At 54.6% G+C, this 70,610-nt stretch overlaps 4 protein-coding genes across 6 annotated transcripts; 2 read left to right on the top strand and 2 right to left on the bottom strand.

Annotated features, from left to right (window-relative positions):
- The first annotated feature begins 4,953 nt into the window (after positions 1–4,953).
- On the top strand, positions 4,954–6,606 carry LOC138770601 (tigger transposable element-derived protein 1-like). The gene has a single exon (XM_069949704.1). The coding sequence runs from the start codon at positions 4,954–4,956 to the stop codon at positions 6,604–6,606; it is 1,653 nt and encodes a 550-aa protein (XP_069805805.1).
- Positions 6,607–15,981: 9,375 nt separating this feature from the next.
- On the bottom strand, positions 15,982–24,958 carry ALKBH1 (alkB homolog 1, histone H2A dioxygenase). Of its 2 annotated transcripts, none has more exons than XM_069949451.1 (6): positions 24,752–24,958; positions 19,724–19,832; positions 19,422–19,584; positions 19,255–19,345; positions 17,920–18,113; positions 15,982–17,800 (listed from the first exon to the last, which is right to left on the bottom strand). In XM_069949451.1, exons 1-6 carry the CDS (start codon positions 24,872–24,874, stop codon positions 17,368–17,370), a joined length of 1,113 nt encoding a protein of 370 aa, XP_069805552.1. In that variant the 5' UTR covers positions 24,875–24,958; the 3' UTR covers positions 15,982–17,367. The 2 variants fall into 2 exon arrangements, with proteins under 2 accessions (XP_069805552.1, XP_069805553.1); XM_069949452.1 differs by having other exon boundaries at positions 19,760–19,832.
- Positions 24,959–43,079: 18,121 nt separating this feature from the next.
- SNW1 (SNW domain containing 1) lies at positions 43,080–50,630 on the bottom strand. 2 transcript variants are annotated; one of them, XM_069949421.1, is made up of 14 exons: positions 50,527–50,630; positions 48,471–48,624; positions 48,226–48,387; positions 47,976–48,071; positions 47,783–47,889; positions 47,597–47,701; positions 47,390–47,459; positions 44,826–44,891; positions 44,620–44,736; positions 44,393–44,537; positions 44,221–44,317; positions 44,019–44,136; positions 43,708–43,868; positions 43,080–43,529 (listed from the first exon to the last, which is right to left on the bottom strand). In XM_069949421.1, exons 1-14 carry the CDS (start codon positions 50,538–50,540, stop codon positions 43,334–43,336), a joined length of 1,608 nt encoding a protein of 535 aa, XP_069805522.1. In that variant the 5' UTR covers positions 50,541–50,630; the 3' UTR covers positions 43,080–43,333. The 2 variants fall into 2 exon arrangements, with proteins under 2 accessions (XP_069805522.1, XP_069805523.1); XM_069949422.1 differs by having other exon boundaries at positions 44,396–44,537.
- An 11-nt stretch (positions 50,631–50,641) lies between these two features.
- Positions 50,642–63,239, top strand: ADCK1 (aarF domain containing kinase 1). Its single transcript, XM_069949423.1, has 10 exons — positions 50,642–51,008; positions 51,089–51,172; positions 51,255–51,458; positions 51,837–51,995; positions 52,136–52,294; positions 54,178–54,294; positions 56,541–56,690; positions 56,778–56,975; positions 60,598–60,791; positions 62,665–63,239. The coding sequence occupies exons 1-10, from the start codon at positions 50,874–50,876 to the stop codon at positions 62,834–62,836; spliced, it is 1,572 nt and encodes a 523-aa protein (XP_069805524.1). The 5' UTR covers positions 50,642–50,873; the 3' UTR covers positions 62,837–63,239.
- Positions 63,240–70,610: the final 7,371 nt, after the last annotated feature.

Here is a 70,610-nt window from a genome sequence, read left to right as displayed (position 1 = left end):
GTGGGCAGAATCAAATCTCTCCAGTCTGACAGCTGTCCACATCAAGGGGACATTCTGGCCAACAAGCTCAGTCAAAATCTGGCAGACTGTTGCCAGATGGGGTCTTTCAGAGATAGACCTAATGGCAACTCACCTGAATGCAAAGGTCCCAAGATTCTGCTCGCTATACCAGGAGGACAACCCAGAGGTGACAGATGCAATGTCAATATTGAGACTAGCGTACATATTCCCACCAACGGCCATGATTCAGAAGGTTTTACTGAAGATCAGACCAAGCCTCAGTCATTGCAATAATTCCTTAATTCCTGACCAGTCCCTATTTTTATTAAGGTTCTGCATACACTTTCCCATTCAAGAAGTGAAGCCACTAACAAGTCGTATTCTTGGATCAGGAGAATTTTACAGTCTTGGTGTTCTCCACGACAGACAGACCCCAGTGCTCCTTCAGTGCTGCACATTTTAGAATTTCTACAAGACGGTTTCGATAAAGGCTTGTGACCCAGCACACTTAAAAGTCCAACGTGCTGCCAATTTTTCTTCAGAAGAGACTTCTTCAGATCCAGGAGATACAAGGAGTAAGCAGACCAAGAGTGAAATAGAATAAGAAGGGAGGAGGGAAAGTCCGGCCTTACTCCAGGACAAAGTATAACGGACGTTGAGGGCCGGCCCCCTCTTAAGCTGGAGGGAGGAAGAGCAGATTCTCACATTACGTTATTAACACAATAACAATGTGAGAACACACCCTGATACACGCTCCTGTCTCTAGGCCTGACCATCACATGCACAGCAGAGGAGGATGCTGAGCCATACAGCCAGGAGCGAGGAGGGGTACAGTAAGCTGCAACAGCTCCAACAGTAAGCTGCCATCTGTATAGGTCACTAAATAGTTGTTGTTGTTTTTTTTTTTGTTTTTTTTAAGGGGGGGGGGGGTGAGGGGTCCCCAATAAAATTGTCGCCCAGGGCCTCGACCAACCTTAATCCGACCCTGACCACAGTAGTTACCTATCCCTACCCCAGTAGTTACCTATCCCTACCCCAGTAGTTACCTATCCCTACCCCAGTAGTTACCTATCCCTACCCCAGTAGTCACCTATCCCTACCCCAGTAGTTACCTATCCCTACCCCAGTAGTTACCTATCCCTACCCCAGTAGTCACCTATCCCTACCCCAGTAGTTACCTATCCCTACCCCAGTAGTTACCTATCCCTACCCCAGTAGTCACCTATCCCTACCCCAGTAGTTACCTATCCCTACCCCAGTTGTTACCTATCCCTAGCGCAGTTGTTACCTATCCCTACCCCAGTTACCTATCCATATCCCTGTTGTCACCTATCTTTACCCCAGTAGTTAGCAATGCCTACCCCAGTAGTTGCTTATCCCTATCCCAGTAGTTACCAATGCCTACCCTGGTTGTTACCTCCCTGGAGGCAAAACCTGCAAACCACCCATGTCTTGCCATTAGCACTTTGCCAGTGAGATGCCACGGTGGTGAGCTCCTCAGCTGGCTGGCGACTGGGTGTCTACCACCTCTTCGTCCAGACTCTCATGGGCTTCAGGCTTCCTTGTGGGATCTAGAACCTCTTCATCCCTCCATTGCATGCTCTGCATCCTTACCGCTGCTCTCCTAGCCACTCTCCACACTGCAGAAAGTTGCAACAGTTAAATATTGTTATTAATCACTTATTGCGGTTTTTACACTTAAAAGAATTGTTTAAAACTTAAATTCCATTTGAATGAGCTCATCCTGTTGTTAATCCACATTTCGGTTGCATTTGCAGCCTCCTACTCCTTTCTACACCCATTAAAGGGGTTTTCCCTTATGTCCCACAGCGGCACAATAATGGGGTATTATTGCCCCTGTGAGCTTAGGCAGGACAAAAGGAAGTTTGATAGTAAAAAAAATAAACATAAATAATAGGCCCTTATCCACCACAGTGATACCTGCTCTTATCCACTACAGCTAGCATATACAGTTGTGAATCGCGGGCGGAATCAGGACTTGGAAGTCTAGGTCCCATCTGCAGTTCCCAATCACATACACTAGCTGACGCAGTAAAGAGCACCCACAAAGTACTTAAAGTGACACTGTCACCTCCTTTGTGCAAGGGTAAATTTAGCGGTTTTCATACGTTATTTTATATCATACGTTATGGTGCTTGTTCAAGTAAAAAGTCATCTTTTATCAACTGCAGATTGTGTTAAGTGGGCAAGGCCTCGCGGCATTAGCACCACTTAGCCCCGCCCACAACACCACAGTTGGCCCTGCCCCCTCGCCGGCCATTGGAACAGGCTGGCCGAAAGGTCTAGACCCCACCCCTTTATGTCGGCCAACCAATGGGCGTCAAGGGGGCGGTGCCAACGGTGTAATTGTGGGTGGGGCTAAGTGGCGCTAATGCTGTGAAGCCCCGCCGACTTAATGCAATCTGCCGTTGATAAAAGGGCACTTTTTACTTGAACAAGCACCATGACGTATGATATGAAATAAGGTATGAAAAATGCTAAATTTACCCTTTACACCTGTGTAGAGATGTCAGAATGCACAAAGGGGGGGGGGGGCAGGGTCACTTTAAAGACTGTGTAAAATCCATCCGCGCAGCCCCTGCTTAACAATTATCGAGTGGTGTAAGAGGCGAAATAAACAAGCGCCGATCTAGCAGATCTGCACACATTTACATTATTGATTGGGACATCATCGGCCCATCTAATAGGATCCTAACTCAGCCTGTGTATCCGGGGGGATTTTCCAGCAACTTCCTTCCCTTATTTCAACCCATAAGGTTCCAAACAGCAGAAATTCCACTTTTTGGTGTCATGCAGTGGCTACTGCGACCCGGCCCGCCACGGAGAGGGGCCCGCGGGGGAATCCCGGGGACACCGCCAGGTAGTGGAGCATCGGCCGGGGGTTCGGGAGTGCGGAGCGGCGGGCACAGGGGATGAAAGGAGGGAGCCAGCGTCAGCCAGGGGCCGTCCAACACCGCAGATGAGAAAGGAGCTGCGACGGGGGATCGAGGTTAAAGGTGAGTTGTTGTTGTTTTTTTCCCCCCTTTTGTTTTTATCTACTTGACAAGGGGGACAAGATAAGAGGACAACATGGGGGCCATTTACAAGGGTGGGCAACATGGGGTGGGGGCTATGTATAAGAAGACAACACAGTGGGGGGAATATACATGGGGGTAACATGGTGGGGCATATACATGGGGGGTAACATAGGGGGGGATGTATAAGAAGACAACACAGTGGGGGCATTTACATGGGGGGTAACGGGGTAATGTATAAGAAGACAACACAGTGGGGGTATATACATGGGGGGTAACATAGGGGGGTATTTATAAGAAGACAACACAGTGGGGGCATATACATGGGGGGAATGTATAAGAAGACAACACAGTGGGGGCATATACATGGGGGGGAATGTATAAGAAGACAACACAGTGGGGGCATATACATGGGAGGTAACATAGGGGGGTATTTATAAGAAGACAACACAGTGGGGGCATATACATGGGGGGAATGTATAAGAAGACAACACAGTGGGGGCATATACATGGGGGGTAATGTATAAGAAGACAACACAGTGGGGGCATATACATGGGGGGTAACATAGGGGGGTATGTATAAGAAGACAACACAGTGGGGGCATATACATGGGGGTAACATGGGGGGGTATGTATAAGAAGACAACACAGTGGGGGCATATACATGGGGGGGAATGTATAAGAAGACAACACAGTGGGGGCATATACATGGGGGGGAATGTATAAGAAGACAACACAGTGGGGGCATATACATGGGGGGATGTATAAGAAGACAACATAGGGGGGGAATGTATAGGAAGACAACACAGTGGGGGCATATACATGGGGGGTAACATAGGGAGTTATGTATAAGAATACAACACAGTGGGGGCATATACATGGGGGGTAACATAGGGGGGTATGTATAAGAAGACAACACAGTGGGGGCATATACATGGGGGGGAATGTATAGGAAGACAACACAGTGGGGGCATCTACAAGGGGGGGGAAACATAAGGGAGGCATCTATATGGGGGAAAAGATAAGGGGGACAACACAGAGGGGACCATCTAAAAGGGGGGACTACACTGAGAGGGGCTGTCAAGGAGATGCACATGGGGCCATATATATGGAAGACTGAACAAGGGACCATCTCTACACAGAGGGGGGCATATACTATAAGGGGGTTATATAGAGTTAGCCTACCCACTAACTGAGGGTGTAAAGGGGCCAATACAGATGTGCAGTTTGTTAAGAGATGAGGATGGTGCCAGAGTGAGGAGCCTAATATGTCTGTCTGGCAGATTCTGTGGATTCGTGGCTCGGAGAACCTCTCATAATGGCCCAGATGGAGAAGTGGATGAAAAGGGAAGAACTCCGATCAGAGAAGACGTCTCCTGTGAGTCACCTGATGTAACAGCCCTGTATGTATATGGTGTATACAACCTGTGTAGAGCTGGGTCTGCCTCTTCTGGATGAGGTGATAGTGATCTGTGTACAGTGGATGTTATTCAGTACCAGCAGTGGTATTAGTCAGTATGTGGTGGTGTTAGTCAGTAGCAGCAGTGGTGGTATTAGTCAGTATGTGGTGGTGTTAGTCAGTAGCAGAAGTGGTGGTAGTATGTGGTGGTATTAGTCAGTATTGGATTTAGTATACAGGTGGTCCTCGGGTTACGACGGTCTCGAGTTACGACGTTTCGTGGTTCCGACGCTTTGTTCCGACGCCTTGTTCTGACCTACGCGGTTCCGTCGTAAATCGAATACGTGCAGTGGCGGAAGAATACAGTACAGTACTGTACTATACTATACTATACAGTGACAGGTTCCAGACTGAGAAAAACGAGTCTCCTGGCTGCTATAACGCCCTGCATTATGGCTCCCAAACCTTAAGCCAGACTCTGCTGATGCCAGTGCATCAAAGAAAAGGAAGGCTATCACCATGGAGGTGAAATTAGATATCATAAAGAGATATGATAAGGGGGAAACAGCGACAGACATTGGTCGGTCATTAGGACTCATTAGGATTAAACCCCGTATCCTTGAACATGTGAAAGGATCTGCTCCTATGAAAGCCACAGTGATAACAAAGCAGCGCAGTGGGCTTATCATTGAGATGGAAAGATTGCTGGTGCTGTGGTTGGAAGACCAAAACCAACGCCGTATCCCTGTGAGCCTTATGGTCATTCAGGAGAAGGCTCGGCGATTGTTTGAGGCGCTGAAAAGAGAAAGGGGAGAAGAAAGTGAAAGTGAGGAGTTTGTGGCGAGTAGAGGTTGGTTTATGAGGTTTAAGGAGCGTGACAATTTCCATAACATTAAAGTGCAAGGTGAAGCTGCTAGTGGTGATGACAAAGCCGCAAGAGAGTTTCCTAAAGCATTGGCTCCGATAATTGCGGAGGGGGATTACTGTGCCCAACAAGTGTTTAATGTGGATGAGACAGGCTTGTTCTGGAAACGCTTGCCTAACCGCACGTACATCTCCAAGGAGGAGAAGTCAGTACCAGGTCATAAGGTCAGCAAGGAGAGACTGACTTTGCTTCTTGGAGGCAATGCTGCTGGTGACTACAAACTGAAGCCCATGCTGGTGTATCAGGCTGAGAATCCCAGGGCACTCAAGGGCATTTCTAAGGCTCAACTACCAGTCATCTGGAAGTCTAACAGGAAGGCATGGGTGACACTTGCAGTGTTTGAGGACTGGTTCAACAACTATTTTGTGCCAAGCGTGGAGCGCTACTGTACCTCCAAGGATATCCCCTTTAAGGTGTTGATCATTCTGGACAATGCCCCTGGACACCCTGCTGATGTGGATGACTTTCACCCTAATGTCAAGGTGGTTTACCTTCCACCTAATACCACTGCTCTTATACAGCCTATGGACCAAGGAGTCATTGCTACATTCAAGGCCTACTACCTCCGAAGGGTCATTGGCAATGCTTTACAAGCAACTGAAAAAAATAAGGACTTGACTCTAAAGGACTTTTGGAAAAAATACAACATCCTTGATGCTGTGCAGAACATTGCTGATTCCTGGGATGAGGTGAAGCAGACCAGTATGAATGGTGGGTGGAAAAAACTGTGTCCCCAGTTTGTGACTGATGTCACAGAGGTTCAAGAGTCAGTGACTAGTGTCATACAGAACGTTGTTGCTATGAGTAGGACAATGAATCAGGAGGAGGAGGATGTCACAGAGCTACTGGCATCTCATGGAGAGGAGTTATCTGCTGAGGACCTTATACAGCTGGAGAAGCAAATCATAGAGGAAGACATGCCAACCCCAGAACCCAAGAGATTCACAAGGCAGGGATTGGCAAGAGGGTTTGCCCTGATTGAAGAAGGGTTGTCTAAGTTTGAGGCTGACGATCCCAACATGGAGAGGTACAGTAGTGTTGACAGAGGAGTCATGGATTCCCTTGGATGTTACAAGGAGATCTTAGAGGAGAAGAAGATGGTCTCCTTCCAGACTAACCTGCAGCAGTACTTCAAGACGGCTGAGAGGCCTGCAACAGATCCTGTACCTGTACCCTCTGCCTCAGCTGCCCCTCTTGACTTACCTGCCCCAGTATCTCCAGCACCTTCTGCAGCTTCCTCCCAATAAGCCTCTTCTCTCTTTAGAATTTTTTTCTTACAGTACACTGTTTATTACTGTTAAAGTACTTACAGTACTGTTCTCTTTGTTACAGTACAGTACGTATGTACTGTTTTTTTCATTACAGTACTGTACACTGTTTATCATTATTAAACATACTGCACAACATTTTACTGTACCTATGTGTTTATTGATACGTATGTAGGGTACTGTGTTAGCATACAGTAGGTGTTAGGATAGGCTAAGTGTTTACAGCACAGTACTGTTATTATGGTTCAGTACTGTATGATCCCACTTACGTCAAAATTCGGTTTACGACGCCGCGCAAAAACGGATCAACGTCGTAAGTCGAGGACCACCTGTACTGGATTTAGTAACAATATGGTGGTGATGGTAGTGGTTGTGGTGTGGCGGTAATGTTTGCGCCTTGGTAATATTAGTCTCAGTATACAGGATTTGGTCAGTAACAGTATGGCGGTAATATGTATGGTGATTATATTTCCTTCCTATATACTGTTATTATTGGTAATATCAGTCTTGATCGATCGATCTATCTATCTATCTATCTATCTTTCTATCTCCTATCTATCTATCTCCTATCTACCTATCTATCTATCTATCTCCTATCTATCTATCTATCTATCTATTTATTGCATAGCTTGGTCAAGGAAGGGGGGGGGGGGCCCCAAGTTGAACTCTTGCACCAGGGCCCAAGGGACATTAGCTACGCCCCTGGTGTCATGTCTAGTAAAGCAGTAGGTATGTGGGCTGGCCCTTGTATGTAGGGTCCCCTGCTGTGTCCCCAAATAATAATAAGAATGTTGGTGCTGTGCCCCCATACAGTAATAATGTCCCCTGCTGTGCCCCCATATAGTAATATTAGCCACTGCTGTAACTCCATATAGTAATAAAGCCCCCTTCTGTTCCCCATATAATAATAATGTGCCCTTTATATAGTAATAATGCCTCCAGCTATGCCCCATATAGCAATAATGCCTCCGGCTATGTCCCCATATAGTAATAATGCCCCCCTGCTGTGCCCTCATATAGTAATTATGTCTCCTGCTGTGTCCTCCATATAGTAATAATGTCCCCTGATGTGTCCTCCATATAGTAATAATGTCCCCTGCTGTGCTCTCCATATAGTAATAATGCCCCCTGCTTTGCCCTCTATATAGTAATAATGCCCACTGCTGTGCCCTCCATATAGTAATAATGTCCCCTGTATGTGCTCTCATATAGTATTAATGTCCCCTTCTGTTCCCCCCCCATATAGTAAAAATATCTCCTGCTGTGCCCCCCATATAGTAATAATGTCTCCTGCTGTGCCCCCATATAGTAATGATGCCCCCATATAGTAATGTCTCCTGCTGTGTCCTCCATATAGTAATAATGTCCCCTGCTGTGTCCTCCATATAGTAATAATGCCTCCTGCTGTGCCCCCATATAGTTATAATGCCTCCTGCTGTGCCCCATATAGTAATAATGCCTCCTGCTGTGTCCCCATATAGTAATAATGTCTCCTGCTGTGCTCTCCATATAGTAGTAATATCTCCTGCTGTTCCCCCATATAGTAATAATATCTCCTGCTGTGCCCCCATATAGTAATAATGTCTCCTGCTATGACCCCATATAGTCAAAATAACTGTTGTAGTTAAGCCCCTAGTATTGTAGCTAATCTCTCCACTGCCAGGATGCCCCTAGTTCTGTAGTTAACCCCTCTACTGCCAGGAAAATGCTGCAGGGGTTAATTCTAGCAGAAGGCGTGTCAACTACAATACTAGGGGGCATTCTGGCAGTGAAGGGGTTAACTACAATACTAGGGGCATCCTGGGGAGGTATCCCACTCCACTGTCAGGATGCCTCTAGTATTGTAGTTATACCCCCCCAGGATGCCCTTAGTATGGTAGTTATCCCCCCCCCCCCAGGATGCTTCTAGTATTGTAGTTATCCCCCCCAGAATGCCCCTAGTATGGTAGTTACCCCCCCAGGATGCCCCTAGTATTGTAGTTATCCCCCCCCCAGAATGCCCCTAGTATGGTAGTTAACCCTCCCAGGATGCCCCTAGTATTGTAGTTATCCCCCCCCAGAATGCCCCTAGTATGTTAGTTAACCCTCCCAGGATGCCCCTAGTATTGTAGTTATCCCCCCCCCCCCCAGAATGCCCCTAGTATGGTAGTTATCCCCCCCAGGATGCCCCTAGTATGGTAGTTACTCCCCCCCCCAGGATGCCCCTAGTATGGTAGTTACTCCCCCCCAGGATGCCCCTAGTATGGTAGTTACCCCCCCCCCCCAGGATGTCCCTAGTATTGTAGTTACCCCCCCCCCCCCAGGATGCCCTTAGTATGGTAGTTACCCCCCCCAGGATGCCCCTAGTATGGTAGTTACCCCCCCCCCCAGGATGTCCCTAGTATTGTAGTTACCCCCCCCCCCAGGATGCCCTTAGTATGGTAGTTATCCCCCTCCCCCCAGGATGCCCCTAGTATTGTAGTTATCCCCCCCAGGATGCCCCTAGTATGGTAATTATCCCCCCCAGGATGCCCCTAGTATGGTAGCTATCCCCCATCCCCCCAGGATGCCCCTAGTATGGTAGTTAACCCCCCCAGGATGCCCCAAGATTGTATTTATCCCCCCAGAATGCCCCTAGTATGGTAGTTATCCCCCTCCCCCCAAGATGCCCCCTGGTATGGTAGTTATCTCCCCCCCAGGATGCCCCTAGTATGGTAGTTATCCCCCCCAGGATGCCCCTAGTATTACAGTTATCCCCCCCCACAATGCCCCTAGTATGGTAGTTATCCCCCCCAGGATGCCCCTAGTATGGTAGTTACCCCCCCCCCCCCAGGATGCCCCTAGTATGGTAGTTATCCCCCATCCCCCCAGGATGCCCCTAGTAGGGTAGTTACTCCCCCCCCCCAGGATGCCCCTAGTATGGTAGTTACTCCCCCCCCCCCCAGGATGCCCCTAGTATGGTAGTTACCCCCCCAGGATGCCCCTAGTATGGTAGTTACTCCCCCCCCCCCCAGGATGCCCCTAGTATGGTAGTTACTCCCCCCCCCCAGGATGCCCCTAGTATGGTAGTTACTCCCCCCCCAGGATGCCCCTAGTATGGTAGTTACTCCCCCTCCCAGGATGCCCCTAGTATGGTAGTTACTCCCCCCCCAGGATGCCCCTAGTATGGTAGTTATTCCCCCCCCCCCCAGAATGCCCCTAGTATGGTAGTTACTCCCCCCAGAATGCCCCTAGTATGGTAGCTATCCCCCCCCCAGGATGCCCCTAGTATGGTAGTTACTTCCCCCCCCCCGGATGCCCCTAGTATGGTAGTTACTCCCCCCCCCCCAGGATGCCCCTAGTATGGTAGTTACTCCCCTCACCCCAGAATGCCCCTAGTATGGTAGCTATCCCCCCCAGAATGCCCCTAGTATGGTAGCTATCCCCCCCAGGATGCCCCTAGTATGGTAGTTATTCCCCCCCCCCCCCCGAATGCCCCTAGTATGGTAGTTACTCCTCCCCAGAATGCCCCTAGTATGGTAGCTATCCCCCCCCCCAGGATGCCCCTAGTATGGTAGTTACTTACCCCCCCCAGGATGCCCCTAGTATGGTAGTTACTCCCCCCCCCCCAGGATGCCCCTAGTATGGTAGCTATCCCCCCCAGGATGCCCCTAGTATGGTAGTTACTCCCCCCCCAGAATGCCCCTAGTATGGTAGCTACCCCCCCCCCCAGGAAGCCCCTAGTATGGTAGTTATTCCCCCCCAGAATGCCCCTAGTATGGTAGCTACCCCCCCCCCCCCCAGGATGCCCCTGGTATGGTAGTTACTCCCCCCCCAGAATGCCCCTAGTATGGTAGCTACCCCCCCCCCCCAGGATGCCCCTAGTATGGTAGTTACTTCCCCCCCCCCGGATGCCCCTAGTATGGTAGTTACTCCCCTCCCCCCAGAATGCCCCTAGTATGGTAGTTACTTACCCCCCCCAGGATGCCCCTAGTATGGTAGCTATCCCCCCCAGGATGCCCCTAGTATGGTAGTTACTTACCCCCCCCAGGATGCCCCTAGTATGGTAGCTATCCCCCCCCCCAGGAAGCCACTAGGGGACCCCCAAATAAATGCCCCTGGTATGTGCTAAGTAAAAAAAAAAAAAACAGCCCTCTTACCTGTCCTCCATTCCAACGCTGGAATATCTCTTCATTTTCTTGCAGTCCCTGGCGGAGCGTGCACATCTTCTCCTGCAGGCTGTGCGCAATGCAATGAAGTCATCGCGTGGCCCGCAGGAGATGTGCGCTGCTCTGCCACACAGGAGAGCCACTGCCTGCTTCTCCTGGATGTGGCTGAACCCGTCCTCCTCCAGAAGAAACCTACTCTAATGCTTCAGAAGGAGGACGGGTTCAGCCACATCCAGGAGAAGTAGGTGAGGGAGCTCTGATCTCCAGGGCTCTCCTGTGTGGCAGAGCGGAGCACATCTTCTCCTGCGGGCCGGGCGATGACGTCATTTCATCTCACGCAGCCTGCAGGAGATCTGCACGCTCCGTTGCTGTAAATCACTACAGATCCACCAGCCTGAACTCGGAACCCTGCTTCCGCGTTCAGGCTGGTGGGGGCCCCCAAGTGGTGGAGGCAACGGGCACGTGCCCCGGGTGCCCTTCTTTTTATCTGGCCCTGACTGTGGTAGGGATAGGTAACTACTGTGGTAGGGATAGGTAACTACTGTGGTAGGGATAGGTAACTACTGGGGTAGGGATAGGTAACTACTGTGGTAGGGATAGGTAACTACTGGGGTAGGCATTGGTAACCACTGGAGTAGAGATAGGTAACCACTGGGGTAGGGATAGGTAACCACTGGGGTAGGGATAGGTAACTACTGGGGTAGGGATAGGTAACTACTGGGGTAGGGATAGGTAACTACTGGGGTAGGGATAGGTAACTACTGGGGTAGGGATAGGTAACTACTGGGGTAGGGATAGGTAACTACTGGGGTAGGGATAGGTAACTACTGAGATAGGGATAGGTAACTACTGGGGTAGGGATAGGTAACTACTGGGGTAGGGATAGGTAACTACTGGGGTAGGGATAGGTAACTACTGGGGTAGGGATAGGTAACTACTGGGGTAGGAATGAGTGTGTGTTTCAGTTGTCACCGTTTTATATTTGTAAAAATCAAATCCATCATTTTTTTTTTGTAATTGAATGTTTTACTGGTATGTGATCCAAAACAGCTGTCACCAAATCCTAGACCCCCCATGGACTGAAATCCATGTCTCCATTCTCATTCCCAAGCCCTGGCTCTGAATGGGAGCATGAATTGGGGGTCACCAAAAACCTCCTCCTCCCGGATGTGCTGACAGTACTGGACTTCCCTCAACGTCTCAGCTGGATTGTAAACATGGATAAGTCCGATCTTCTTCCCTCCACTCAGAAATGTTTTCTAGAGTTTCTAATTGATTCCACCCAAGGTAAATTGTTCCTTTAAGGCAGGTATCTGCTCAACCATTTGAACATTAAAGGAAGTGGATCCAACGTTCCTCCTGCATTTTTTTTTAAAGAGAGAAATAAAGTATACATACCAAATAAGTGTCGCCCCCGTCCTCTTCTCCCAGGTGCCCTCTTGGCTCGGGTCTTCTTCCTCTTCAACAGCAGTGAATGGGAGAGGAAAAGGCTGCTGGTGCACTTGTTCACCAGCAGCCTTTTCATTGGCTGAAGCGCATCACATGGCTTTTAGCTTGCTCAGGCCCAAGGTTGCGCATCGGCAGCCTTTTCTCTTCCATTCACTGCTCCACAACCTGGAAGATTTGAGGATGGTGGCTGGTGATGTCAGGGACACGGCCGGCGGGAGATTCAAGCAGCGATGGTCACCAGAGGGGTGGTCAGCATATAAGCTGTGCTTGTGGGGTTTTTTTTGGTCCACCGGAGTTCTCCTTTAAGATTGCTTTTTGTTGGCAGTAACATCAGCCAGAAGGGGGAGCACACAAGCCCCTTGTTCTGCAGATCCTCTCGTCACCTTCTTTACGGATAAGGTCTTCTCGAGACTCCTGCCATCGTTTATTCCTTCTCTACCAGAATTCGCCTCCAAACCCCCTGTCGGGGAACAGTTGGATTTTTCAACATCAATCTAGTCAAAAACCTGAAGCTTTATTTGTATAGGAAGGAGAAGAATCTTCTACTCTTATTCCAGGGCGGCAATAGTGGCAAAGAGGTGATGTTCCCCGAGTCCTATTGGCAGCACAAGACTCGCTCCCCAGGATTTTGTAATGTTTGTGATAAAGACTCAGGGTGCTTATGGGACCTACTGATAGGACTCAGGGTGCTTATGGGACCTACTGATAGGACTCAGGGTGCTTATGGGACCTACTGATAGGACTCAGGGTGCTTATGGGACCTACTGATAGGACTCAGGGTGCTTATGGGACCTACTGATAGGACTCAGGGTGCTTATGGGACCTACTGATAGGACTCAGGGTGCTTATGGGACCTACTGATAGGACTCAGGGTGCTTATGGGACCTACTGATAGGACTCAGGGTGCTTAAGAGACCTACTGATAGGACTCAGGGTGCTTATGGGACCTACTGATAGGACTCAGGGTGCTTATGGGACCTACTGATAGGACTCAGGGTGCTTATGGGACCTACTGATAGGACTCAGGGTGCTTATGGGACCTACTGATAGGACTCAGGGTGCTTATGGGACCTACTGATAGGACTCAGGGTGCTTATGGGACCTACTGATAGGACTCAGGGTGCTTATGGGACCTACTGATAGGACTCAGGGTGCTTATGGGACCTACTGATAGGACTCAGGGTGCTTATGGGACCTACTGATAGGACTCAGGGTGCTTATGGGACCTACTGATAGGACTCAGGATGCTTATGGGACCTACTGATAGGACTCAGGGTGCTTATGGGACCTACTGATAGGACTCAGGGTGCTTATGGGACCTACTGATAGGACTCAGGGTGCTTATGGGAAACACTCTGATAGGACTCAGGATATCAAACTGTAAAGTTATATAGGAGACACAGACTGAATGATGGGAGTGGTTAGATTCTGTGGACAGGAGTGTTGGGCCTCAGGCCGGGGGGCACAGGTCACTATCATTGTTTTGCACACGCTCAGTGCCAGCTGTGACTACTGCCGATATCTTATCTGCCTTCTCCATTACAGGAGAACAGAGACTGGTGGAGTCAGTGCAACCATAGTCCACCTCCTCAGCACTGCTCCACGCCTCACCGCAGGCCGTGTGTACATGCAGCCATCATCTGCTCATGTAAGTGCAGCAAAGAGCAAGAAATCGGTAATCAACATCTTCTCGAATCAAAACTCACTGATAATTTGCAGATCGCTTGATCTGAACACTTCGCAGATTCACCCTTAAGCCATCGTAAAAACGATTTTTTCAACGTCTCTCTTCATCTAAATGAGCGTAATAAGAAAACCGTTCCTTTAAAATCATTAAATGATCGAATGAGCGGTTTATCACCATTAGAGAGTCATACATGTAATATCCTGCCCCCTTGTGGTCTCCTCTAGTAACCCCCTCCAATACTGCCCCCTGTGGTCTCCACCAGTATCTGTGCCCCCTCCAATACTGCCCCCCTGTGGTCTCCACCAGTATCTGTGCCCCCTCCAATACTGCCCCCCTGTGGTCTCCACCAGTATCTGTGCCCCCTCCAATACTGCCCCCCTGTGGTCTCCACCAGTATCTGTGCCCCCTCCAATACTGCCCCCTGTAGTCTCCACCAGTATCTGTGCCCCCTCCAATACTGCCCCCTGTGGTCTCCACCAGTATCTGTGCCCCCTCCAATACTGCCCCCCTGTGGTCTCCACCAGTATCTGTGCCCCCTCCAATACTGTCCCCTGTGGTCTCCACCAGTATCTGTGCCCCCTCCAATACTGTCCCCTGTGGTCTCCACCAGTATCTGTGCCCCCTCCAATACTGCCCCCTGTGGTCTCCTCTAGTATCTGTGCCCCCTCCAATACTGCCCCCTGTGGTCTCCACCAGTATCTGTGCCCCCTCCAATACTGCCCCCTGTGGTCTCCTCTAGTATCTGTGCCCCCTCCAATACTGCCCCCTGTGGTCTCCACCAGTATCTGTGCCCCCTCCAATACTGCCCCCTGTGGTCTCCTCTAGTATCTGTGCCCCCTCCAATACTGCCCCCTGTGGTCTCCACCAGTATCTGTGCCCCCTCCAATACTGTCCCCTGTGGTCTCCACCAGTATCTGTGCCCCCTCCAATACTGCCCCCCTGTGGTCTCCACCAGTATCTGTGCCCCCTCCAATACTGCCCCCTGTGGTCTCCTCTAGTATCTGTGCCCCCTCCAATACTGCCCCCTGTGGTCTCCTCTAGTATCTGTGCCCCCTCCAATACTGCCCCCTGTGGTCTCCTCTAGTATCTGTGCCCCCTCCAATACTGCCCCCTGTGGTCTCCTCTAGTATCTGTGCCCCCTCCAATACTGCCCCCTGTGGTCTCCTCTAGTATCTGTGCCCCCTCCAATACTGCCCCCCTGTGGTCTCCACCAGTATCTGTGCCCCCTCCAATACTGTCCCCTGTGGTCTCCACCAGTATCTGTGCCCCCTCCAATACTGCCCCCTGTGGTCTCCTCTAGTATCTGTGCCCCCTCCAATACTGCCCCCTGTGGTCTCCACCAGTATCTGTGCCCCCTCCAATACTGTCCCCTGTGGTCTCCACCAGTATCTGTGCCCCCTCCAATACTGCCCCCTGTGGTCTCCACCAGTATCTGTGCCCCCTCCAATACTGCCCCCTGTGGTCTCCACCAGTATCTGTGCCCCCTCCAATACTGTCCCCTGTGGTCTCCACCAGTATCTGTGCCCCCTCCAATACTGCCGCCCTGTGGTCTCCACCAGTATCTGTGCCCCCTCCAATACTGCCCCCTGTGGTCTCCTCTAGTATCTGTGCCCCCTCCAATACTGTCCCCTGTGGTCTCCACCAGTATCTGTGCCCCCTCCAATACTGCCCCCCTGTGGTCTCCACCAGTATCTGTGCCCCCTCCAATACTGCCCCCTGTGGTCTCCTCTAGTATCTGTGCCCCCTCCAATACTGCCCCCTGTGGTCTCCACCAGTATCTGTGCCCCCTGTGGTCTCCACCAGTATCTGTGCCCCCTCCAATACTGCCCCCTGTGGTCTCCACCAGTATCTGTGCCCCCTCCAATACTGCCCCCTGTGGTCTCCTCTAGTATCTGTGCCCCCTCCAATACTGCCCCCTGTGGTCTCCACCAGTATCTGTGCCCCCTCCAATACTGCCCCCTGTGGTCTCCACCAGTATCTGTGCCCCCTCCAATACTGCCCCCTGTGGTCTCCACCAGTATCTGTGCCCCCTCCAATACTGCCCCCTGTGGTCTCCACCAGTATCTGTGCCCCCTCCAATACTGCCCCCTGTGGTGGTGTGATGTGTTTCAGGTTAGTTGAGGCCGCTGACATTCCCTGCAGTCATGTGACAGGTCGGTGGTCTCATCCAGAGGAGCACCGTGTACCATGAGCAGATACAATTTATTCTGTCACAGGAAACACAAAGACTGTGCAGAAGTAGCCTCCTCATGGCTGCAGCACCCTCCACCGTCACCCCTCATCTTCATTCTGTGGGAAGACAACATCTCCCAGCACACCCTGACAGCCGTGCATGGCGGTAGCTGGAGTCATGGGATGGTCATGTACAGTGCTTTCTCCTGGTGATCTTCTGCACATTCAGCTCTGCTTCATCGGCATCCATAATGGTGGAAAGAGCCAGAGAGCAAGGAGGCAGCGGTTAATAAATATAAATTGCGCCCCCCCCCCCCCATCAGTCCTGCTCCGCGGTTCTCACTCGTTTCACAAGTCCTTGCTCTTTGGTCTCATTGTTCTCTGTGTGATAACTGTGGCCCCATGTGGCTTCCTGGGTCTCATTGTTCTCTGTGTGATAACTGTGGCCCCATGTGGCCTCCTGGGTCTCATTGTTCTCTGTGATAACCGTGGCCCTGCGTGGCCTCCTGGGTCTCATTGTTCTCTGTGTGATAGCTGTGGCCCCATGTGGCCTCCTGGGTCTCATTGTTCTCTGTGTGATAACTGTGGCCCCATGTGGCCTCCTGGGTCTCATTGTTCTCTGTGTGATAACTGTGGCCCCATGTGGCCTCCTGGGTCTCATTGTTCTCTGTGTGATAACTGTGGCCTCATGTGGCTTCCTGGGTCTCATTGTTCTCTGTGTGATAACTGTGGCCCCATGTGGCCTCCTGGGTCTCATTGTTCTCTGTGATAACCGTGGCCCTGCGTGGCCTCCTGGGGTCTCATTGTTCTCTGTGATAACCGTGGCCCTGCGTGGCCTCCTGGGGTCTCATTGTTCTCTGTGATAACCATGGCCCTGCATGGCCTCCTGTGTCTCATTGTTCTGTGATAACCGTGGCCATGCGTGGCCTCCTGGGTCTCATTGTTCTCTGTGATAACTGTGGCCCTGCGTGGCCTCCTGGGGTCTCATTGTTCTCTGTGATAACCGTGGCCCTGCGTGGCCTCCTGGGGTCTCATTGTTCTCTGTGATAACCGTGGCCCTGCATGGCCTCCTGTGTCTCATTGTTCTGTGATAACCGTGGCCATGCGTGGCCTCCTGGGTCTCATTGTTCTCTGTGATAACTGTGGCTCTGCGTGGCCTCCTGGGGTCTCATTGTTCTCTGTGATAACTGTGGCCCTGCGTGGCCTCCTGGGGTCTCATTGTTCTCTGTGATAACCGTGGCCCTGTGTGGCCTCCTGGGTCTCATTGTTCTGTGATAACCGTGGCCATGCGTGGCCTCCTGGGTCTCATTGTTCTCTGTGATAACCGTGGGCCTGCGTGGCCTCCTGGGTCTCATTGTTCTCTGTGTGATAGCCGTGACCCCGCATAGCCGCCTCATGCTGCGTGTCTGCGTCCTCCTCAGGAAAGCTGCCGCCCTCCGCCAGAACCCGCCGCACAGTCATGTTGATGCGGGAGGACTGCAGATAGGCCTGGCACACCTCCCAGTCAGCGGCCGCGCAGGGCTCTATTAGGGCGTTGGGGCCATCATTGGAGGGAGGTACAGAGAGGCAGGGTGGCAGGACACCACCTCCAGGATAGTGCAGGATCCGAGGCACCGCATGGTACAGCAGACGGCTGGCACCAGACATCACCATAATGTCCCCGCTGTGCATCAGCATGGGGGTGGGGGCCACATCTCTGCTGAGACCCCCGAGCAGGAAGATGCTGGACTGTCCAAAGCTGCAAGGACAAGAAGCAAAGGAAAACAATCAACAATGGAAACGTGTGGAGCCCGATACCAGTCATGTGACCTGAACGGCATCTCCACAACGTGTGAGGGTGGGGGTCAGCACTGTTACCTGAAGGACAGGAGGGGGCTGCCGTGGTCCAGCTCGGACTCATCCACATGGATACCCAGCGAGGAGTCCATGTGGTAATAGTTCAGGATCCCGGCCTCCGCTCTGAAGTTGGGGAAACCACAGGCAAGAGACACGCAACGTGACAGCTCCGCCAGATCCACAGGGAACGGGCTCTGATGCTCCCGGTAGTATTTCTATAGGGAAGGAGGGTAGAATGAGACGTGCAGCTTCCCCCATCACTCGCTGTGTCAGTAACACGGGGGTGCTCTCCCTATAACACAGATGAACCCACCACCACACGCCTCGGGCCCCCCATCACACGCACGACGGGGCCCCCCCATCACACGCACGACGGGGCCCCCCCCATCACACGCACGACGGGGCCCCCCCCATCACACGCACGACGGGGCCCCCCCATCACACGCACGACGGGGCCCCCCCATCACACGCACGACGGGGCCCCCCCCCATCACACGCACGACGGGGCCCCCCCCATCACACGCACGACGGGGCCCCCCCCATCACCATCACACGCACGACGGGGCCCCCCCCATCACCATCACACGCACGACGGGGCCCCCCCCATCACACGCACGACGGGGCCCCCCATCACACGCACGACGGGGCCCCCCCCATCACACGCACGACGGGGCCCCCCCATCACACGCACGACGGGGCCCCCCCATCACACGCACGACGGGGCCCCCCCATCACACGCACGACGGGGCCCCCCCATCACACGCACGACGGGGCCCCCCCCATCACACGCACGACGGGGCCCCCCCATCACACGCACGACGGGGCCCCCCCATCACACGCACGACGGGGCCCCCCCCATCACACGCACGACGGGGCCCCCCCATCACACGCACGACGGGGCCCCCCCATCACACGCACGACGGGGCCCCCCCATCACACGCACGACGGGGCCCCCCCATCACACGCACGACGGGGCCCCCCCATCACACGCACGACGGGGCCCCCCCATCACACGCACGACGGGGCCCCCCCATCACACGCACGACGGGGCCCCCCCATCACACGCACGACGGGGCCCCCCCATCACCATCACACGCACGACGGGGCCCCCCCATCACCATCACACGCACGACGGGGCCCCCCCATCACCATCACACGCACGACGGGGCCCCCCCCATCACCATCACACGCACGACGGGGCCCCCCCCATCACCATCACACGCACGACGGGGCCCCCCATCACCATCACACGCACGACAGGGCCCCCCATCACCATCACACGCACGGCGGGGCCCCCCCCATCACCATCATATGCACGACGGGGCCCCCCATTACACGCACGACGGGGCCCCTCACCTTGGTGTCCCAGTTATAATGGAAGCCGAGTGTCACCCAGCGAAGCTTCTCTAGCAATGTCTTCTCGCTGCGTCTCCGGGGCGATTTTTTCCTGTTAGGAAACATTGGGCGGAGTCAGTCTGAACATTAACCAATGAGGTGTGTGCATGGAAAGGGGAGTTTCTCACCGAAGCTGGGCGTGGCTGTGGTCCCACAGGTCCCGCCCACTCTCCAGGCTCATGTGCAGGTCCAGGTTGCACACATTGGGTTTCCGTGGATACAGCTTCAGGCACTGGCGCACCCAGCGATGCTGCCAACCAGGCAGGAAGGGGTTAACAATGAAGAGGAAACCTGGAGGGAAGTCACAGCATCAACCACCTAAGAATCCCCGCCCCTTCCACTGGCTCCACCCACATAATAGGTGTATTACTCTGTACAGATAGTGGGCATAGACAGTGAGGGGTCAGCGGTCACCACCACCCAGTCTTACCTGGATATCCTTCCACATGATATGCCGACCACTCACCAAGAGGCTGCAAACCCACCCGACCCGCGTCCTGATCAGAGACCGCATTGACCCTCAGCTCAGCCGACCGCAGCTACCAAGAGAACAAGACCACCTGACATCACTGGAGGGCGGGGACAAGGGTCACAAGGGGAAGAAAGGCGGGAAGGGAATGGGAGCCATGCAGGTGAAGGGGGAGGAGCGAGGGCGACACGGGGAGGGAGGAGCGAGGGCGACACGGGGAGAGAAGAGAGGGTGGGGGGGGAGAAGAGAGGGGGGAGAAGAGAGGGGGGGGGAGAGAAGAGGGGGGGGAGGAGAAGAGAGGGGGGGGGGAGGGCGACACGGGGAGAGAAGAGAGGGGGGGGAGAGGGTGACACGGGGAGCGAACCGGGGGGGGGGGGGGGGAGGGTGACATGGGGAGCGAAGCGGGGAGAGAGGGTGACACGGGGAGAGAAGGGGGGAGAGGGGGGAGAGAGGGTGACACGGGGAGAGAAGGGGGGAGAGGGGGGGGAGAGGGTGACACGGGGAGAGAAGGGGGGAGAGGGTGACACGGGGAGAGAAGGGGGGAGAAGGGGGGGAGAGGGTGACACGGGGAGAGAAGGGGGGGAGAGGGTGACACAGGGAGAGAAGGGGGGGAGAGGGTGACACGGGGAGAGAAGGGGGGAGAAGGGGGGGAGAGGGTGACACGGGGAGAGAAGGGGGGGAGAGGGTGACACGGGGAGAGAAGGGGGGGAGAGGGTGACACGGGGAGAGAAGGGGGGAGAGGGTGACACGGGGAGAGAGGGGGGAGAGGGTGACACGGGAGAGAGGGGGGAGAGGGTGACACGGGGAGAGAGGGGGGGAGAGGGTGACACGGGGAGAGAGGGGGGAGAGGGTGACACGGGGAGAGAGGGGGGAGAGGGTGACACGGGGAGAGAGGGGGGAGAGGGTGACACGGGAGAGAGGGGGGAGAGGGAGAGAGGGGGGAGAGGGAGAGAGGGGGGGAGAGGGTGACACGGGAGAGAGGGGGGGAGAGGGTGACACGGGAGAGAGGGGGGGGAGAGGGTGACACGGGAGAGAGAGGGGGGAGAGGGTGACACGGGAGAGAGGGGGGGAGAGGGTGACACGGGAGAGAGGGGGGGAGAGGGTGACACGGGAGAGAGGGGGGAGAGGGTGACACGGGGGAGAAGGGGGGGGAGAGGGTGACACGGGAGAGAGGGGGGAGAGGGGGGGGGAGAGGGTGACACGGGAGAGAAGGGGGGGAGAGGGTGACACGGGAGAGAAGGGGGGGAGAGGGTGACACGGGAGAGAAGGGGGGGGAGAGGGTGACACGGGGGAGAAGGGGGGGGAGAGGGTGACACAGGGAGAGAAGGGGGGGGGGAGAGGGTGACACAGGGAGAGAAGGGGGGGAGAGGGTGACACGGGAGAGAGGGGGGAGAGAGGGTGACACGGGAGAGAAGGGGGGGAGAGGGTGACACGGGAGAGAAGGGGGGGAGAGGGTGACACGGGAGAGAAGGGGGGGAGAGGGTGACACGGGAGAGAGGGGGAAGAGGGTGACACGGGAGAGAAGGGGGAAGAGGGTGACACGGGAGAGAAGGGGGGGAGGGTGACACGGGAAGAGAAGAGGGGGGGGGAAGGGTGATACGGGGAGAGAAGAGGGGGGGAGAGGGTAACACGGGAGAGAGGGGGGAGAGGGTGACACGGGAGAGAAGGGGGGGGAGGGTGACACGGGAGAGAAGGGGGAAGAGGGTGACACGGGAGAGAAGGGGGAAGAGGGTGACACGGGAGAGAAGGGGGGGAAGGGTGACACGGAAGAGAAGGGGGGGAGAGGGTGACACGGGAAGAGAAGAGGGGGGGAGAAGGGTGATACGGGGAGAGAAGAGGGGGGAGAGGGTAACACGGGAGAGAAGGGGGGGGAGGGTGACACGGGGAGAGAAGAGGGGGGGGGAGAGGGTGACACGGGAGAGAAGGGGGGGGGAGAGGGTGACACGGGAGAGAAGGGGGGGGAGAGGGTGACACGGGAGAGAAGGGGGGGGGAGAGGGTGACACGGGGAGAGAAGAGGGGGGGAGAGGGTGACACGGGAAAGAGAAGAGGGGGGGGAGAGGGTGACACTGGAAAGAGAAGAGGGGGGGAGAGGGTGACACGGAAAAGAGAAGAGGGGGGGAGAGGGTGACACTGGAAAGAGAAGAGGGGGGGAGAGGGTGACACGGGAAAGAGAAGAGGGGGGGAGAGGGTGACACGGGAGAGAAGGGGGAGAGGGTGACACGGGAGGAGAGAAGGGGGGGAGAGGGTGACACGGGAGAGAAGGGGGGGAGGGTGACACGGGAGAGAAGGGGGGGGAGAGGGTGACACGGGAGAGAAGGGGGGGGAGAGGGTGACACGGGAGAGAAGGGGGGGAGAGGGTGACACGGGAGAGAAGGGGGGAGAGGGTGACACGGGAGAGAAGGGGGGGAGAGGGTGACACGGGAGAGAAGGGGGGGAGAGGGTGACACGGGATTGAAGGGGGGGAGAGGGTGGACACGGGAGAGAAGGGGGGAGAGGGTGACACGGGAGAGAAGGGGGGGAGGGTGACACGGGAGAGAAGGGGGGGAGGGTGACACGGGAGAGAAGGGGGGAGAGGGTGACACGGGAGAGAAGGGGGAAGAGGGTGACACGGGAGAGAAGGGGGGGAGGGTGACACGGGAGAGAAGGGGGGGAGGGTGACACGGGAGAGAAGGGGGGGAGGGTGACACGGGAAGAGAAGAGGGGGGGGAGAAGGGTGATACGGGGAGAGAAGAGGGGGGGAGAGGGTAACACGGGAGAGAAGGGGGGGGGGGGTGACACGGGGAGAGAAGAGGGGGGAGAGGGTGACACGGGAGAGAAGGGGGAAGAGGGTGACACGGGAGAGAAGGGGGGGGGAGGGTGACACGGGAGAGAAGGGGGGGGAGGGTGACACGGGAGAGAAGGGGGGGAGAGGGTGACACGGGAAGAGAAGAGGGGGGAGAAGGGTGATACGGGGAGAGAAGAGGGGGGGAGAGGGTAACACGGGGAGAGAAGAGGGGGGGAGAGGGTAACACGGGAGAGAAGGGGGGGAGGGTGACACGGGGAGAGAAGAGGGGGGGGGAGAGCGTGACACGGGAGAGAAGGGGGGGGGAGAGGGTGACACGGGGAGAGAAGAGGGGGGGAGAGGGTGACACTGGAAAGAGAAGGGGGGGAGAGGGTGACACGGGAAAGAGAAGAGGGGGGGAGAGGGTGACACGGGAAAGAGAAGAGGGGGGGGAGAGGGTGACACGGGAAAGAGAAGAGGGGGGGAGAGGGTGACACGGGAGAGAAGGGGGGGGAGGGTGACACGGGAGAGAAGGGGGGAGAGGGTGACACGGGAGAGAAGGGGGGAGAGGGTGACACGGGAGAGAAGGGGGGGAGAGGGTGACACGGGAGAGAAGGGGGGAGAGGGTGACACGGGAGAGAAGGGGGGGAGAGGGTGACACGGGAGAGAAGGGGGGGAGAGGGTGACACGGGATTGAAGGGGGGGAGAGGGTGACACGGGAGAGAAGGGGGGAGAGGGTGACACGGGAGAGAAGGGGGGAGAGGGTGACACGGGGAGAGAAGGGGGGGAGGGTGACACGGGAGAGAAGGGGGGGAGGGTGACACGGGAGAGAAGGGGGGAGAGGGTGACACGGGAGAGAAGGGGGAAGAGGGTGACACGGGAGAGAAGGGGGGGGGGGGGGACACGGGAGAGAAGGGGGGGAGGGTGACACGGGAGAGAAGGGGGGGAGGGTGACACGGGAAGAGAAGAGGGGGGGGGGAAGGGTGATACGGGGAGAGAAGAGGGGGGGAGAGGGTAACACGGGAGAGAAGGGGGGGGAGGGTGACACGGGGAGAGAAGAGGGGGGAGAGGGTGACACGAGAGAGAAGGGGGAAGAGGGTGACACGGGAGAGAAGGGGGGGGAGGGTGACACGGGAGAGAAGGGGGGGGAGGGTGACACGGGGAGAAGGGGGGGAGAGGGTGACACGGGAAGAGAAGAGGGGGGGGGAGAAGGGTGATACGGGGAGAGAAGAGGGGGGGAGAGGGTAACACGGGGAGAGAAGAGGGGGGAGAGGGTAACACGGGAGAGAAGGGGGGGAGGGTGACACGGGGAGAGAAGAGGGGGGGGAGAGCGTGACACGGGAGAGAAGGGGGGGGGAGAGGGTGACACGGGGAGAGAAGAGGGGGGGAGAGGGTGACACGGGAAAGAGAAGGGGGGGGAGAGGGTGACACGGGAAAGAGAAGAGGGGGGGAGAGGGTGACACGGGAAAGAGAAGAGGGGGGGAGAGGGTGACACGGGAAAGAGAAGAGGGGGGAGAGGGTGACACGGGAGAGAAGGGGGGAGAGGGTGACACGGGAGAGAAGGGGGAGAGGGTGACACGGGAGAGAAGGGGGGAGAGGGTGACACGGGAGAGAAGGGGGGGAGAGGGTGACACGGGAGAGAAGGGGGGGGAGAGGGTGACACGGGAGAGAAGGGGGGGAGAGGGTGACACAGGGAGAGAGGGGGGAGAGGGTGACACAGGGAGAGAGGGGGGAGAGGGTGACACAGGTGAGAAGGGGGAGAGGGTGACACGGGAGAGAAGGGGGAGAGGGTGACACGGGAGAGAGGGGGGAGAGGGTGACACAGGTGAGAAGGGGGGGAGAGGGTGAGAAGGGGGGGAGAGGGTGACACGGGAAGAGAAGAGGGGGGGAGAGGGTAACACGGGAGAGAAGGGGGGGGGGGGGAGAGGGTGACACGGGGAGAGAAGAGGGGGGAGAGGGTAACACGGGAGAGAAGGGGGGGAGAGGGTGACACAGGGAGAGAAGAGGGGGGGAGAGGGTGACACGGGAGAGAAGAGGGGGAGAGAAGAGGGTGGGGAGAGCGTGATAGGGGGAGAGGGTGACACGGGAGAGAAGGGGGGAGAGAAGGGTGACATAGGGAGAGAAGAGGGGGGGAGAGGGTTAAACTGGGAGAGAAGAGGGGGGGGAGGGTGACACGGGGAGAGAAGAGGGGGGGGAAGGGTGACACAGGGAGAGAAGAATTACTGACCCTGGACTCTCCAGAGCGGAACTCTAAGACCCCGGACAGGTCGGCGGGCGGATTCTTTTTCCGGTACAGGCGGAATATCTTGCGGAACGCATCCTCTCCCTGCTCCAGAGCCGACGCCGACATGTTCACGCCGCGTACAGGGCGCCGCCATCTTGTCTCCACTTCCGTACGGCGTCACTAAGGTCGGAGGTCAGACACACAAGATGGCGGCGCCCTGAGTAAATGAGCGAGAACTGCGACAAGTGAGGCCATGTGACCCATCCCAGCCAATCACGTGGGCAACAGTGCTCCCAACCTATAACTTCTATCTTGTTCTAATAAAACACAGCGCCTCCAGCGGTCACCCCGGGGTTCAGCAGTATGGGAACTGGGATTATCAGCCACAACAGACTCGCACCAGACATGCTGAGAGTTGTAGTGCACGTCACAGATGGGAGTCAATAGTTCTGCAGAACAGAACAGCCATAGTAATGGATGAGGTGAAGATCATATACTGCTGCATGGAGCAGGTGGCAATAGACACAGGTGGAGGGAGCGGGCGCTGCCAGTAACAACAACCAGCAGATGGACCAGGTGCCGCTAGCAACAAGGAGAGGGGGTCTGGCTTGGGGGGCAGCAGGCGCTGCTGCCAACAACCAGCAGAGGGATCGGGCACTGCCAACAACAACCAGCAGAGGGATCGGGCACTGCCAACAACAACCAGCAGAGGGATCGGGCACTGCCAACAACAACAACCAGCAGAGGGATCGGGCACTGCCAACAACAACCAGCAGAGGGATCGGGCACTGCCAACAACAACCAGCAGAGGGATCGGGCACTGCCAACAACAACAACCAGCAGAGGGATCGGGCACTGCCAACAACAACCAGCAGAGTGGATCGGGCACTGCCAACAACAACCAGCAGAGGGATCGGGCACTGCCAACAACAACAACCAGCAGAGGGATCGGGCACTGCCAACAACAACCAGCAGAGGGATCGGGCACTGCCAACAACAACCAGCAGAGGGATCGGGCACTGCCAACAACAACCAGCAGAGGGATCGGGCACTGCCAACAACAACAACCAGCAGAGGGATCGGGCACTGCCAACAACAACCAGCAGAGGGATCGGGCACTGCCAACAACAACCAGCAGAGGGATCGGGCACTGCCAACAACAACAACCAGCAGAGGGATCGGGCACTGCCAACAACAACAACCAGCAGAGGGATCGGGCACTGCCAACAACAACAACCAGCAGAGGGATCGGGCACTGCAAACAACAACAACCAGCAGAGGGATCGGGCACTGCCAACAACAACAACAACCAGCAGAGGGATCGGGCACTGCCAACAACAACAACCAGCAGAGGGATCGGGCACTGCCAACAACAACAACAACCAGCAGAGGGATCGGGCACTGCCAACAACAACAACAACCAGCAGAGGGATCGGGCACTGCCAACAACAACAACAACCAGCAGAGGGATCGGGCACTGCCAACAACAACAACCAGCAGAGGGATCGGGCACTGCCAACAACAACCAGCAGAGGGATCGGGCACTGCCAACAACAACCAGCAGAGGGATCGGGCACTGCCAACAACAACCAGCAGAGGGATCGGGCACTGCCAACAACAACAACCAGCAGAGGGACTGGGCGCTGCCAACAACAACAACCAGCAGAGGGATCGGGCGCTGCCAACAACAACAACCAGCAGAGGGATCGGGCACTGCCAACAACAACAACCAGCAGAGGGATCGGGCGCTGCCAACAACAACAACCAGCAGAGGGACTGGGCGCTGCCAACAACAACAACCAGCAGAGGGATCGGGCGCTGCCAACAACAACCAGCAGAGGGATCGGGCACTGCCAACAACAACCAGCAGAGGGATCGGGCACTGCCAACAACAACAACCAGCAGAGGGACTGGGCGCTGCCAACAACAACAACCAGCAGAGGGATCGGGCGCTGCCAACAACAACAACCAGCAGAGGGACTGGGCGCTGCCAACAACAACAACCAGCAGAGGGATCGGGCACTGCCAACAACAACAACAACCAGCAGAGGGATCGGGCACTGCCAACAACAACAACCAGCAGAGGGATCGGGCACTGCCAACAACAACAACAACCAGCAGAGGGATCGGGCACTGCCAACAACAACAACAACCAGCAGAGGGATCGGGCACTGCCAACAACAACAACAACCAGCAGAGGGATCGGGCACTGCCAACAACAACAACCAGCAGAGGGATCGGGCACTGCCAACAACAACCAGCAGAGGGATCGGGCACTGCCAACAACAACCAGCAGAGGGATCGGGCACTGCCAACAACAACCAGCAGAGGGATCGGGCACTGCCAACAACAACAACCAGCAGAGGGACTGGGCGCTGCCAACAACAACAACCAGCAGAGGGATCGGGCGCTGCCAACAACAACAACCAGCAGAGGGATCGGGCACTGCCAACAACAACAACCAGCAGAGGGATCGGGCGCTGCCAACAACAACAACCAGCAGAGGGACTGGGCGCTGCCAACAACAACAACCAGCAGAGGGATCGGGCGCTGCCAACAACAACCAGCAGAGGGATCGGGCACTGCCAACAACAACCAGCAGAGGGATCGGGCACTGCCAACAACAACAACCAGCAGAGGGACTGGGCGCTGCCAACAACAACAACCAGCAGAGGGATCGGGCGCTGCCAACAACAACAACCAGCAGAGGGACTGGGCGCTGCCAACAACAACAACCAGCAGAGGGATCAGGCGCTGCCAACAACAACCAGCAGAGGGATCGGGCACTGCCAACAACAACCAGCAGAGGGATCGGGCACTGCCAACAACAACAACCAGCAGAGGGACTGGGCGCTGCCAACAACAACAACCAGCAGAGGGATCGGGCGCTGCCAACAACAACCAGCAGAGGGATCGGGCACTGCCAACAACAACAACCAGCAGAGGGATCGGGCACTGCCAACAACAACAACCAGCAGAGGGATCGGGCACTGCCAACAACAACAACCTGCAGCAGAGGGATCGGGCACTGCCAACAACAGCCAGCTGCAGAGGGATCGGGCACTGCCAACAACAACAACCAGCAGCAGAGGGATCGGGCACTGCCAACAACAACAACCAGCAGAGGGATCGGGCACTGCCAACAACAACAACCAGCAGAGGGATCGGGCACTGCCAACAACAACAACCAGCAGCAGAGGGATTGGGCAGTGCCAACAACAACAACCAACAGCAGCAGAGGGATCGGGCACTGCCAACAACAACCAGCAGAAGGATCGGGCACTGCCAACAACAACAACCAGCAGAGGGATCGAGCACTGCCAACAACATCATTCAGGGGAGGGATCGGGCACTGCCAACAACATCCATCGGAGGGATCGGGCACTGCCAACAACACCCAGCGGAGGGATCGGGCACTGCCAACAACATCCAGCGGAGGGATCGGGCACTGCCAACAACATCCAGCAGAGGGATCGGGCACTGCCAACAACATCCAGCGGAGGGATCGGGCACTGCCAACATCCAGCGGAGGGATCGGGCACTGCCAACAACATCCAGCAGAGAGACCGGGCGCTGCCAACAACATCCAGCGGAGAGACCGGGCGCTGCCAACAACATCCAGCAGAGGGATCGGGCTCTGCCAACAACCACCAGCAGAGAGACCGGGCTCTGGCAACCAGTAGAAAAACAGGGCACCGGCAACAAGAACCAGTGGAGGGACCAAGCACTGAAAACAAGCAGAGGGGGTGAGCCGGCGCAATGGGGGTGCGGCAGTACTCTGGACCAAGGCAGCATTACACTGCTAACAACATGGGAATTGTGCAGAGGAGGAAGGTAAGAGACATACCTTCCTCCTCTGTGCCCAGTGCGCAATAGGGAGCCAAAGCGCAGATAAGATTTGTCTAACCTGCTGATAGTTGCTCTTTCAGGGTATGTGCACCCTGAGAAATAGTCCAGTAACTGAAGCGGATGTGCACCCTAAGGAATAGGCGAACAACTGAAGCGGATGTGCACCCTAAGGAATAGGCGAGCAACTGAAGCGGATGTGCACCCTAAGGAATAGGCGAGCAACTGAAGCGGATGTGCACCCTAAGGAATAGGCGAGCAACTGAAGCGGATGTGCACCCTAAGGAATAGGGGAGGAACTGAGGCGGATGTGCACCCTAAGGAATAGGGAAGGATCTGAAGCAGATGTGCACCCTAAGGAATAGGCAAGGAACTGAGGCAGATGTGCACCCTAAGGAATAGGGAAGGAACTAAAGCGGATGTGCACCCTAAGGAATAGGGGAGGAACTGAGGTGGATGTGCACCCTAAGGAATAGGGGAGGAACTGAGGCGGATGTGCACCCTGAGGAATAGGGAAGGATCTGAAGCGGATGTGCACCCTAAGGAATAGGGGAGGAACTGAGGCGGATGTGCACCCTGAGGAATAGGCAAGGAACTAAAGCGGATGTGCACCCTAAGGAATAGGCAAGGAACTAAAGCGGATGTGCACCCTAAGGAATAGGGGAGGAACTGAGGTGGATGTGCACCCTAAGGAATAGGGGAGGAACTGAGGCGGATGTGCACCCTAAGGAATGGGGGAGGAACTGAGGCGGATGTGCACCCTAAGGAATAGGGGAGGAACTGAGGCGGATGTGCACCCTAAGGAATAGGGGAGGAACTGAGGCGGATGTGCACCCTAAGGAATAGGCAAGGAACTAAAGCGGATGTGCACCCTAAGGAATAGGGAAGGATCTGAAGCGGATGTGCACCCTACGGAATAGGGAAGGAACTAAAGCGGATGTGCACTCTGAGGAATAGGCAAGGAACTGAAGCAGATGTGCACCCTGAGGAATAGGCAAGGAACTGAAACGGATGTGCACCCTGAGGAATAGGGGAGGAACTGAGGCGGATGTGCACCCTGAGGAATAGGCAAGGAACTGAAACGGATGTGCACCCTGAGGAATAGGGGAGGAACTGAAGCGGATGTGCACCCTGAGGAATAGGGGAGGAACTGAGGCGGATGTGCACCCTGAGGAATAGGGGAGGAACTGAGGCGGATGTGCACCCTGAGGAATAGGGAGGGAACTGAGGCGGATGTGCACACTGAGGAATAGGCAAGGAACTGAAACGGATGTGCACCCTGAGGAATAGGGAAGGAACTGAGGTGGATGTGCACCCTGAGGAATAGGCAAGGAACTGAGGCGGATGTGCACCCTGAGGAATAGGGAGGGAACTGAGGCGGATGTGCACACTGAGGAATAGGCTAGAAACTGAAGCAGATGTGTGTCACAGCCGCGGCGGCGTCCCGCGTTCCGGGCCGCCGCCGCGACCGCTTCCTGCCCCATGCAGCAGCCGGTGTCCATAGTCGGGGACCCGGCGCTGCTATCACCTCGGCCCCGGGGGGCGCCTCACCTCTCCACGCTCCTGTCTTCCGCTGTGCCGGCCGGCGCGTGTCCCCGCCTCCTAGGGCGCGCGCGCGCCGGCTGTCTCAGATTTAAAGGGGCAGTGCGCTCCTAATTGGTAGTTGCACCTAATCACTCCCCTATAAATCCCAGCTTGCCTTGTTCCCTGTGTTGGAGCCTCTACATGCTTCCCATAGCGTTTGGCCCAGCTCCCTGTTGTTCCTGTGTCCTGTCCGTTACCTGGTCCCAAGTCCCTGTTCCTGAGTCCTGTCCGTTACCTGGTCCCAAGTCCCTGTTCCTGTTCCCCTGTCACTCCACCTGTTCCTGTGTCCAGCCTGTCACGTGCTCTCTCATCTGCAGACTATTGCCTGTGCCATCTCCTGCCACGCCTCGCCTGCCGACACCAGCAACCAAGCCAGGGGTAGCGACCTGGGGGTCGCCTGCCGCAGCAAGTCCATCCCGCCTTGCGGCGGGCTCTGGTGAAAACCAGCGGCCCCTTAGACTCCGCTCCCTGGTGAGGTTTGTGTCATCGCTGGTGCCGGTCCAGTGGATCCACTACTCCGGGCGTTACAGTAGGCTCCAACCATGGATCCCGGCGAGGTGCCTGATCTCCGTGACGTCGCCAGAGTGGTCACTCAGCAGGCGCAACAAATCCAGAAACAGTCACAGCAGATCCAGCAACTCACTGCCGCCTTACAGCAGCAGACTTCTGCCCAGCGCACACCACCTCCTGACGCTTCTTCTTCACTCCGACTGGCCCTCCCAAGCAAGTACTCTGGGGACTCTAAGTTGTGCAGAGGATTCTTGACTCAGTGCACCATGCACATTGAACTTTGAGTAGTCAGTTTTCCACCGAGCGCTCTAAAGTGGCTTTCATCATCAGCCTATTAGAAGGTAGAGCCCTGGCCTGGGCCACGCCACTGTGGGACCGTGATGATCCAGTTGCTGCCAATCTCCGGGCCCTTCCTATTCGAGTTTCGCTCCGTCTTTGAGGAACCTGCCCGTGCTTCTTCAGCCGAGACTGCTCTCCTCAACCTCTCTCAAGGCAGCTCCTCTGTTGGTGACTACGCCATCCAGTTCCGCACCCTGGCAGCCGAATTGGACTGGAACGAGGCCGCCCTATTGGCCACCTTCAAGAAAGGCCTGTCTAGTCGTGTGAGAGACGTGCTCGCTGCCCGAGACCTGCCTACCTCCCTGAACGAACTCATTCTACTGGCCACCCGAGTTGATACTCGTTTTTCGGAGAGGGAGGAGGAGGTTCGGCATGAACATTTACTAACCCGTTCCCGTCGCCATCCCCAGCTGGCGCCGGTTTTCCAGAGTCCTGACCTTTCGATGTCCCAACCCTCTCCTGAGATTCCTATGCAGGTGGAACGGGCTCACCTGACGCCTGATGAAAGAATCCGGCGCCTGGAGCAGAATCTCTGTCTCTATTGCGGTGGTTCCGATCACTTCCGGCTGGGATGTCCCCTACGTCCCCAAACATCCGGAAAATGCTCGCACCTAGGTCCGGTGGGACAGGTGTCCCTAGGTGTGAATGCCACCATTCCAAGTCTGTCTATGCCAGTTTCCATCCGGACTCTCTCAGGACGAAATCATCAGACTACTGCCTTCCTCGATTCTGGGTCAGCAGGCAGTTTTATTGCGGCAACATTGGTCCAAAGATGGCGGCTACCCGTGACCCGACTAGCCAGGCCCCTGACTATCTCCTCGGTCACAGGCGAAATTCTTACCGACCGTGTGTACTACCAGACCGCACCTTTAGTCCTCCAGGTGGGTCCTTTACATCAAGAAGAGATATCCTTCTACGTCCTGCCCCATTCTTCCCCCGCGGTCCTCCTGGGACTCCCGTGGCTGCAAGAACATGCCCCTCAACTGGACTGGAGAACCGGGGAGATTCTCAGTTGGGGTCAGGACTGTTCCAACCAGTGTCTCAGGTCACCTCAGACCAAGTGTACTATGTCGTTTCCTGTCCCAGCCAAGCCTCTATCTGACCTACCGGCAGAAGACCAAGACTCGGCGGATGCCTTCTCTGCCGAGGTGTACCCTCCTCTCCGTACCCAAGACTAAGGTCGGGTCCTCTCACCACCGGGAGAAACTTACAGAAGGTCCTCGTCCACAGACCCACAGTCCCTTGCCATGTTTTACCGCCTGATCGCCTAGCACCAGTCGTCACCTCCTCGCTTCGGAGAGTACCCCCCGGAAAGACTCATGTTCACCCTGCGCTTCGAAGAGGTATTTTGAAGTGGGGTCATTCCTCGTTGGAGGCCGGGCACCCTGGAGTCCGTAAGACCGGCCAACGGATCTCTCGCCACTACTGGTGGACCAGTTTGTTTCAAGATGTCAAAGACTTTGTGGCTTCCTGTGCCATCTGCAGGCAAGAAAGAGGGGGAGGCCAAAGGGGGGGGGTACTGTCACAGCCGCGGCGGCGTCCCGCGTTCCGGGCCGCCGCCGCGACCGCTTCCTGCCCCATGCAGCAGCCGGTGTCCATAGTCGGGGACCCGGCGCTGCTATCACCTCGGCCCCGGGGGGCGCCTCACCTCTCCACGCTCCTGTCTTCCGCTGTGCCGGCCGGCGCGCGCGTCCCCGCCTCCTAGGGCGCGCGCGCGCCGGCTGTCTCAGATTTAAAGGGGCAGTGCGCTCCTAATTGGTAGTTGCACCTAATCACTCCCCTATAAATCCCAGCTTGCCTTGTTCCCTGTGTTGGAGCCTCTACATGCTTCCCATAGCGTTTGGCCCAGCTCCCTGTTGTTCCTGTGTCCTGTCCGTTACCTGGTCCCAAGTCCCTGTTCCTGAGTCCTGTCCGTTACCTGGTCCCAAGTCCCTGTTCCTGGTTCCTGTTCCCCTGTCACTCCACCTGTTCCCGTGTCCAGCCTGTCACGTGCTCTCTCATCTGCAGACTATTGCCTGTGCCATCTCCTGCCACGCCTCGCCTGCCGACACCAGCAACCAAGCCAGGGGGTAGCGACCTGGGGGTCGCCTGCCGCAGCAAGTCCATCCCGCCTTGCGGCGGGCTCTGGTGAAAACCAGCGGCCCCTTTAGACTCCGCTCCCTGGTGAGGTTTGTGTCATCGCTGGTGCCGGTCCAGTGGATCCACTACTCCGGGCGTTACAATGTGCACCCTGAGGAAGAGAAGGAACTGAGGCAGATGTGCACCCTGAGGAATAGGGGAGGAACTGAGGCGGATGTGCACCCTGAGGAATAGGGGAGGAACTGAGGCGGATGTGCACCCTGAGGAAGAGAAGGAACTGAGGAGGATGTGCACCCTGAGGAATTGGAAAGGAACTGAAGCGGATGTGCACCCTGAGGAATAGGGGAGGAACTGAGGCGGATGTGCACTCTGAGGAATAGGGAAGTAACTGAAGCGGATGTGCACCCTGAGGAATAGGGGAGGAACTAAGGCGGATGTGCACCCTGAGGAATAGGGAAGGAACTGAGGCGGATGTGCACCCTGAGGAATAGGGGAGGAACTGAAGTGGATGTGCACCCTGAGGAATGGGGAAGGAACTGAGGCGGATGTGCACCCTGAGGAATAGGGAAGGAACTGAGGCGAATGTGCACCCTGAGGAATAGGGAATTAACTGAGGCGGATGTGCACCCTGAGGAATAGGGGAGGAACTGAGGCGGATGTGCACCCTCAGGAAGAGAATGAACTGAGGCGGATGTGCACCCAGAGGAATAGGAAAGGAACTGAGGTGGATGTGCACCTTGAGGAATAGGGAAGGAACTGAGGTGGATGTGCACCCTGAGGAATTGGGAGGGAACTGAGGTGGATGTGCACACTGAGGAATAGGGAGGGAACTGAGGCGGATGTGCACCCTGAGGAATAGGGAGGGAAGTGAAGCGGATGTGCACCATGAGGAATAGGGGAGGAACTGAGGCGGATGTGCACCCTGAGGAATAGGGAAGGAACTGAGGTGGATGTGCACCCTGAGGAATAGGGAAGGAACTGAGGTGGATGTGCACCCTGAGGAATAGGGAGGGAACTGAGGCGGATGTGCACCCTGAGGAATAGGGAGGGAACTGAGTTGGATGTGCACTCTGAGGAATAGGCAAGGAACTGAGGCGGATGTGCACCCTAAGGAATAGGGAGGGAACTGAGGCGGATGTGCACACTGAGGGATAGGCTAGAAACTGAAGCAGATGTGCACCCTGAGGAAGAGAAGGAACTGAGGCAGATGTGCACCCTGAGGAATAGGCAAGGAACTGAGGCGGATGTGCACCCTGAGGAATAGGGGAGTAACTGAGGCGGATGTGCACCCTGAGGAATAGGGAAGGAACTGAGGTGGATGTGCACCCTGAGGAATAGGGAGGGAACTGAGGTGGATGTGCACACTGAGGAAGAGAAGGAACTGAGGCGGATGTGCACCCTAAGGAATAGGGAAGGAACTGAGGCGGATGTGCACCCTGAGGAATAGGGAAGGAACTGAGGTGGATGTGCACCCTGAGGAATAGGGAAGGAACTGAGGTGGATGTGCACCCTGAGGAATAGGGAGGGAACTGAGGCAGATGTGCACCCTGAGGAATAGGCTAGAAACTGAAGCAGATGTGCACCCTGAGGAAGAGAAGGAACTGAGGCGGATGTGCACCCTGAGGAATAGGGAGGGAACTGAGGCGGATGTGCACCCTGAGGAATAGGGAGGGAACTGAGGCGGATGTGCACCCTGAGGAATAGGGAAGGAACTGAGGTGGATGTGCACCCTGAGGAATAGGGAGGGAACTGAGGCAGATGTGCACCCTGAGGAATAGGCTAGAAACTGAAGCAGATGTGCACCCTGAGGAAGAGAAGGAACTGAGGCGGATGTGCACCCTGAGGAATAGGGAGGGAACTGAGGCGGATGTGCACCCTGAGGAATAGGGAGGGAACTGAGGCGGATGTGCACCCTGAGGAATAGGGAAGGAACTGAGGCGGATGTGCACCCTGAGGAATAGGGAAGGAACTGAAGCGGATGTGCACCCTGAGGAATAGGGAAGGAACTGAGGCGGATGTGCACCCTGAGGAATAGGGAAATAACTGAGGCGGATGTGCACCCTGAGGAATAGGGAAGGAACTGAGGCGGATGTGCACCCTGAGGAAGAGAATGAACTAAGGCGGATGTGCACCCAGAGGAATAGGAAAGGAACTGAGGTGGATGTGCACCCTGAGGAATAGGGAGGGAACTGAGGTGGATGTGCACCCTGAGGAATAGGGAGGGAACTGAGGCGGATGTGCACCCTGAGGAATAGGGGAGGAACTGAGGCGGATGTGCACCATGAGGAATAGGGGAGGAACTGAGGCGGATGTACACCCTGAGGAATAGGGAAGGAACTGAGGCGGATGTGCACCCTGAGGAATAGGGAGGGAACTGAGGCAGATGTGCACCCTGAGGAATAGGGGAGGGAACTGAGGTGAATGTGCACACTGAGGAAGAGAAGAAACTGACGCGGATGTGCACCCTGAGGAATAGGGAAGGAACTGAGGTGGATGTGCACACTGAGGAAGAGAAGGAACTGAGGCGGATGTGCACCCTGCCACGCCTCGCCTGCCGACACCAGCAACCAAGCCAGGGGTAGCGACCTGGGGGTCGCCTGCCGCAGCAAGTCCATCCCGCCTTGCGGCGGGCTCTGGTGAAAACCAGCGGCCCCTTAGACTCCGCTCCCTGGTGAGGTTTGTGTCATCGCTGGTGCCGGTCCAGTGGATCCACTACTCCGGGCGTTACAATGTGCACCCTGAGGAAGAGAAGGAACTGAGGCAGATGTGCACCCTGAGGAATAGGGGAGGAACTGAGGCGGATGTGCACCCTGAGGAATAGGGGAGGAACTGAGGCGGATGTGCACCCTGAGGAAGAGAAGGAACTGAGGAGGATGTGCACCCTGAGGAATTGGAAAGGAACTGAAGCGGATGTGCACCCTGAGGAATAGGGGAGGAACTGAGGCGGATGTGCACTCTGAGGAATAGGGAAGTAACTGAAGTGGATGTGCACCCTGAGGAATAGGGGAGGAACTAAGGCGGATGTGCACCCTGAGGAATAGGGAAGGAACTGAGGCGGATGTGCACCCTGAGGAATAGGGAAGGAACTGAGGCGGATGTGCACCCTGAGGAATAGGGAATTAACTGAGGCGGATGTGCACCCTGAGGAATAGGGGAGGAACTGAGGCGGATGTGCACCCTGAGGAATAGGGAGGGAACTGAGGCGGATGTGCACCCTGAGGAATAGGGGAGGAACTGAGGCGGATGTGCACCATGAGGAATAGGGGAGGAACTGAGGCGGATGTACACCCTGAGGAATAGGGAAGGAACTGAGGCGGATGTGCACCCTGAGGAATAGGGAGGGAACTGAGGCAGATGTGCACCCTGAGGAATAGGGGAGGGAACTGAGGTGAATGTGCACACTGAGGAAGAGAAGAAACTGAGGCGGATGTGCACCCTGAGGAATAGGGAAGGAACTGAGGTGGATGTGCACACTGAGGAAGAGAAGGAACTGAGGCGGATGTGCACCCTGAGGAATAGGAAAGGAACTGAGGCGGATGTGTACCCTGATGAATAGGCAAGGAACTGAGGCGGATGTACACCCTGAGGACTAGGGAAGGAACTGAGGCGGATGTGCACCCTGAGGAATAGGGAGGGAACTGAGGCAGATGTGCACCCTGAGGAATAGGGGAGGGAACTGAGGTGAATGTGCACACTGAGGAAGAGAAGGAACTGAGGCGGATGTGCACCCTGAGGAATAGGGAAGGAACTGAGGTGGATGTGCACACTGAGGAAGAGAAGGAACTGAGGCGGATGTGCACCCTGAGGAATAGGAAAGGAACTGAGGCGGATGTGTACCCTGATGAATAGGCAAGGAACTGAGGCGGATGTGCACCCTGAGGAATAGGGAAGGAACTGAGGCGGATGTGCACCCTAAGGAATAGGGAAGGAACTGAGGCGGATGTGCACCCTGAGGAATAGGGGAAGGAACTGAGGTGAATGTGCACCCTGAGGAATAGGGAGGGAACTGAGGCAGATGTGCACCCTGAGGAATAGGCTAGAAACTGAAGCAGATGTGCACCCTGAGGAAGAGAAGGAACTGAGGCGGATGTGCACCCTGAGGAATAGGGAGGGAACTGAGGCGGATGTGCACCCTGAGGAATAGGGAGGGAACTGAGGCGGATGTGCACCCTGAGGAATAGGGAAGGAACTGAGGCGGATGTGCACCCTGAGGAATAGGGAAGGAACTGAAGCGGATGTGCACCCTGAGGAATAGGGAAGGAACTGAGGCGGATGTGCACCCTGAGGAATAGGGAAATAACTGAGGCGGATGTGCACCCTGAGGAATAGGGAAGGAACTGAGGCGGATGTGCACCCTGAGGAAGAGAATGAACTGAGGCGGATGTGCACCCAGAGGAATAGGAAAGGAACTGAGGTGGATGTGCACCCTGAGGAATAGGGAGGGAACTGAGGTGGATGTGCACCCTGAGGAATAGGGAGGGAACTGAGGCGGATGTGCACCCTGAGGAATAGGGGAGGAACTGAGGCGGATGTGCACCATGAGGAATAGGGGAGGAACTGAGGCGGATGTACACCCTGAGGAATAGGGAAGGAACTGAGGCGGATGTGCACCCTGAGGAATAGGGAGGGAACTGAGGCAGATGTGCACCCTGAGGAATAGGGGAGGGAACTGAGGTGAATGTGCACACTGAGGAAGAGAAGGAACTGAGGCGGATGTGCACCCTGAGGAATAGGGAAGGAACTGAGGCGGATGTGCACACTGAGGAAGAGAAGGAACTGAGGCGGATGTGCACCCTGAGGAATAGGAAAGGAACTGAGGCGGATGTGTACCCTGATGAATAGGCAAGGAACTGAGGCGGATGTGCACCCTGAGGAATAGGGAAGGAACTGAGGCGGATGTGCACCCTAAGGAATAGGGAAGGAACTGAGGCGGATGTGCACCCTGAGGAATAGGGGAAGGAACTGAGGTGAAAGTTCCCTCCCTATTCCTCAGGGTGCACAGAGGCAGATGTGCACCCTGAGGAATAGGCTAGAAACTGAAGCAGATGTGCACCCTGAGGAAGAGAAGGAACTGAGGCGGATGTGCACCCTGAGGAATAGGGAGGGAACTGAGGCGGATGTGCACCCTGAGGAATAGGGAGGGAACTGAGACGGATGTGTACCCTGAGGAATAGGGGAGGAACTGAGACGGATGTGTACCCTGAGGAATAGGGGAGGAACTGAGGCGGATGTGCACCATGAGGAATAGGGAGGGAACTGAGGTGGATGTGCACCCTGAGGAATGCTTTTCGCCCAAAGAATTGACATTGAATTATAGTAATATTCAAAATATTATAGAAGTCATTGGGGTCTTAAATTCTGCTTGAATTCCCCTCAAACTCTGCTCCTATTCTGTCAGATCTTAATAGGTGAGGAATTTCAATCAGAAAACTTTCTTCTTCAATTCCTTGCTTATTCCTCAATGTAAACCCACCCTTAGATACATTTTAGATGTTAAAGGATGTAAATTATGGTACTTAAGCTGAGAATCCCTTTTACTTCAGCAATGATCTCTCAGTATCCAGACATATGGGTAAAGTGTCTGGATACTGGGATACCGCACTGGGCCCTGGTAGCAAAGTAAACAGGATTGAACTCCCCATGGACTTTTTTTTTCCTTATTCAAATCTTTTTTATTAAAGACAAATAGAAGTACAGAATACAAATAGAAACAGCATAAAATCAATCAAAGTCATGACAGGATACCATGAGTGGAGGCAAATAAGAATAACATAAAAATTAATAAAAGGAATTACAATTAAAAAAAAGGGGGGGGGGGGGCTGCATAAGAAGTATTGTCAAAAGGTTGTCTGTAAAAGTTCTGGTGATAAAACAAGTAGAACTAATCTCAATAAGCTACAACGCGTCAGATATGTAACATTCAGTAAAGGGAATGTAACAAAAAAAAAACCCATAAAGCAATAAAGAAAGCAGATTGCCATGTGTACTCTGCACCACAGATTGTGTACTGCTAAGGGAGAGAGAACAAAAGAAAATGAGAGAAAAAGACTAGGCAGAGAAAGATAGATGATCCGCCAGAAATAGTCTATAATAAGAGATTTATAGAGGGGAAAGGAGAATAAAAAATAAAAAAGGGGGGGCAGGGTAGGAGAAGAGGAATGATTAAACATTAGAGGACTCGTCTGGATAAAAGTATCCAAAAGAAACAAAATCCTGGCGATGAAGCGAGCATCTCCCATGGGTGCCATAAGTGTGTGTTGGCTACCTGCGATTCCACCCTAAGTTCTTTCATCCTAGAAATGTGCAGCACTTCCTGCAACCACTGAGATCTTTGGGGGAGAGGTAGATTTTCATCTCCAAGGAACGACCAAATGGGCCACGACCAGGAGGAATCTGATTATGTTCTTTTTTTGTCGTTTAGTTTCTCCTCTCAACACCCAGAGAAGGATCATTGGATCGTCCGGTAGCTCATTACCTGTGATGGTGTAAATAAGTTCCCTCACCTTCCCCCCAATATTTGAGAAGTGCGCATTCCCACCATATATGTAGCATAGTACTGCTAGCTGCTCCGCACCTACAACAAACAAACCATTGGGTATAACCTGTGGAGTAACATCGGGGCCCTGTACCACCTTGGAGATGATTTTAGAGTTTGTTTCCTGGACATTGCAGGAGATAGAGGCTTTATGACAGGAATGGAAAGATTTTTCCCCATCAGTGATAAGTTTCCTACTGACATCCTGTTCCCAAGCTTGCTATAACTTCAACTTGTCTCCCCTATTCATGGTGGAAGGCAGCTCTGACTTGATGTAGAGTTGCTCAAAATTAGTCAGGTCCCTGTGGAGATTACATTGCGCCTTAAGAGAATCATAAAACTGTTTCAGCTGTAGATATTGCAGTGTAGAGAAAGGAGAATATGCCTGCTGAGAAACCAATGACTCAATGGGGAGAAGCATGGCAGAAGATACTACATGAGAGAATCTAAGAGGTTTGTGCAGGATACTTGGTAGGAATACACTGGGAAGACGATTCGGCGCAAAGTCAGGATGTGTATGTATGGGTGTTAAGGGGCCATCTCAAGTGGAACTGAAGTTAGGGTGGTATTACACGGGCCGAGCAGGGCCCGATAATACCTGTAAACGAGCAGCGATCTGCTAGATCGTTGCTGATTTACTGAGCCTATTACACGGCCCGATAATCGCTTGACAAGAGCTGCAAGGACATCGTAACCGATATCCTTGCAGCCCTTGCTAAACTGGCATACATTACCCATCCACGTTCCAGGGCTGCTCCTGCTGTCCGCTTCTCCCGGGGTCCCGCGCGCTCTCTAGCTTCACAGCGGCCTGTCAGCTGGTAGGCCGCTCAGCCAACCAGAGGCCGGGACCGCCGTGGCCTGTGATTGGCTGAGGGGCCTATCCGCTGACAGGCCGCTGTGAAGCTAGAGCGCGCGGGACCCCGGGAGAAGCGGCCGGCAGGAGCAGCCCTGGAACGTGGATGGGTAATGTATATCGTTAGTCGCTGGCCACGCACCGATATTACACGCAGCGGTGCGCGGTCAGCGGCCGACAAAAATAGGGTCTAACCTATATCAACGATCAGCCGATGATTGTTGTCATCGGCTGATCGTTGCATTTATTACACGGAGCGATAATCGGCCGAATCGGGCCAATTCGGCCGAGTATCGTTCTGTGTAATAGTACCCTTAGACTCCAATCTGACTCATAGTTTTGAGTCGGCATGTGACCAATCCAGAATTCTGGTAAAAACTGCCGCTAGGTAATAAGGATCCGGAAGAGATAAGCCTCCCTGGCTCTTGGGTCGAATCATCCATGGACATCTTTTTGAGTCTACTAGAATTAGAATACAGCACTCTTGATGTGAATGGAAAAAGAGGGAAAGGCCTGGAGGCCATGGCTGGGACAGAGATCATCTATCCCCAGCGGAGAGTCTCTGGGATGGAAGGAATACACAAAGGTCCAGATATGGAAAGCCACATGTTTCCCCTATCCTCAGTAACGTCTACGGAGCCAGACTACATTTCCCTGGATCAGAAATTGTCTGTCATTTGAAGACCTGTTCTGGACTGCTGGAGATAATCTGGAGAAGTGCCCCCTACCTCAATGGTGGCCCTCTAGATTATTTCACCAATGCCAATGGACCCCTCTTCTTTTCGATTCCTTCCTACTAATAACCACTACTGAAGGGCTGATTTGGTTTTTAATGGAAAAAAAAAAACAGTCTCTGATCTAGGGAACTGTTTTCTGTAAGGGTCTTAAGTGAAACTGAGCCCAAGCTACTGATGGAGCGTAAAGCTGTTACCTAGGACAGCCATGGCTACTCTGAGCAGGATCGCTTGGAGCAGAAATGTGGATATTTGGGACTGGAGGGAGAAAAGACTTCTTGTCCATAAGAATACTTTCGTGTGGCTGGGGACCAGGTCAAAATCCAGCAGAGTGACTCTAGAAGGTGTGGGGTTTTTAGGAGGTGAGACCACAGTTGTTGCTAAAACAAGCATGTCGTCCAGATAAGGAACAAGTACAATCAGTTCCCCCTTCAGCTGCGCCATTACCTCCATCAGGTAGGAGACACCAAAGGAAGACACAAATGGCAAGTGTAGAATATGATTGTTGGATTGCACCAACGAGCAGAGGAAGTGTATAGGGGTGAGAGCATTATCACAGTCCTTTGTTCTCAGAGGGTATATCTGCCACCAGAGCCGGCTACTCACCCTCCCTATAAGGCTACGTTCACACAGAGCAAAAGAGGCGGATTACGCGAGGAAATATTTCCGCCTGAAATCAACTGACGCTGAATTCCGAGCAGAATATAAGCAGAATACAAGCAGAATCCCTGTGTATTCAGCTAGGAAAGTGTTCAGCTCGTAATCAGCTCTTGACAAATTCACTCGAGGAATCCGCGCTGAATCCGCATGCATTCAGCGCTGAAATTCAGCGAGTATTTGGTGAGTAAACTAGACTATACCAGAATATATACTAGAATCCTCCTCCCCACTCCCCTTTTTCCCCATTTCCGCGCTGATTCAGCGCGTAATTTCCGCTTGTATTATGCTTGGATTCCGCGCTGAAACAGAAAATCAGAGCCCCATTGGTTTGTATAGGCTTCCGCTAGCGGAAGAATGAACATATTCATTCTTCTGGCGGAAAGCGGATTAGTTCAGTGCGGAAATTCCACTGTGTGAACTGCAGAGCAGAATTTCCATTCAACACAATGGAAATTAGCTCTGCACCTATTTTAACGGCTGAAATTTCAGCGCTGATTCAGCGCAGAAATTCAGCTGCTTTTGCTCTGTGTGAACGAGCCCTAAGAGTTACAAGACCACTATAGGTAGTGGGCCTGCACACCAAACACCTGCTACCAGTTCCCCTTTCATGGGGTCAGTCTGTTTCTTATATAGATTGAGTTCATTGATTTTTGTTCACACTTAGGGTACAAACCCACTTGCCGGATGCGCAGAGAGTCCCCTCGCTGCGTATTTGATACTCGCCGGGATCCGCAGCGAGTATCAAGACTCGCTGCGGATCCCGGCCCTATACTTTCAATGCGAGTTTGTTCGCAGCCCGCCCCGTTATCTCCCTGCCGGCTGGACACTATACATTACCGGGTCCGCGCTCCTGCTTGCTTCGGTGGTTCCAGGCACGTCCCGCCCGGCCAATTAGTGTGCTGCCCCGCCGCAGCGCACTAATTGGCTGAGCGGGACATGCAGACACCGGGAGCCCCGAAACAAGCAGGAGCGGGGACCTGGTAATGTATAGTGTCCAGCCAGCAGGGGGGTAACGAGTTTATCTGGCATTGAAAGTATAGGGCCGGGATCCGCAGCGAATCCTGCTGCAAATACGCAGCGAGGGGACTCGCTGCGGATCCGGCAAGAGCGTTTGTACCCTCAAGGGAATTTTTGCTTCACAGATGTGAACTGAGCAGAGGAGATGGACAGTGAGTATACTGGGAGTTGTAGTACAGTTTAATTTTTTTTATTTTAAAAGTTTAAATAAAACAAAAAAATAAAAGTCCAAATGTTCTTGTCTACGATGGGAGCGTCCTACAGGGGAGGGTGGGGAAGAACAACCAGAGAAGGTATCAGTGAGGCGGCGGTGTGAGCCCCATCTCATATATACACAGATAGCAGTCACCACTACTTATGTACAGACTCCCAGCTACAAACAAGGAGCCCCATCTAAGGAGGGTTCACAGTCCTTGTATGAGGGCCCCTCACTCCTTCCTGCGCTTCTTGCCCTCATGGTCATGCTCCTTGGCCCGGCCGCTGTCAGAGGGGCGTTTGGAGCCACCATGCTGTTTGGCCTCTTCCAAGAATTTATCCAAACCGAACGGATCCTCCTCAAACTGCACCGGGCCCACTCTGCGCTGCTTACGGTCTGAGCCTGAAAAGTCCTTGTCTGGGACAAACCTGAGAAGATATGGGTAACAAGGTGTTAACAGAAGGGACCACATCACATCTCAGGTCTCCTGTGATGTCAGCGGCAATGAGCACCTGCTGCTACTTATCTCCTAGTAATACTCAGAGCTCTGAGAGCGTGTATGAAGGTCTCCCAGAACCCGAATCCTCTATCACGGGGTTACCTCACCTGTTGGTCTTCATCAATGTGTCTATGTCGGTTGTGTACATGTCCGAGTCAGTGTTCTTGGGCCGGTAAATAGTCTGCGCCATCTCCTTGCTGCTTCTCCATGGCTGAGAATACACGTTATATGTCTCGTCCTCACCGCCTGCAAAACCGCTATCCAGACCCTGCAGAGACATCACAGATCAGCAACAAAGGCCAAAACGCGCCGCTATCATCATTTTGTCCCTAGGGTGACACCTGGAGTACCACACTGCTTCTATAGTACAGCAGCTGCCCCCATCACAGTCATCGCCCCCTATGGCCGACGCACGTACCCTGCTCTGGTTGAAGAGTCGCTGATCGTACTGGATCTCCCCAGAGGGCCGCTGGCTCGGGATTCCTAGGGCGATCTGCTCACTGATGTCTCTGTCCTCGTTCCTCTGCAGCTTGGACCTGGCAGACAGTGAAGGGTCAAAGGAGACAGTGGTGGATGCACAGCACCCCATGGAGTCAGGTGACAGGTAGTGCCAGCCTCACCTCTTATCGGGAGCTGCTCTGGACAGGTTGCGCTCATGCTGACGCTCTTTCCGTCTGTTGTCTCGAATTTCATCTCGCTCTCTGGCTTCTCCGTCCTCTGCAGACAGGATACACATTGTAAGAAATGTGGAGGACCCCGGCAGCCTGACCTCCACATCGTCCCAGTACTCACCACCCTTCTCGGCATGAGACTTGATCCCGGCTCTGCGCTCTCTTGCTATCTGTGCCAGCTCTCGCAGCTTCTCTTCCTTCTTCTCCTTTTCCTTCTGCGCCATCTTCCTCTCTACCTGGGCTCTCATCTCCACAGCTTCTCGGGCCTAGAAACACACAGCAGTGACTCCTCCTCAGTGACGGATCAAGGGCAAGGGATAGGGACCAGGGCCATGCAGGGGGGCTCACCTTCCTGTCTGCAATGTACAACGCCTCGGCCAGTTTGGCGAAATTCTCATTGATGTGGACAGTCTGCAGCCCTCGGCCGTCGGCTGCAAGCCTCTTGTCCAAGGGGATGGTGTAACCCTGCAGAGAGCAGCACAATGGTAACATGACACGCTGTAATACTAAATCTACGGTAATTTACTTGGGAGGGGGGGGGGCGCACTGCTCACCTTAGCGTTCTTCCAGTTGGATATACACGGGGGAATCTTCCATTCCTGCTGCTCCTTTACAGTCATCTGTAGTGAATGGACACAGCGTTAATATACAGTGTATAAGGTCAAGGAGAGAGAAAAAAAACAAAAAATAAAACCCTTATAAAAAAAATAAGATCAATGGGCTATAGTTGGGAGTTATTGGAGAAAGAAACAATGTGAGAAAATATCACTGAAAGAGTAGTAGATGCTGGGAACAAACTTCCAGCAGATGTGGTTGGTAAATCTACAATAACTGAATATGGGATAAAGATATCTTTCCTAAGGGTTTGTGCACACTATAGAATCCGTGCTCCCACTTGAAGTTCCGCCGGCCCATAGGTTCAATTCTATGTGCAGGCAGATTCTGACATCCGCCCAAAGAATTGACATGTCATTGACTGAGAATAGAATGGAACCTATAGGACAGGCAAAACTGGCAGCGTGAGAGGGGCGAGCGGCGGAATCTGTTGGAAGTTATCTGGGCGGATTTCATAGTGTGCACATATCCAAAGATAATAATAGGGGAAATAATTTAAGGATGGACTAGCTCAGTCATGTCAAACTCTTTTTGGCCCGCCAGGCAATTCAGAGTTTTAATTACATCTGGCCCACCATGGCTACTATATAAGAGACTATGGGGAGGGCTGGCTACTATATAAGAGACTATTGGGGAGGGCTGGCTACTATATAACATACTATTGGGGAGGGCTGGCTACTATATAAAAGACTATGGGGGAGGGCTGGCTACTATATGAGAGACTATGGGGGAGGGCTGGCTACTATACAAGAGACTATGGGGGAGGGATGACTACTATATAAGAGACTATGGGGGAGGACTGGCTACTATATGAGACTATGGGGGAGGGCTGGCTACTATACAAGAGACTATGGGGAGGGCTGGCTACTATATAACATAATATTGGGGAGGGCTGGCTACTATATAAAAGACTATGGGGGAGACTGGCTACTATATATGAGACTATGGGGGAGGGCTGGCTACTATATAAAAGACTATGGGGGAGGGCTGGCTACTATATGAGAGACTATGGGGGAGGGCTGGCTACTATACAAGAGACTATGGGGGAGGGATGACTACTATATAAGAGACTATGGGGGAGGGCTGGCTACTATACAAGAGACTATGGGGAGGGCAGGCTACTATATAAGAGACTATGGGGAGGGCTGGCTACTATATAAGAGACTATGGGGGAGGGCTGGCTACTATATAAGAGACTATGGGGGAGGGCTGGCTACTATATAAGAGACTAGGGGAGGGCTGGTTACTATATAAGAGACTATGGGGAGGGCTGGCTACTATATAAGAGACTATGGGGAGGGCTGGCTACTATATAAGAGACTATGGGGGAGAGCTGGCTACTATATAAGAGACTATGGGGAGGGCTGGCTACTATATAAGAGACTATGGGGAGAGCTGGCTACTATATAAGAGACTATGGGGAGGGCTGGCTACTATATAAGAGACTATGGGGAGGGCTGGCTACTATATAAAAGACTATGGGGGAGGGCTGGCTACTATATAAGAGACTATGGGGGAGGGCTGGCTACTATATAAGAGACTATGGGGGAGGGCTGGCTACTATATAAAAGACTATGGGGGAGGGCTGGCTACTATATAAAAGACTATGGGGGAGGGCTGGCTACTATATAACATACTATTGGGGAGGGCTGGCTACTATACAAGAGACTATGGGGGAGGGCTCGCTACTATATAAGAGACTATGGGGGAGGGCTGGCTACTATATAAGAGACTATGGGGGAGGGCTGGTTACTATATAAAAGACTATGGGGAGGGCTGGCTACTATACAAGAGACTATGGGGGAGGGCTGGCTACTATATAATAGACTATGGGGAGGGCTGGCTACTATATAAGAGACTATGGGGAGGGCTGGTTACTATATGAGAGACTATGGGGGAGGGCTGGGTATTATATAAGAGACTATGGGGAGGACTGGCTACTATTTGGGCACTATGGGGAGGGCTGGCTAATATGTCAGGCAATTTTGGTTGGATTGGCTACAACATGAGGCAATATTGGGGGGATTGGCTATTACATGGGTTGGGGTTTAATCATATCATAGCAATTTATCATGTCATTTATCATAGTGCACAGTGCTGGGAGATCACACCACTGACAGTGCCAGGAACACTGCATTTACGCTTCAATAATTATCATGGTTGGCCCGCGACTTTGTCCAATTTTTTAATTTTGGCCCACTGTGTATTTGAGTTTGACCCCCCCTGGACTAGATGGACCGAGGGCTTTATCTGCCGACAATCTTCTATGTAGGGTGGAAGCTGGACGCATGGACCCTCAGCCTGACTTCACACTTCACTGTGGACGAGATTTATCTGGCGGTTAAGGGGTCACCCTACAATCCAAGGGGGTGTCTCACACACAGCCCTCTTTACCACCGCTGTGATTGGCTGATACACTGTGCTGAACCTACGAAGGAGATAAGCAGCCATCTGCAGCACCTAACACTGCCAGCAGAGGGCAACAGAAAGAATGAGCTCTTACCTTCCTGCTGGGAGAATGCATCACAGGGGCCGGAGGGGATGGGGGTCCTCGGGGGATCTTCTTGTTAATCCTGAGAAAAGACACTAGCATTACAATCCTTCCCGATTCCCGCCATCATCCGCCTCCTCCCAATTCCCAGTGTCGATGGCCTCCCCCCTCCCGATTCCTGCAGTCGTCAGCCTCCCCCCCCCCCCCCAGGACACTCACTTAAAGCGCGGGGGTTCCATGGGGTCTTTCTGCATCTCCACCATCCGGATGACCCGCTGCTTGGCCCCAGAGTTGAATGCGACACCCTGCTGAGATGGCGTATACCTGGGGAAAAGACAAGTTACTACGGTGTTATTAACCCACCTAACCCCATCCCCTTCCCCATGCACCACCAGGGACACTCACCGGATGTACTGTGCCGGGGCCAGCTTGTCCGCTGCCCGCACTGGCATGGCTGCCGCAATCTTCTGGGACACTGCCTTATCCAGGGCCTGACGAGTCTTCTCTGTCAACTGAAAGGTAAGAGGGAGAATGAAGGGTTGTACGGGAAAAGTGGTGCCCCCAGAGTCCAGGAAAAGTATTACAACACCCCCCGTACCTCCCGAACGGCCTCCTCATCCGGCCGCTGCAGATCCGGGTCATCCTCATCCAGCACCTCCTTAGGGATCAGATCAGTGTATTTACTGAATATGACCTGGAGGAAGAGAGTGAAGGGGTGAGAGGGGAGCCCCAAGGATGATGGGAGTGATGATACACTGTATGAGATAGGTGATTAGAGTGTCAGCTCCTGGGGTCAGGGAGAATGATGAGATGATAAGTAGAGTTTGCTTGGTGGGGGAGTTTCTTACCTTATCCTTGGACTGACCCTGGCGAGCGATGGCGTCATACTTGATCTTGCCCTCGGCATCCACCTGTACGGCCAGGGCGTTGGACATTCTCTTCTTCCTCCCCATCTCCAGGGGGTACTGAGCCACATGAATCTCCGGGAAGGCGCCTCCATCCCCAAAGTCCTGCACAGATCCCATAACAGTGTGAGATACAGGGACAGGATACTAAGTGGCCACCGCTACAAGCCCCCCCCCTGTCCGCTCACCTCAAGAGTCCGGGGCACCCAGCCCTTCCGGTGCCCATAGGGAGGAGGTTCACGGCGCGAGGCCACCAGTGCAGTCTGGCGAGATTTCTGAGCACGGATCTTCTCCTCCGCCTCCAGCTGATCCTGGGAAAGCTGTGTGGGGGCCGGTAAGAAACTACCAGAGAGAAGCTGAGAATTACTGCCCCAAACCAGCATGGTGCCCCCGGGGTATATGCACCCACCGCCAGAGAGAGAGGGGGCTCCCCCACATACACCCACCGCCAGAGAGAGAGGGGGCTCCCCCACATACACCCACCGCCAGAGAGAGAGGGGCTCCCCCACATACACCCACCGCCAGAGAGAGAGGGGCTCCCCCACATACACCCACCGCCAGAGAGAGAGGGGCTCCCCCACATACACCCACCGCCAGAGAGAGAGGGGGCTCCCCCACATACACCCACCGCCAGAGAGAGGGGGCTCCCCCACATACACCCACCGCCAGAGAGAGGGGGCTCCCCCACATACACCCACCGCCAGAGAGAGAGAGGGGGCTCCACATACACCCACCGCCAGAGAGAGAGGGGGCTCCCCCACATACACCCACCGCCAGAGAGAGGGGGCTCCCCCACATACACCCACCACCAGAGGGGGCTCCCCCACATACACCCACCGCCAGAGAGAGAGGGGGCTCCACATACACCCACCGCCAGAGAGAGAGAGGGGGCTCCACATACACCCACCGCCAGAGAGAGAGAGGGGGCTCCACATACACCCACCGCCAGAGAGAGAGAGGGGGCTCCACATACACCCACCGCCAGAGAGAGAGAGGGGGCTCCACATACACCCACCGCCAGAGAGAGAGGGGGCTCCACATACACCCACCGCCAGAGAAAGAGGGGGCTCCCCCACATACACCCACCGCCAGAGAGAGGGGGCTCCCCCACATACAACCACCGCCAGAGAGAGGGGCTCCCCCACATACACCCACCGCCAGAGGGGGCTCCCCCACATACACCCACCGCCAGAGAGAGAGGGGGCTCCACATACACCCACCGCCAGAGAGAGAGGGGGCTCCCCCACATACACCCACCGCCAGAGAGAGAGGGGGTTCCCCCACATACACCCACCGCCAGAGGGGGCTCCACATACACCCACCACCAGAGAGAGAGAGGGGGCTCCCCCACATACACCCACCACCAGAGAGAGAGAGGGGGCTCCCCCACATACACCCACCACCAGAGAGAGAGAGGGGGCTCCCCCACATACACCCACCGCCAGAGAGAGAGAGGGGGCTCCCCCACATACACCCACCGCCAGAGGGGGCTCCACATACACCCACCGCCAGAGGGGGCTCCACATACACCCACCGCCAGAGAGAGAGAGGGGGCTCCCCCACATACACCCACCGCCAGAGAGAGAGAGGGGGCTCCCCCACATACACCCACCGCCAGAGAGAGAGAGGGGGCTCCCCCACATACACCCACCGCCAGAGGGGGCTCCCCCACATACACCCACCGCCAGAGGGGGCTCCACATACACCCACCGCCAGAGGGGGCTCCCCCACATACACCCACCGCCAGAGAGAGAGGGGGCTCCCACATACACCCACCACCAGAGAGAGAGAGGGGGCTCCCCCACATACACCCACCGCCAGAGAGAGAGGGGGCTCCCCCACATACACCCACCGCCAGAGAGAGAGAGGGGGCTCCCCCACATACACCCACCGCCAGAGAGAGAGAGGGGGCTCCCCCACATACACCCACCGCCAGAGAGAGAGAGGGGGCTCCCCCACATACACCCACCGCCAGAGAGAGAGGGGCTCCCCCACATACACCCACCACCAGAGGGGGCTCCCCCACATACACCCACCGCCAGAGGGGGCTCCCCCACATACACCCACCGCCAGAGGGGGCTCCCCCACATACACCCACCACCAGAGGGGGCTCCCCCACATACACCCACCACCAGAGGGGGCTCCCCCACATACACCCACCACCAGAGGGGGCCCCCACATACACCCGTAAGATGTACAATTGGGTCCCGGAGCCCCATATCTAACGTTCCGGTCTCCGCTCACCTCGCCAGCGCCATCTCCGCGTCCCGTTCTCAAAACCGGAAACAGCGTTTTGTAAAACCGGAAATAGAGTAAGGTCACATGACCAGCGCAGGACACTAGAGCGCTCCTAGTGGTAGACTATCGGTTCCTCCCCTCCTGTATGTATGCTGTATGGCTTGGACTACATGTCCCGGCGTGCACAGCGCCAATTAGACTGTGCCAAGTGCAGTGTGGGGGAATCGTGGAGCGGGTTGGGGCAGTAAGCTGCTGGCGGGTGTCACGTGCTCTGCCAGTGGTGGGCACCAGGTGTGGGCTTCCTGTAGTCCCCAGCTGATACACCTGTTGTCTTGTCCTTGCAGGCTGGGGGGATGGTGAGTGGTGGCCTCCGGCTGGTCTCGCTGGTGGCTGCCGGTCTCAGCACCTCGGGGTTCCTCATCTATGGGGCGCGCTCCTGGGACCCCAATGACTTTGGATTAGTCCGGATTGGACGGGCGGTGGTGACGGTGAGGGCCGCGTTGTGTTCCCTGGGGGCCGTCATGTCGTGAGGCGACCTCCTGACTCTCCTTGTTTTTCTGTTTTGCAGACGGCGACTGTGACCTGCGATTACCTCACAACACTCCACAATGTGCCGCCGGCTACTCAGGACTATGACATCATCAAGTCACAGGTAGGGCCCCGCCCCCAGTAAGTGGCGCCCCCCGCAGGACCCCCCTGCTTGTGTCATCACCTGCTGCATCTTGTCCCCCCAGGTGCATGCCCGCTCCGCTCGCCGCCTACTGGACCTGTGCTGCGCCAATCGGGGCACATACATTAAAGTGGGGCAACACCTGGGAGCCTTGGAGTACCTACTGCCCCCCGAATACACCAGCACCCTGGGCGTCCTGCACAGCCGGGCCCCATCCACCCCGCTGCCGGAGGTGCTGCACGTCATCCGCCAGGAGCTGGGAACCGAGGTAAGGACACCCAGGGGTTAATGCCTGATCTCACCACTGGGCTGGGGGGGGGGGGGGGGGGGGGTGCTCATCGATGCCTGTGGGGTCTCAGCTTATTATGAGCTATAATTAATCAGCCACCCACAGATATGAAGAGGGCATCAGGACGGGGTCACCTGGAATTACCCCCCACCCCCAATAAAGTTACATCAAAGGAAGATTTATTACCTCTTGATCCACAAGTGCCAGGACTCAGGAACCGCTGACCTCAGATAAACCCTGTAGTGTCTGACAGCCAGGGGGGAGGCAAACACTGCTGTCACTGGGGGCACTTACCTGCACTTATCTATACTGGGGACACTTACCTATACTGAGGACAGTTACCTGTACCTCCCCCAGGCCTCGGAGCTGTTTGCACACTTTGAGGAGACCCCGTTGGGCGCAGCCTCTTTGGCGCAGGTTCATCGTGCAGTTCTCCAAGATGGTCGGAAGGTGGCTGTGAAGGTCCAGCACCCTAAAGTGAGGAAGCAGAGTGCCCGGGATATAGTGATCATGGAGGTAAGCCAAGGCTGACTCTTTCACACTGCTGGGACTTCATCTTGTTCTTGGCACAGGCGAATACCATTGACCTCTATATGGCAGATGTCTGGGCACCCATAGATCTTTATGTGACTTGTGTGTCATGTCTCTCTCTCTAGTTTCTCCTCCAGGTAGTGAAGAAGGTCTTCCCGCAGTTTGAGTTTATGTGGCTGGTAGAAGAGGCCAAAAAGAACCTTCCCAGAGAGCTGGACTTCCTGAATGAGGGCCGTAATGCTGAAAAGATGGCTAACATGGTGCGCAAATTCCCCTTCCTGAAGGTGAGTCAGTCCGGGGACTCATCCGTGTATATGAAATCATCAAAACACATAGCTGTAGCTGTGACAGTGCAGTGCTCTCCATCTCCAGCAGGTGTCAGTACTGAGCACATAGCTGTAGCTGTGACAGTGCAGTGCTCTCCATCTCCAGCAGGTGTCAGTACTGAGCACATAGCTGTAGCTGTGACAGTGCAGTGCTCTCCATCTCCAGCAGGTGTCAGTACTGAGCACATAGATGTAGCTGTGACAGTGCAGTGCTCTCCATCTCCAGCAGGTGTCAGTACTGAGCACATAGATACAGCTGTGACAGTGCAGTGCTCTCCATCTCCAGCAGGTGTCAGTACTGAGCACATAGATACAGCTGTGACAGTGCAGTGCTCTCCATCTCCAGCAGGGGTCAGTACTGAGCACATAGCTGTAGCTGTGACAGTGCAGTGCTCTCCATCTCCAGCAGGTGTCAGTACTGAGCACATAGATACAGCTGTGACAGTGCAGTGCTCTCCATCTCCAGCAGGTGTCAGTACTGAGCACATAGCTGTAGCTGTGACAGTGCAGTGCTCTCCATCTCCAGCAGGTGTCAGTACTGAGCACATAGCTGTAGCTGTGACAGTGCAGTGCTCTCCATCTCCAGCAGGTGTCAGTACTGAGCACATAGCTGTAGCTGTGACAGTGCAGTGCTCTCCATCTCCAGCAGGTGTCAGTACTGAGCACATAGCTGTAGCTGTGACAGTGCAGTGCTCTCCATCTCCAGCAGGTGTCAGTACTGAGCACATAGCTGTAGCTGTGACAGTGCAGTGCTCTCCATCTCCAGCAGGTGTCAGTACTGAGCACATAGATGTAGCTGTGACAGTGCAGTGCTCTCCATCTCCAGCAGGTGTCAGTACTGAGCACATAGCTGTAGCTGTGACAGTGCAGTGCTCTCCATCTCCAGCAGGTGTCAGTACTGAGCACATAGATACAGCTGTGACAGTGCAGTGCTCTCCATCTCCAGCAGGTGTCAGTGTTGAGCACATAGATGTTGCTGTGACAGTGCAGTGCTCTCCATCTCCAGCAGGTGTCAGTACTGAGCACATAGATACAGCTGTGACAGTGCAGTGCTCTCCATCTCCAGCAGGGGTCAGTACTGAGCACATAGCTGTAGCTGTGACAGTGCAGTGCTCTCCATCTCCAGCAGGTGTCAGTACTGAGCACATAGATACAGCTGTGACAGTGCAATGCTCTCCATCTCCAGCAGGTGTCAGTACTGAGCACATAGATGTAGCTGTGACAGTGCAGTGCTCTCCATCTCCAGCAGGTGTCAGTACTGAGCACATAGCTGTAGCTGTGACAGTGCAGTGCTCTCCATCTCCAGCAGGTGTCAGTACTGAGCACATAGATACAGCTGTGACAGTGCAGTGCTCTCCATCTCCAGCAGGTGTCAGTGTTGAGCACATAGATGTTGCTGTGACAGTGCAGTGCTCTCCATCTCCAGCAGGTGTCAGTACTGAGCACATAGATGTTGCTGTGACAGTGCAGTGCTCTCCATCTCCAGCAGGTGTCAGTACTGAGCACATAGATACAGCTGTGACAGTGCAGTGCTCTCCATCTCCAGCAGGTGTCAGTACTGAGCACATAGCTGTAGCTGTGACAGTGCAGTGCTCTCCATCTCCAGCAGGTGTCAGTACTGAGCACATAGCTGTAGCTGTGACAGTGCTCTCCATCTCCAGCAGGTGTCAGTACTGAGCACATAGATGTAGCTGTGACAGTGCAGTTTTCTCCATCTCCAGCAGGTGTCACCTGTCCTGCACTGTGGCCCTCAGTCCTGTACACGTGTGTGTGTGTGTGTCCATTGTCTTGGCCTCCACCACAGTCCTTACACATCACTGCTGACTGTTTCCATGTTTCAGATCCCTAGAATCCACTGGGAGTTGAGCACGGAGCGGGTGCTGGTGATGGAGTATGTGGAGGGGGGGCAGGCCAATGACCGCCATTATATGGAGGCTAACCACATTGATGTGAATCAGGTGAGGACCCTGCGCTTCATGAAGGGTTAATGAGAGTGCGGTAAGTGTCGGGGGGGGGGGGGGGGGGGTCCTGTGTCACCGCGCCCCTCCCCACCCAGTGTCTGTCACCACCAAGCTGTAATTACAATGTGATGGCGCTAATATATAGTTACAGCAACCCCCCCCCCACTGAGAGGGAGTCTCCAGCTTCTTATCATCTGCATAAAGTTCATAGAGGAGCTGACACTGCACCAGCACCGCAGCTCTGTAATCTCCCCGATGTCAGCTGCAGAAATGGCCAAAACTCGGGGCTGTGACTACCTCTCTATATACAGGGGCGGGGCTGTGACTACCTCTCTATACACATGATATACAGGGTGCGGGGCTGTTACTACCTCTATATACACATGATATACAGGGGGCGGGGCTGTGACTACCTCTATATACACATGATATACAGGGGGCGGGGCCGTGACTACCTCTCTATACACAGGATATACAGGGGGCGGGGCTGTGACTACCTCTCTATATACAGGGGGCGGGGCTGTGACTACCTCTCTATATACAGGGGGCGGGGCCGTGACTACCTCTCTATACACAGGATATACAGGGGGCGGGGCTGTGACTACCTCTCTATATACAGGGGGCGGGGCTGTGACTACCTCTCTATACATATGATATACAGGAGGCGGGGCCGTGACTACCTCTCTATACACATGATATACAGGGGGCGGCTGTGACTTCCTCACTATACACATGATATACAGGGGGCGGGGCTGTGACTACCTCTCTATATACAGGAGGAGGGGCTGTGACTACCTCTATACACAGGATATACAGGGGGCGGGGCTGTGACTACCTCTCTATATACAGGGGGCGGGGCTGTGACTCCCTCTCTATACAAAGAAATATACAGGGGGCGGGGCTGTGACTACCTCATACACAGGACATACAGGGGGCAGGGCTGTGACTACCTCTCTATACACAGGATATACAGCGGGTGGGGCTGTGACTACATCTCTATACACAGGATATACAGGGGGCGGGGCTGTGACTACCTCTATACACAGAAATATACAGGGGGCGGGGCTGTGACTACCTTATTATACACAGGACATACAGGGGGCGGGGCTGTGATTACCTCTATACAGAGGATATACAGGGGGCGGGGCTGTGACTACCTCTCTATACACAGGATATACAGGGGGGGGCTGTGACTACCTCTCTTTACACAGGATATACAGGGGGCGGGGCTGTAATTACCTCTATACACAGGATATACAGGGGGGGGCTGTGACTACCTCTCTATACAGGATATACAGGGGGCGGGGCTGTGATTACCTCTATACACAGGATATACAGGGGGCGGGGCTATGATTACCTCTATACAGAGGATATACAGGGGGCGGGGCTGTGACTACCTCTCTATACACAGGATATACAGGGGGGGGCTGTGACTACCTCTCTTTACACAGGATATACAGGGGGCGGGGCTGTAATTACCTCTATACACAGGATATACAGGGGGGGGCTGTGACTACCTCTCTATACACAGGATATACAGGGGGGGGCTGTGACTACCTCTCTATACACAGGATATACAGGGGGCGGGGCTGTGACTACCTCTCTATACACAGGATATACAGGGGGCGGGGCTGTAATTACCTCTATACACAGGATATACAGGGGGCGGGGCTGTGACTACCTCTATACACAGGATATACAGGGGGCGGGGCTGTGACTACCTCTCTATACACAGGATATACAGGGGGGGGGCTGTGACTACCTCTCTATACACATGATATACAGGGGGCGGGGCTGTAATTACCTCTATATACAGGGGGCGGGGCTGTGACTACCTCTCTATACACAGGATATACATGGGGGGGCTGTGACTACCTCTCTATACACATGATATACAGGGGGCGGGCTGTGACCACCTCTCTATACAAAGAAATATACAGGGGGCGGGGCTGTGACTACCTCATACACAGGACATACAGGGGGCGGGGCTGTGACTACCTCTCTATACACAGAAATATACAGGGGGCAGGGCTGTGACTACCTCATTATACACAGGATATACAGGGGGCGGGGCTGTGACTCCCTCTCTATACACAGAAATATACAGGGGGCGGGGCTGTGACTACCTAATTATACACAGGATATACAGGGGGCGGGGCTGTGACTACCTCTCTATACACAGGATATAAGGCTGGTAGGAGATGACTAGCTGTTGCTGAGCCTTGTAGTCCTCTCTCTCGCAGGTCTCTCAGGCTCTGGGGAAGCTGTACAGTGAGATGATCTTCGTACATGGCTTTGTACACTGTGACCCCCATCCTGGGAATGTTCTGGTCCGGCAGACAGGGGGCAGCGGGGGACCACAAATCATTTTGCTGGATCATGGACTGTACCAGGTGCGGTAGCAGGGCGGGGGGGTCCGTTCCTCTCCCCCCCACCCCCCCCATGTGCTCATTCATACCTGACTGGTCTTCTCTCTACAGGAGCTGACTGACAGCTTCCGCCTCAACTACTGTCAGCTGTGGCAGGCGCTGATCGCTGCCGATATGGAGGGGGTCCGCACCTACAGCCAGCATTTGGGGGCTGGGGATTTGTACCCCCTGTTTGCCTGTATGCTGACCGCCCGTTCATGGGACTCGGTAAACCGCGGCATTGATCGGGGTCCTGTGAGCGCCGACGAGGTGAGGAGCGAGACGTGAGGGGCGCCCCCTATAGGAGACACTGAGGTATACACCCTGTAACATACAGCCATGGTGAGGGGCGCCCCCTATAGGAGACACTGAGGTATACACCCTGTAACATACAGCCATGGTGAGGGGCGCCCCCTATAGGAGACACTGAGGTATACACCCTGTACCATACAGCGATGGTGAGGGGCGCCCCCTATAGGAGACACTGAGGTATACACCCTGTACCATACAGCCATGGTGAGGGGCGCCCCCTATAGGAGACACTCAGCTATACACCCTGTAACATACAGCCATGGTGAGGGGCGCCCCCTATAGGAGACACTGAGGTATACACCCTGTAACATACAGCCATGGTGAGGGGCGCCCCCTATAGGAGACACTGAGGTATACACCCTGTAACATACAGCCAAGTGAGGGGCGCCCCCTATAGGAGACACTGAGGTATACACCCTGTAACATACAGCCATGGTGAGGGGTGCCCCCTATAGGAGACACTGAGGTATACACCCTGTAACATACAGCCATGGTGAGGGGCGCCCCCTATAGGAGACACTGAGGTATACACCCTGTAACATACAGCCATGGTGAGGGGCGCCCCCTATAGGAGACACTGAGGTATACACCCTGTAACATACAGCCATGGTGAGGGGCGCCCCCTATAGGAGACACTGAGGTATACACCCTGTACCATACAGCCATGGTGAGGGCGCTCCCTATAGGAGACACTGAGGTATACACCCTGTAACATACAGCCATGGTGAGGGCGCCCCCTATAGGAGACACTGAGGTATACACCCTGTAACATACAGCCATGGTGAGGGGCGCCCCCTATAGGAGACACTGAGGTATACACCCTTTAACATACAGCGATGGTGAGGGGCGCCCCCTATAGGAGACACTGAGGTATACACCCTGTAACATACAGCCATGGTGAGGGGCGCCCCCTATAGGAGACACTGAGGTATACACCCTGTACCATACAGCCATGGTGAGGGGCGCCCCCTATAGGAGACACTGAGGTATACACCCTGTAACATACAGCCATGGTGAGGGGCGCCTCCTATAGGAGACACTGAGGTATACACCCTGTAACATACAGCGATGGTGAGGGGCGCCCCCTATAGGAGACACTGAGGTATACACCCTGTAACATACAGCGATGGTGAGGGGCGCCCCCTATAGGAGACACTGAGGTATACACCCTGTAACATACAGCCATGGTGAGGGGCGCCTCCTATAGGAGACACTGAGGTATACACCCTGTAACATACAGCCAAGTGAGGGGCGCCCCCTATAGGAGACACTGAGGTATACACCCTGTAACATACAGCGATGGTGAGGGGCGCCCCCTATAGGAGACACTGAGGTATACACCCTGTAACATACAGCCATGGTGAGGGGCGCCCCCTATAGGAGACACTGAGGTATACACCCTGTACCATACAGCCATGGTGAGGGGCGCCCCCTATAGGAGACACTCAGCTATACACCCTGTAACATACAGCCAAGTGAGGGGCGCCCCCTATAGGAGACACTGAGGTATACACCCTGTAACATACAGCGATGGTGAGGGGCGCCCCCTATAGGAGACACTGAGGTATACACCCTGTAACATACAGCCATGGTGAGGGGCGCCCCCTATAGGAGACACTGAGGTATACACCCTGTAACATACAGCCATGGTGAGGGGCGCCCCCTATAGGAGACACTGAGGTATACACCCTGTAACATACAGCCATGGTGAGGGGCGCCCCCTATAGGAGACACTGAGGTATACACCCTGTAACATACAGCCATGGTGAGGGGTGCCCCCTATAGGAGACACTGAGGTATACACCCTGTAACATACAGCCATGGTGAGGGGCGCCCCCTATAGGAGACACTGAGGTATACACCCTGTAACATACAGCCATGGTGAGGGGCGCCCCCTATAGGAGACACTGAGGTATACACCCTGTAACATACAGCCAAGTGAGGGGCGCCCCCTATAGGAGACACTGAGGTATACACCCTGTAACATACAGCCATGGTGAGGGGCGCCCCCTATAGGAGACACTGAGGTATACACCCTGTACCATACAGCCATGGTGAGGGGCGCTCCCTATAGGAGACACTGAGGTATACACCCTGTAACATACAGCCATGGTGAGGGGCGCCCCCTATAGGAGACACTGAGGTATACACCCTGTAACATACAGCCATGGTGAGGGGCGCCCCCTATAGGAGACACTGAGGTATACACCCTTTAACATACAGCGATGGTGAGGGGCGCCCCCTATAGGAGACACTGAGGTATACACCCTGTAACATACAGCCATGGTGAGGGGCGCCTCCTATAGGAGACACTGAGGTATACACCCTGTAACATACAGCGATGGTGAGGGGCGCCCCCTATAGGAGACACTGAGGTATACACCCTGTAACATACAGCCATGGTGAGGGGCGCCTCCTATAGGAGACACTGAGGTATACACCCTGTAACATACAGCGATGGTGAGGGGCGCCCCCTATAGGAGACACTGAGGTATACACCCTGTAACATACAGCGATGGTGAGGGGCGCCCCCTATAGGAGACACTCAGCTATACACCCTGTAACATACAGCCAAGTGAGGGGCGCCCCCTATAGGAGACACTGAGGTATACACCCTGTAACATACAGCGATGGTGAGGGGCGCCCCCTATAGGAGACACTGAGGTATACACCCTGTAACATACAGCCATGGTGAGGGGCGCCCCCTATAGGAGACACTGAGGTATACACCCTGTACCATACAGCCATGGTGAGGGGCGCCCCCTATAGGAGACACTGAGGTATACACCCTGTACCATACAGCCATGGTGAGGGGCGCCCCCTATAGGAGACACTCAGCTATACACCCTGTAACATACAGCGATGGTGAGGGGCGCCCCCTATAGGAGACACTCAGTTATATATGCCGCTGCTGGCGTACAGGGTGAGGCGTCTCCGGCGTGCAGGCACGTTGTCATCCTCTGTGATCTGGCTGTCACATACATGGCTGTCTGCAGCTGCTCAGAGCGCTCCGCTCCCGATAACATGTAATTAGTTGTGTCTGTAATTAGCTCCTGTTCTGTGTGGGACACGCGTGTTTAACCAGAAAACGCAGAGCTGTAACCCTTCATGGTCAGGAATCCTGGAGTCAGGGGTGTGATGACGTATACACAGAGCTGATATATGATATTCTCCTCACCTGTCCTGTCATATACTCCTCACCTGTCCAGTCATATACACCTCGCTTATCCTATCATATACACCTCACCTGTCCTCTCATATATACCTTAACTGTCGTCTTATATACTCCTCACCTGTCCCGTCATATACTCTTCACCTGTCCAGTCATATACTCCTCACCTGTCCAGTCATATACTCCTCACCTGTCCTGTCATATACTCCTCACCTGTCCCGTCATATACTCTTCACCTGTCCCGTCATATACTCTTCACCTGTCCAGTCATATACTCTTCACCTGTCCAGTCATATACTCTTCACCTGTCCAGTCATATACTCCTCACCTGTCCTGTCATATACTCCTCACCTGTCTCTCATGTTTTGACCTTTCTCTTGTTGGATCTGACAGTCTCGCCCTCTTTAGGCGCAGGAGATCCGCAGTAATGCCGCTGCGTACCTTCCTCAGATCAGTCAGCTCCTCGCCAGTGTCCCACGTCAGATGCTTCTGCTGCTGAAAACCAACGACCTCCTACGCGGGATTGAGACGGCGCTTCACACCAGTGCGAGTGCCAGCTCATTCCTCAGCATGTCTCGCTGCTGTGTCCGGGCAGTTGCCAGGTGAGGCTGCAGACCACCGAGTGGCCACACAGTTTATTTAACCACCTGAACCCTGTAACCCTATGATGTATATAGTGGGGTCAGGGATGGGTATGATGTTTGGGGTGGGGTCAGGGATGGGTATGATGTATGGGGGTGGGGTCAGGGATGGGTAGGATGGATGGGGGTGGGGTCAGGGATGGGTAGGATGGATGGGGGTGGGGTCAGGGATGGGTAGGATGGATGGGGGGTGGGGTCAGGGATGGGTAGGATGTGTGCGGGGTGAGGGATGGGTATGATGTATGGGGATGAGGTCAGTGATGGGTAGGATGGATGGGGGTGGGGTCAGGGATGGGTAGGATGTATGGGGGTGGGGTCAGGGATGGGTAGGATGGATGGGGGTGGGGTCAGGGATGGGTAGGATGGATGGGGGGTGGGGTCAGGGATGGGTAGGATGTGTGCGGGGTCAGGGATGGGTATGATGTATGGGGATGAGGTCAGGGATGGGTAGGATGTATGGGGGTGGGGTCAGGGATGGGTAGGATGTATGGGGGTGGGGTCAGGGATGGGTAGGATGTATGGGGGGGTTAGGGATGGGTATAGTGTATGGGGGGGTTAGAGATGGGTATGATGTATGGGGGTGCGGTCAGGGATGGGTAGGATGTATGGGGGTGGGGTCAGGGATGGGTAGGATGTATGGGGGTGGGGTCAGGGATGGGTATGATGTATGCGGGGTCAGTGATGGGTATGATGTATGGGGGGTGGGGTCAGGGATGGGTAGGATGTATGGGGGTGGGGTCAGGGATGGGTAGGATGTATGGGGGGTGGGGTCAGGGATGGGTAGGATGTATGGGGGTGGGGTCAGGGATGGGTAGGATGTATGGGGGTGGGGTCAGGGATGGGTAGGATGTATGGGGGTGGGGTCAGGGATGGGTATGATGTATGCGGGGTCAGTGATGGGTATGATGTATGGGGGTGGGGTCAGGGATGGGTAGGATGTATGGGGGTGGAGTCAGGGATGGGTAGGATGTATGGGGGTGGAGTCAGGGATGGGTAGGATGGATGGGGGTGGGGTCAGGGATGGGTAGGATGGATGGGGGTGGGGTCAGGGATGGGTAGGATGGATGGGGGTGGGGTCAGGGATGGGTAGGATGGATGGGGGTGGGGTCGGATGGGTAGGATGGATGGGGGTGGGGTCAGGGATGGGTAGGATGGATGGGGGTGGGGTCAGGGATGGGTAGGATGGATGGGAGGTGGGGTCAGGGATGGGTAGGATGTGTGCGGGGTCAGGGATGGGTATGATGGATGGGGGTGGGGTCAGGGATGGATATGATGTATGGGGGTGGGGTCAGTGATAGGTAGGATGTATGGGGGTGGGGTCAGGGATGGGTAGGATGTATGTGGAGTCAGTGATGGGTATGATGTATGGGGGTGGGGTCAGGGATGGGTAGGATGTATGGGGGTGGGGTCAGTGATGGGTATGATGTATGGGGGTGGAGTCAGGGATGGGTAGGATGTATGGTGGTGGAGTCAGGGATGGGTAGGATGTATGGGGGTGGGGTCAGGGATGGGTAGGATGTATGGGGGTGGGGTCAGGGATGGGTAGGATGTATGGGGGTGGGGTCAGGGATGGGTAGGATGGATGGGGGGTGGGGTCAGGGATGGGTAGGATGGATGGGGGGTGGGGTCAGGGATGGGTAGGATGGATGGGGGGTCAGGGATGGGTATGATGTATGGGGATGAGGTCAGTGATGGGTAGGATGTATGGGGGTGGGGTCAGGGATGGGTAGGATGGATGGGGGGTGGGGTCAGGGATGGGTAGGATGTATGGGGGGTCAGGGATGGGTACGACGTACATTCCTCAGGTCACATGATCCTTACCCTTTCTCTGCAGACATCGCAGGATGACGGCCTCCTCCCTGTGGTCTTGCGCTCACATCTCCATCTCAGAGTGGCTATGTCTGGGCCAGCTGCAGCTCTGTGAGCTCTTTCTGGGGGCGCAGTCCTCCTGGCTGGGACGCTGGCTGACTGGACTATTGCGCTGGATATCCCACTCTCTGTATTGACTGCACCCCGGCCCTCTCTCCTGGGGACCACTAAGAGTTCTCTACAGAAGATGTGGTTTTATTATAGGAATCCTTCTGCTGACCCCCGTCTAGTAGCATGGGTCCTCCTGTAGTCATCTGCTCACCCTCCTATAGAGTTGTCTATAAGACTGAAAGCTGGGGACTATGAAAGCTGCCATGTTCCTGGAGCCATTTTATAACTATCTAAAATGTGTGGATGTTTTCTTTTTTTTTTTTTGAATCAGATCGTTTTTTCTTAAAGTCATAAAAAACTTTGTTTTTTCCTTTTTTGAAAATACAAACAATCTAGACAAAAAACAAAAAGAAAGAAAACAAGAAATGTGTGAGAATTGTACACAGAGGCAATGACCGACGATAAAACGTACAGACCTGCCCGTATTGCCATTCGCTTACCATTGCTCATTTGTAGTTAAATAACAGTAAAATACCCGGACATAAGTAAACAAAACAACAGAAAAAACTCCTGTACATGTCCACAGCTGTTCATTCTAAAACAACACACATAAGCGAAGTATGACATATAGTCTGTCCAGATAAATAAGGTACCCCACCGCACACCTCTAAGAATTCGGTCCCAGATGGTCCTTGTAACACAATTCTACATAGCATTGAGTAACATCTGAAACGGGTTCCTACATATTCGCTGCAAAATTGGGGAGGGTAATTCTGGTGTGTCAAGCCATCTCCCCCATACTTTTCCTACAGTGACCAGATGAGGTCCTTGAGCTGCCTCTCGTATACAGGACTTGGAGAGGCGGCCTCTTGTATACAGGGCTTGGAGGGGCGGCCTCTTGTATACAGGGCTTGGAGGGGGCGCCTCTCGTATACAGGGCTTGGAGAGGCGGCCTCTCGTATACAGGACTTGGAGGGGGCGCCTCTTGTATACAGGGCTTGGAGGGGGCGCCTCTTGTATACAGGGCTTGGAGGGGCGGCCTCTTGTATACAGGGCTTGGAGGGGCGGCCTCTTGTATACAGGGCTTGGAGGGGGCGCCTCTCGTATACAGGGCTTGGAGAGGCGGCCTCTCGTATACAGGACTTGGAGGGGCGGCCTCTTGTATACAGGGCTTGGAGGGGCGGCCTCTTGTATACAGGGCTTGGAGGGGCGGCCTCTTGTATACAGGGCTTGGAGGGGCCGCCTCTTGTATACAGGGCTTGGAGAGGCGGCCTCTTGTATACAGGGCTTGGAGGGACGGCCTCTTGTATACAGGGCTTGGAGGGGGCGCCTCTTGTATACAGGGCTTGGAGGGGCGGCCTCTTGTATACAGGGCTTGGAGGGGCCGCCTCTTGTATACAGGGCTTGGAGGGGCGGCCTCTTGTATACAGGGCTTGGAGGGGCGGCCTCTTGTATACAGGGCTTGGAGAGGCGGCCTCTTGTATACAGGGCTTGGAGAGGCGGCCTCTCGTATACAGGGCTTGGAGGGGGCGCCTCTCGTATACAGGGCTTGGAGGGGCGGCCTCTCGTATACAGGGCTTGGAGGGGGCGCCTCTCGTATACAGGGCTTGGAGGGACGGCCTCTCGTATACAGGGCTTGGAGGGGGCGCCTCTCGTATACAGGGCTTGGAGGGGGCGCCTCTCGTATACAGGGCTTGGAGGGGGCGCCTCTCGTATACAGGGCTTGGAGAGGCGGCCTCTCGTATACAGGGCTTGGAGGGGGCGCCTCTCGTATACAGGGCTTGGAGGGGGCGCCTCTCGTATACAGGGCTTGGAGGGACGGCCTCTTGTATACAGGGCTTGGAGAGGCGGCCTCTCGTATACAGGGCTTGGAGAGGCGGCCTCTCGTATACAGGGCTTGGAGAGGCGGCCTCTCGTATACAGGACTTGGAGAGGCGGCCTCTCGTATACAGGACTTGGAGGGGGCGCCTCTCGTATACAGGGCTTGGAGGGGGCGCCTATTGTATACAGGGCTTGGAGGGGCGGCCTCTTGTATACAGGGCTTGGAGGGGCGGCCTCTTGTATACAGGGATTGGAGGGGCGGCCTCTTGTATACAGGGCTTGGAGGGACGGCCTCTTGTATACAGGGCTTGGAGAGGCGGCCTCTTGTATACAGGGCTTGGAGGGGGCGCCTCTTGTATACAGGGCTTGGAGAGGCGGCCTCTCGTATACAGGGCTTGGAGGGGGCGCCTCTCGTATACAGGGCTTGGAGGGGGCGCCTCTCGTATACAGGGCTTGGAGGGGGCGCCTCTCGTATACAGGGCTTGGAGGGGCGGCCTCTCGTATACAGGGCTTGGAGGGGCGGCCTCTCGTATACAGGGCTTGGAGGGGGCGCCTCTCGTATACAGGGCTTGGAGGGGGCGCCTCTCGTATACAGGGCTTGGAGGGGCAGCCTCGTATACAGGGCTTGGAGGGGCGGCCTCTCGTATACAGGGCTTGGAGGGGGCGCCTCGTATACAGGGCTTGGAGGGGGCGCCTCTCGTATACAGGGCTTGGAGAGGCGGCCTCTCGTATACAGGGCTTGGAGGGGCGGCCTCGTATACAGGGCTTGGAGGGGCGGCCTCTCGTATACAGGGCTTGGAGGGGGCGCCTCTCGTATACAGGGCTTGGAGGGGGCGCCTCTCGTATACAGGGCTTGGAGGGGCGGCCTCTCGTATACAGGGCTTGGAGGGGCGGCCTCTCGTATACAGGGCTTGGAGGGGCGGCCTCTCGTATACAGGGCTTGGAGGGGCGGCCTCTCGTATACAGGGCTTGGAGGGGGCGCCTCTTGTATACAGGGCTTGGAGGGGGCGCCTCTCGTATAGAGGGCTTGGAGGGGGCGCCTCTCGTATACAGGGCTTGGAGGGGGCGGCCTCTCGTATACAGGGCTTGGAGGGGGCGCCTCTCGTATACAGGGCTTGGAGGGGGCGCCTCTCGTATACAGGGCTTGGGGGGAGTGTTGACACCAGCCTCTCACCTCATCCTGCACACAGAGCTGGGACCATACTCACGCTGCCCCATCACTCTCTCTTACAGCCATCTTTTCAGCCACACAAGGAGGTGTCACTGAGGTGTGTCCTCTTTCCTGGCACAGAATGGAGAAGGCGGCCCAGGGTCTGATTACTATAATCTTCTGAGGGGGTCTGTGTTCCTGTACTGATGGCAGCCATGACACTATGGTGTGTAGGTGAGGACCCTGTACACCAGATTGCTGTGATGTAGGCCTGGCAGCGCTCTCAGCGTGTGCTCCTGACCTAAATCTGAGGGTCACTGAGCAGGTCTCCCCCGCAGCCCCTGACGTCTCCTGAGATCTGCAGCAGGGCAGGAGCTGAGGGGCCCGGGGCACAATGGAGGCTGAAGCTGCTGAATGTGCTGGGGCCCACACAATAGAGGATTTCCCAGAGCGCTCCAGAAGCCAAGCATTCTTATTATTACTACTAGTAGTGTAACACCAGCAGAATCTGTGCACTCAGCATATTCACCCAAACTGGGGCAGATACAGCCGCAGCCTCAGCCCTGGTGTCCTTGTGTTATCTATGGTACCTGCAGTGACCTTGAGTATAACCCTCATCCTACACACAGAATCAGCCTTGGTGTCCTTTTGTTATCAGTGGTACTTGAAGTTACCAGGAGTATAACCCTCATTTTACACACAGAATCAGCCTCAGCCCTGGTGTTCTTGTAGTAGTGGTAATTGCGGGCCTTTGAAATATAACCCTCATCTTACACACAGAATCAGCCCTGGTGTCCTTGTGTTATCTGTGGTACCTGCAGTGACCTTGAGTATAACCCTCATCCTACACACAGAATCAGCCTTAGCCCTGGTGTCCTTGTGTTAGTGGTACCTATGGTCCCTTGGAATATAACCCTCATCTTAGACACAGAATCAGCCCTGGTGTCCTTGTGTTATCTATGGTACCTGCAGTGACCTTGAGTATTACCCTCATCCTACACACAGAATCAGCCTTGGTGTCCTTGTGTTATCTGTGGTACCTGCAGTGACCTTAAGTATAACCCTCATCCTACACACAGAATCAGCCTTAGCCCTGGTGTCCTTGTGTTAGTGGTACCTATGGTCCCTTGGAATATAACCCTCATCTTACACACAGAATCAGCCTTGGTGTCCTTGTGTTATCTGTGGTACCTGCAGTGACCTTGAGTATAACCCTCATTTTACTCACAGAATCAGCCTCAGCCCTGGTGTCCTTGTAGTAGTGTTACCTGCCGTCCTTTGGAATATAACCCTCATCTTACACACAGAATCAGCCTCAGCCCTGGTGTCCTTGTGTAATCAGTGGTACCTGCAGTATAACCCTTATCCTACACACAGTATTAGCCTCACCATGTCCCATGACAGATCTCTATACTGTATTGTCAGGTCAGGACTACTCTGCAGCGTCGCCATACAGTGACAATGACAAATGCCATATATAGAGCGCCCTGGATCTACAGACCATGGTGACAACCTGCAGAGGAGAGTGGCAGCTCACGTCCATTACATACATGAGGACGTCTGATACCTGCCGTGTCTGGCAGCCGCATCCTTTACCTAGAGCAGTAAACACACAGGCTCAGATGATGCCAGCAGGATGAAGCATTACCAGATGTATGCCCGTCTTATCATCACCATCAATGACCAAATCAACCTGAAGACGCCCTTCACCGATCAGCTATGAACTGTTCCTGATTCATCCAAGAGACAAACCAGCAAATCCAGTGACAAAGCCTGCAGCTCAATGTCTCCAGAAGTAACAGAATGCATCCACTATCAGCAGGTCTATGTTAGTGAAGACTTCAGAGGAGAAGGATTTAGGGGCAGTGATTTCTGACACAGGGAAGAAGTGAAAGGGAGGACATGATGGAAACATCTATATATGATACAGGGGGAAGAAGAGAAATGGAGGACAGGATGGAAACCTTTATATATATGACTGGAGGGAAGAAGGGAAAGGGGGACATGATGGAAACCTTTATATATGTTACAGGAGGAAGAAGGGAAAGGGAGGACATGATGGAAACCTTTATATATGTTACAGGAGGAAGAAGGGAAAGGGGGGACATGATGGAAACCTTTATATATGTTACAGGAGGAAGAAGGGAAAGGGAGGACATGATGGAAACCTTTATATATGTTACAGGGGGAAGAAGGGAAAGGGAGGACATGATGGAAACCTTTATATATGTTACAGGAGGAAGAAGGGAAAGGGAGGACATGATGGAAACCTTTATATATGTTACAGGAGGAAGAAGGGAAAGGGAGGACAGGATGGAAACACTTTTATATATGTTACAGGAGGAAGAAGGGAAAGGGAGGACAGGATGGAAACATTTATATATGTTACAGGAGGAAGAAGGGAAAGGGAGGACGTAATGGAAACCTTTATATATGTTACAGGAGGAAGAAGGGAAAGGGGAGGACAGGATGGAAACCTTTCGGGTGGAAGGGGACTGCACCCTGTATACCTGCAGCCCTCCATAGTCTGGAGGAGGATGCTATACGTATCGGGCAGTGTTCACACTGGCATTGTGCCTTTTGTTTCCCCAGAATCCCTGCTGCTGTCACTGATGTGTACTTGGTGTGTCAGCTCCTCCCTGCAGAGAACACCGAGCGCTGAAGATAAGCGGCTTCTATTGGGGAGTAACCAGGGGGTGTTCCTTATCCTCCAGCTGCAGCCACATTGCAGCAGGACAGGATAAGGTCATCAGATAAGACCCCGAGACCCCTGTGCTTATACACTCATCTACCTTATCACTGCAGGTGTCACTGTCCATACACAGACTAGACATGTCATACCCTGGTCACTGCTACATGCCACTCATACACAGACTAGACATGTCATACCCTGGTCACTGCTACATGCCACTCATACACAGACTAGACATGTCATACCCTGGTCACTGCTACATGCCGCTCATACACAGACTAGACATGTCATACCCTGGTCACTGCTACATGCCACTCATACACAGACTAGACATGTCATACCCTGGTCACTGCTACATGCCACTCATACACAGACTAGACATGTCATACCCTGGTCACTGCTACATGCCGCTCATACACAGACTAGACATGTCATACCCCGGTCACTGCTACATGCCACTCATACACAGACTAGACATGTCATACCCCGGTCACTGCTACATGCCACTCATACACAGACTAGACATGTCATACCCTGGTCACTGGTACATGCCGCTCATACACAGACTAGACATGTCATACCCTGGTCACAGCTACATGCCACTCATTCACAGACTAGACATGTCATACCCCGGTCACTGCTACATGCCACTCATACACAGACTAGACATGTCATACCCTGGTCACAGCTACATGCCGCTCATACACAGACTAGACATGTCATACCCTGGTCACTGCTACATGCCACTCATACACAGACTAGACATGTCATACCCTGGTCACTGCTACATGCTGCTCATACACAGACTAGACATGTCATACCCTGGTCACAGCTACACACTCATCACACACAGACTAGACATGTCATACCCTGGTCACTGCTACATGCCGCTCATACACAGACTAGACATGTCATACCCTGGTCACTGCTACATGCCGCTTATACACAGACTAGACATGTCATACCCTGGTCACTGCTACATGCCACTCATACACAGACTAGACATGTCATACCCCGGTCACTGGTACATGCTGCTCATACACAGACTAGACATGTCATACCCTGGTCACTGGTACATGCTGCTTATACACAGACTAGACATGTCATACCCTGGTCACTGCTACACACTCATCACACACAGACTAGACATGTCATACCCTGGTCACTGCTACATGCCACTCATACACAGACTAGACATGTCATACCCTGGTCACTGCTACATGCCACTCATACACAGACTAGACATGTCATACCCTGGTCACAGCTACACACTCATCACACACAGACTAGACATGTCATACCCTGGTCACTGCTACATGCCACTCATACACAGACTAAACATGTCATACCCTGGTCACTGCTACATGCCGCTCATACACAGACTAGACATGTCATACCCTGGTCACTGCTACATGCCACTCATACACAGACTAGACATGTCATACCCCGGTCACTGGTACATGCTGCTCATACACAGACTAGACATGTCATACCCTGGTCACTGCTACACACTCATCACACACAGACTAGACATGTCATACCCTGGTCACTGCTACATGCCACTCATACACAGACTAGACATGTCATACCCTGGTCACTGCTACATGCCACTCATACACAGACTAGACATGTCATACCCTGGTCACTGCTACATGCTGCTCATACACAGACTAGACATGTCATACCCTGGTCACAGCTACACACTCATCACACACAGACTAGACATGTCATACCCTGGTCACTGCTACATGCCGCTCATACACAGACTAGACATGTCATACCCTGGTCACTGCTACATGCCGCTTATACACAGACTAGACATGTCATACCCTGGTCACAGCTACACACTCATCACACACAGACTAGACATGTCATACCCCGGTCACTGGTACATGCTGCTCATACACAGACTAGACATGTCATACCCCGGTCACTGCTACATGCCGCTCATACACAGACTAGACATGTCATACCCCGGTCACTGCTACATGCCGCTCATACACAGACTAGACATGTCATACCCTGGTCACTGCTACATGCTGCTCATACACAGACTAGACATGTCATACCCTGGTCACTGCTACATGCCGCTCATACACAGACTAGACATGTCATACCCTGGTCACAGCTACATGCCGCTCATACACAGACTAGACATGTCATACCCTGGTCACTGCTACATGCCGCTCATACACAG

Source organism: Dendropsophus ebraccatus, chromosome 13 (genome assembly GCF_027789765.1).
Source record: "Dendropsophus ebraccatus isolate aDenEbr1 chromosome 13, aDenEbr1.pat, whole genome shotgun sequence".
In the NCBI taxonomy this organism is placed as follows: domain Eukaryota; kingdom Metazoa; phylum Chordata; class Amphibia; order Anura; family Hylidae; genus Dendropsophus; species Dendropsophus ebraccatus.
This window is presented reverse-complemented; position numbering and strand designations above follow the sequence as displayed.

What these genes read in the sequence shown, in the direction of transcription:
- LOC138770601 (XM_069949704.1), top strand. Translation starts at nt 4,954, where the DNA reads ATGGAGGTGAAATTAGATATCATAAAGAGATATGATAAGGGGGAAACA.
- ALKBH1 (XM_069949451.1), bottom strand. Translation starts at nt 24,874, where the DNA reads ATGTCGGCGTCGGCTCTGGAGCAGGGAGAGGATGCGTTCCGCAAGATA. An exon ending in TCCGCTCTGGAGAGTCCAGG is followed by an intron (nt 19,833 to 24,751) that starts GTCAGTAATTCT and finishes TTCTCTTGGTAG; the next exon opens with CTGCGGTCGGCTGAGCTGAG. An exon ending in AGCCCCCTCCTGTCCTTCAG is followed by an intron (nt 17,801 to 17,919) that starts GTAACAGTGCTG and finishes TTGTCCTTGCAG; the next exon opens with CTTTGGACAGTCCAGCATCT.
- SNW1 (XM_069949421.1), bottom strand. An exon ending in GCCCCGGCACAGTACATCCG is followed by an intron (nt 47,702 to 47,782) that starts GTGAGTGTCCCT and finishes TCTTTTCCCCAG; the next exon opens with GTATACGCCATCTCAGCAGG. An exon ending in CCAACTGGAAGAACGCTAAG is followed by an intron (nt 44,737 to 44,825) that starts GTGAGCAGTGCG and finishes TGCTCTCTGCAG; the next exon opens with GGTTACACCATCCCCTTGGA.
- ADCK1 (XM_069949423.1), top strand. Translation starts at nt 50,874, where the DNA reads ATGGTGAGTGGTGGCCTCCGGCTGGTCTCGCTGGTGGCTGCCGGTCTC. An exon ending in TTGGACGGGCGGTGGTGACG is followed by an intron (nt 51,009 to 51,088) that starts GTGAGGGCCGCG and finishes TCTGTTTTGCAG; the next exon opens with ACGGCGACTGTGACCTGCGA. An exon ending in GCAAATTCCCCTTCCTGAAG is followed by an intron (nt 52,295 to 54,177) that starts GTGAGTCAGTCC and finishes TCCATGTTTCAG; the next exon opens with ATCCCTAGAATCCACTGGGA.